This window comes from Tauraco erythrolophus, chromosome 6 (genome assembly GCF_009769465.1).
Source record: "Tauraco erythrolophus isolate bTauEry1 chromosome 6, bTauEry1.pri, whole genome shotgun sequence".
Lineage (NCBI taxonomy): Eukaryota > Metazoa > Chordata > Aves > Musophagiformes > Musophagidae > Tauraco > Tauraco erythrolophus.
The window spans coordinates 20,450,512-20,511,459 of record NC_141470.1 but is presented as its reverse complement, the minus strand read 5'-3'; the positions used below and the strand labels follow the sequence as shown (position 1 = coordinate 20,511,459).

General features: G+C 38.7%; 1 protein-coding gene across 2 annotated transcripts; it reads left to right on the top strand.

Moving 5' to 3' along the window:
* The first annotated feature begins 475 nt into the window (after nt 1–475).
* On the top strand, nt 476–24,037 carry CCDC34 (coiled-coil domain containing 34). Of its 2 annotated transcripts, none has more exons than XM_086614009.1 (6): nt 476–663; nt 4,422–4,551; nt 6,971–7,078; nt 20,208–20,366; nt 22,051–22,192; nt 23,823–24,037. In XM_086614009.1, exons 1-6 carry the CDS (start codon nt 476–478, stop codon nt 24,035–24,037), a joined length of 942 nt encoding a protein of 313 aa, XP_086470135.1. The 2 variants fall into 2 exon arrangements, with proteins under 2 accessions (XP_086470135.1, XP_086470134.1); XM_086614008.1 differs by having other exon boundaries at nt 476–675.
* Nucleotides 24,038–60,948: the final 36,911 nt, after the last annotated feature.

Genomic DNA, 60,948 nt, shown 5'->3' with positions numbered 1-60,948 from the left:
AAGCGGATCAAGGAATTTATGGAAAGCTACCGGCAGTTACCTCCTTTGGTGATACATATGATTGTCGCTCATCCCTCCCGCGGCGCGCAGCCTCAGCCCTCGCTGCGCGGACAGGCGGCTGCAAGACACCGCGGGGCAAAGCGGCAGCCGCGGGGCAAGCGGCGGCCAGAAGCGAAAGCCCACCGGGAGGCTTTCAGCCTCCCGGTGGGCTTTCGCTTCTGGCCGCCGCTTGCCCCGCGGTGTCTGCGGGGAGGGATGCGGCCGTCACGTGCTGCGGGCGGGCGGCGCGATTGGCGTCGCGGTTGCCACGGCGACGGCGGGGTTTTGGGGGGGGGGGGGGAGTGCGAGGTGGGAGGAGGGAAGCCGCGGGGGCCGCCGGGAGCGCGCGGGTCGTCGCTGCGTGCGCCCTGTGGAGACGGGCGCGGGGAAGGCGGCCGTTAACCGCCGCTCTCTCCCTCCGGTGCCGCCCGCCGGTATGAGCAGCGGCGCCCGGACCCGCGGGAGGGGGAGGAGGAGGACCGCCCGCCCCAGCCCAACGTGCTCAGCTAGCTCCGAGGGCGAGGAGCCCCTCAGTGCCTCCGGCGGCTCCCCGCTCTCCCCCGCGTCCCGCCCCAGCTCCCCGAGCGGCGAGGAGGAGGAGCGGGCGGCGGCTTTCCAGAGCCGGCCAGGTCATAGGTAACCCCTGCGTCTGGGCCCGGGTTCAAGCAGGGAGCTCAGGGCCTCCCCTTGCGTGAGGAGCCGAACTCCCGCACTCGCCTCCCTCTGCTTGAGGCCTTTGTCGGGAACGGAGGATTATTTTACATAAATATAGATTTGTTTGCATAGATAAGCACTTTGGGCACCTTGTTCCCTTATACTCTATCCTGGGAAGTTGTGGGTTATTGCAGTTTTTTCTGTGGGCAGTTCAGTTTTTTCATGGATTTGTGAAATATTGATAAACTATTGGCCTGAGCCTCCAGGTCTTTGCAAGTTGAAAAGGTACAGCCATATCTATTATGCTTCTAACCGTTCTTGGAGACTAAAGGGCTATTTTGCCTAGTGTGTATAGCTATATCCAGGGTAATTTTGGCGTGTATGCATTGCACAGGTACTCTTCCTGTAGCTTAATTTTACTCCCTTTTAATTATATGCAAACTTAATATGTCTTCTTTCCCTTGGGATCGTCTCTGTTTGACAGGAGAATAAGTAATTCTTTTTCTTCCATTTAAAATAGAAAGAGGAACAGTAGGGAGTGCCTGGAATATGACCTCCACAATGGAAACTTGGCAGATCTGTGCAGTAACTGATGGTGGATGTAACTAGCAAGACTGAAATGAGCTAGAAGTGCCAGTGGGCTAAGGGAAGGACAGCTGAGCTTCATGGGGGTGCAAGGGTCCGGTGTGAGGCTTGAACTCCCATGGAGAGCAGCACACACCTCCCAGATGGAGTGAAAGAATATGGGCCACACTGAGCTTTTCTTAAAAGTATTTTCTGAAAAAGGTGCTAAAAGTCCAGGGAAAGTGTTCAAATGTAGTCAGAAATAGAAGCTTCAGAGTGAAAAGGATATTAGCCTGTTTATGGTCCTTACTGTTTCAGTTTTTCTGTTACCTCTCCTTTTGCTCCTTCCCAATAAGCACTTTTGTTCACATACCTTGAAGTTCTGTACCACTCAGTTCAAACTACTACATGTCTTCACAGCTTGAGATGCTACTTGAAACAGCTCTCGATTTTTGGGCCTGTTGCTGCAGTATCCCCTGGCAGCAGTAAGATGCAACTGAAGACAACCTCTGTTAGGGCCTGAGTTGGAACAATCTCATTAAACTCTGTGGGCGCAATATATACTTTGCTCATGCAGACACTGCATCTGAATAATACTGCTGCTGTGTTGTAATAAGTGTCTACCAAGTGTTCATATAGCAGCTTCCGTGTATAACTGCCAAGATCTCAAAGGTATAATAATAAAAAACAATTCTTACGCAGCCACTACCCCCTCACATATGCACACACTCTCTCAAAGAGTCTTTTTGTTGTTGTTGTCCTCTTGAAACTACACAAAAATTAGCCGGAGGCAGACATTTAACGTGGGAAATACAGTATTTGCAAAAGTGAAAGGCTGAAAACAAGGCCTTGTTGAAAGTGTTTTCGTACTTTCATTAGGGATCAGTGTTATGTTTGATGGCGTGACTAAAGTGAATACATGGTAAACGATAATAGTGTTTTCTATTACTCAGACTTCAGTTCTAATGCCAAATATATCTAATTCGATTTGAGACACTTATTTAAATACAAACGTGCACTTGAGAATGTGGTACTTTGAGAAGTCTGTTACTTTAACTATTCTGAGGAAGGCCATAGCTGTGAACATGCTAGCATTTCGGAAAATGGTCTCATGAAATTCAAGGTCTGTGTGGCTCAAGATACGTAATCGGTGTGCCAGGGCGAGTGCAACCAGTGGCTGGGATGCACACTGAGAAGGATTGAGTTCCAGTCCGTGCTCCGGTGCAATCTGAGAGCTTTAGACATGGTACTGCAGAGGAGGATAAATGCTTCTCCTATCAATTCTTCATATTGAGCCCATTTTTTGGTCTGTTAAAGTTCATTTTCTGTTATTTCTTACTTGTATACAATAAGTTTTTAATTTATTACTCTGTGGGGTTTTTTTTTGAGAAGTTAACAGCTCAAACTTTATAAATACTGATACAAGAAAACACATAGTAAATATGTTTTTCTTAATTCATTCCTTCTACTAGTACTGTTTCTCAGGTTGGTCTAATATGTCAGCAGTATTCTAGCACAAGGTGCCATAATGCAAATCGTGCACAGCAAAAGAATGTATTGAGGAAGTATCCCTGCCCAAAATGTCAAGTCTGGACAAAGTTGTGTTGGTTTCCTGAATTTGAATGCATAATACTTTTATCCTTATCTTTAATAAACTTTCAGAGAGTTATTTTCTGACAAAATGTGTTATTATACATTCGTAAGTTGCATCCCTTGTTAAATGTACCTGTTTAAAAACTCTCTCTGTTAAATTTTTAGTCTTTGTTAACGCTGTAGTGTAAAAGCCCTAGGGTGCAGCAGGATGTGTTGGACAACATTGGGCTTGGGAGCGCTTGGCCTGTGCTGCTTCTGTCTGTGTGTCAGGGTGTCCTGTTAGTTCCGTTGTGCTACTGCAGCTCTGTGGCAGCACAGTGTGAAGAGGGTTGGGGGCTGATTCTGTGTGGGGAAAACAACCCTTTACTGGGTTAGTTGCATTGTTAATTCCCCTGGACATGTCACAGCATGACCAGTGAATGGTCAAATAGTGCACATACATGTGAGTAACAGCAATGGAGAAGAGTAGGACAAAACTCCTCATCACTGACATTGTCCTCAAATGCTTTGTGTCTAAAGAGTACTGGTACGTAAGAGGGTATTGCTGTTCCCTGTGAATAAGTAATACTCTTCTATTGATAAAAACAGGTATCTTATGCTTAAAATATTTGTTTCAAGAGTATTAAAATAATATGCTTGTTCGGATGCCTCTGCTGTAGCTTGAATTCAGCAAACAGAATTACGCACTGTAGTGAGGTATGTAGATAGGTAGGTATTTCAGAGCCTGTATGTCCATATAAAATAGTGAAGTCTAGTTTCACTGTTTTGTCGTTAAGAAAAAATTCTGTATAAGGTAGAAGATTTCTTATAAAAAGAAATCTATTGTCATATTTTCAGTTTTCATTGACTTAGAGCGTAATATACTGTCTTACTTATGAGATAGTACATGTATGGAATATTATAAAAGATACTTCTGGCCTGAGGCTAGAATTGCTGCATTATTTATGAGTAAAGAAGTTATGAGTGAGTTATGCAAGGTATCTTATTAAAAGTCTAATAGCACCTTGTATAATAGCACCAAATATTGTATGCGAGCCATATTTTTTATGTGTGTTTCCTGTGAAAGCTTTTGAGGGTGGAAATCTTTACCTATTAGAGTGAATGCATTCTTAATGTGGAGATTGCTTGATATCATGAATCCAATTCTATAGAACTTGAAAAATTATTCTTGATTATCCTTTGCTCATGCTAAAGGCCACTTGATACATGGAGCCCCTCTGTGACCAAGGACAGGATGTTAATGTTAAATTTCTGATTTCCCTTGGTTTCCTTATGCGAGAAGGAAGGTGACACTTTGATGTTTCTGGTGTTAGTTTTTGTTTAGTTCATAAAAGGTAATGCTTGAATCTGTTCCACTAGAATTTAGTAAGTAGAACGTAAGGGGGATGGTCGGAGGTGCACTATAAATGCCATTTATCTATTCTGGAGATTACTAAGCAAGTGAAAAAGCGACGTCATTGTCACGATATGCCATAAAAGAAATGTCAATTTTCAAGGCAGTAGCACTGCTTTTCTTTTCAATCAAATGTATGACAGATGATATTCGTTTACATTTCTTGTTTTTAATTCAGGAAGACTGAAGACTCTGAAATAGTGGGGGGAAAAGAGTCGCCTTTGAAAGATAATCTTTCACCATGGGAAGAATGGTTCATTGGCAAAGAGAAGGAACTACGTGCCCGCTTGCAAGCTAGAGCTGCAGAGGTGAATACATGCGATTGTCTTGATGCTAAGTCTAATAGAAGATAGCAAGCACAGGAGGTTTTTTTTTCTTTTGGTTGTGGAAACACAAGTAGTCTTGTCCCTTATTTTTTTAATGTCTCAGGCCTCCATAGTGTTTGTGTTTAACAACGCTGACATGATTCATGCTACATGCATTCTCTTTTGCTAAATGTTATACTTCATTGAAGTGGTGCTGTTTAATATTTTGCTTATCCAACTGTCAGATAATGGTTTGAGTTTAAAGGATTAAAACATCTTTGTATAATTGGTACCTTGATTTTCATCATGGGTACATACGCCTGCATGTAGGTAGTAAAACACGACAGGGCGTGTGCTGGGTGTAAGTATGCCAAGCTACTTGGTTATATATGAGGCACAGTGTTGTTACCCACTTAGTGTGTAATTATACAACTGTTTGGTGTCCCTTCCCAGGATAGTTTTCCTTGTCCCAGAATTTTTTTCCCCTTCTTCTTTCTTTTGCCCCCTTGCAAATGAACCGTTCTTGAATACTGGGGCTGGGCCAGAATTAAGCGAGATTAATATGTTTGTAGTTGTTTAAAATAAAATTGGAAGTATTGGGTAGTGGTTAGAACAATTACATCAAAGTTAGATAGTTTCTTGCTTTAGTTACTGTTTTACTATTTGACCTTGAGCAACATCCTAACCTGTCTGTGATTTGCTTTATCTGTAAAGTGAATATAACATACAGCTGTTTTATGTGAGTACCTTATGTTGTTTATAAAACACCCACCATTGGAAGGTTCTGGAACAGTCTTTCAGAGGTCAGCATAAGAAAAAGTGTTTGTTAAACTTGAGGAATATGTTCTGATCTGTTAATGTTCACCACACGTTTCATGATTTCCCCATTAGATTCCACTTTGGTAATCGTCTCTGTCTATTTCGATTTTTAAGTACAAAAAGTGAGCCAAAGTAATTTCTGGTGTCCTGTGGTTTGTGTATGGACCTCTCGTGTTCTTGAAGAGGAACCAAAGCAGTTTATTTTTGTGTATCACACAATAGCATTTGTACAGTACTAAATGTAATCTAGAAGATACCTCTCAACTATAAATGAAGAGCAGTCACAGGACAAGCATTAACTTAAAGCCATGTAGAAATCAGTGGAATAGAGAAACGTTTTATTTTTCATTTGTAAGATTTTGAAAACATTAGATATTAAACTACAATGTAGGCAACTCAAGTAGCTTGTATCAAGGGAAAAAATGCAATCAACATTTTTGTGAGATGCTGGAAGACAACGAAGTATGTAATTGTGATAGAAAAATGTATTACTACATTTGCATATAAAGTGTCCTAAGAAGCAACTGTGAGGTCCCAGATCTTTTGCTGACAGCAGAACCGAGTCTGCCCTGAATGTCATAAATGTGGATAAACATTTGGAGTGGCTAGTGGGTGGGGTCTTCCAAGGTACTTACAGTGCCATCACCTCTTACAGAAACCAGCATCCCTGCAATACAGACGTCTCAGAATGCAAAGGAGGTGTTAGTAGCTGTAACTTTGCCTCAATACAGTGACAACTATATTTTCAAACTGTATCTAAATTGTGTTTTCTTCAAGCTCTCTGTAGTCTTTTTTTTTTTTTCTTGATGTCTTATTAAATTGAAATTCAATGTCATAAGAAAAGAGGGTTCTCCCTGAAACTGACTGCAATGTAGGGACCATAAAATCAGTTTCATGGAAATAATTTCATCTGTCTGTGTTTGAAGGTATGAATTTTCATTGAAAAATACCGCTTTGTGCTAATGCTACTGTTAGAGAAGCTAGACATCTTAAATTTTAGTAATGTTTTTTCTTTATTGATCAATTTCCTTGGAGAGATATAAGTGATTGCATATATACTGTATGTCCTATAAAGATACTTCAGAACTTCTTCTCTCATCTTCAGAATAAATCATCTGTTTCAAAGTTTGCTAAAATCTGCAATAATTTTGTCTTTAATAAGCTTTGGATTAAGCCCTAAGGTTCCTGTAGTTCTGGTACTGAAAATCACAAGTGACTAATATTTCACTTAGCTTTTGATGCCTTCCTGAATGCAGAGCAGTACACCGTGTAAATTTTAAGTATTGTATAAAAGTACTGCTGCAAATTAGGATTCCACTGACTGAAAGCGCATTTAAATAACCTGAAGAGTGATTTGTTATGTTGAATTGCTTCTAAAACCTAATGAAAATGTGTATTTCCAGTTCATATTCTAAAATGATACATATCCATTGGTTGTATTCTGTGTTGACTGTCATCCATCTTTTCCAAAATCTTAATGAAGGAAAAAATTCAGAATATAAAGCTTCCATTGCTGGAAGTACTGCAGTACTATTTCCAGTATTGAGTGTATTGGTGTAGATGATCACCACAGATTTAAGATGTATGCTTTTTCTTTAATTAGGAAATGAATACACAGCTTGAGAAGATTAAGCAAAAGCAAGATTGTGAAAGGAGGAAAAGGGTAGCTGAAGAGAAGCACAAGGAATGGGTCCAAAAAAAAAGAGAAGAGGTAAATATTGCTTTGGCTGCAAATATTCTAGCGCATGCCATGCTTAAGTAAACTTATGTAAAATTTACTTAGACTATTTGGACAACCATGTTTTTAGTTTGCTGAATGAATGGCTGTTTTAATTGAAAATTATAAAATCACGCCAACACAGGTAAATGTTTTTCCAAGACTGATTTTTTTTTTTTCATAAGATGTAAAGAGATTTGTTTTCTGAGTAGTCAGATAACTGACAATTGGCCTACATCTTGTGCAGTAGCCTTCTGCTAATTATAGCTGGGGTCTGGTCTTCAGTATACCCTAGTCTTTCTGACTTCCTAGGTTCAATGCCCAAGCATTTTGGGTAAAGTGTACGTCTTGACTGTCTGCAGTGTCTTGTACACCAAGTAGAGCCAGAAAAAGGATTTAGTTAAGTACCATTGTGGACAGGCAAATAGTATGGTAGAGTTTAGAGGGATAATTGAGGTGTGAGGCCAGATTCAGGAAATTCTTGGTAGACCACAGTTAGCAATTGGGAATTCCTTCATCCAAAAAGTAATTTCTGAGTGGGATCAAAATTTTTTTTTAAGTTCTCTTGAGAGGGATGCCTAAGTCTAGAGTCAGAAGCAGACAGAATCCTGATCTCAACAGAGCCCTTTACAACTCTGTGTCACATTAAGCAAGCATGTGTACTAGGTGGCACGGACATGTTTGGGAGACTTGGGCTTGTTCAGTTCCTGGTATTTCATGGACATATATGTTCATTGTCTTATGGTCTGTAGCAATACCAGTTGTTTACCATTCTGTACTTCTCATTCTGAGGAGTAAAATCGGATTAAAAATATCACAATGGGCTAGATATCCAGACCTCAGACATTTGCCTTCACCATTGAGGAACTCGTTCTTCAGATTCAGTCTAGAAACACTAGAATAACCTGTGTTTGGATCTAACCTAATTACTCTTAGTTTCAGTGCTGACTGGATGATTGGCATAAACCTGCTCCAAAACCAATCCTGCTTTAAGCATTTATTATGATGTAGAAAGGATCCTTCCTTATTAAAGTATGCAGCAAAAAGTAGAAGATTTGTTATTCAGCACAAACAATGTCATTTTCCTTTTCTAAAATGCAAATTAAATTATAGATGTCTGTAACTATTCATTGACTTGAAAGAGTTTGGGCTGCCTGTTAAAATTGTTTACAGTTCAAAACAGTGAAGTTCTCCTTCTCTCTCCTTCCCCCTCCCCCCACTCCCTGCTTAAACTTCTGTAAACTTCTACCTATTTGGATCCTCCTTCGACCTTTGTGGATTTACTGATTAACAACTTCTTTTCTATTGTAAATGAGAATAGGAGATCTTTTTATGGTAATCACATCAGCCCAGAGGACAGGAGAAAAACATATTTGTGTCTGGACTTTATCATATTATGTTTTGGAAGGATAAGGTCATCCTTAGGCCATGTCCCAAGCTTTTACCAAAAGTAATCTGATTTTCATTTAAATCAGATGATTCATTGGCTAGTCTTTTCTGTAAACCACACTCAACTCAAAACCAAACTGAACTTAAAAGCTTAGCTGTCTTTAGGGTATTAACATTTGTACTGCTTAGACCTTACCACTTCAAGTTTCCAAAAGATTATTTGTGGATCTGGACACAGATTCAAGGATTAATATGTTAATTCAGTGACTAAGAAGGTGTTTAAAATTGCATGAAGATTTCACATGAAGGTTAGATTCATGAGCACTGACAGTTGCTATGATTTTCTTGCATTAGGGGGTCTTTACATCTCATATTTGGGAAAGCTCACTTCATTTCCTTCTAGAAGCATCAAAAGATGCTCCTTGAGGCAAAACTTGCAGTATTCTTCACTGTTATATGCATTAAGCACTAACCTTTTTCATATCGAGTTACTGATTCTGAGCCCCTGCATGTAGACTGCAGAGTATGCTTTACTTGACAGGAGGCAGTACTTTGGGGGATGTTACCTGTATGGTCTCCACAAGTCTGTATGTATCCTTTCCCATTGCTGAATACTGTACTGACAAAGGAAGTAAGGGATGGTTAAGCGTGCGTGAAACTTTTTCCTTCATCTTGAGCATCTGGCACTGGGAGACACTGCTGGAAGGATCCTCATACCGTGAATATGAGACGCGTTTATGTCAGTAGAATGTTTGTATTTGCATAAAAGAATTCTGCTTTTTTTCTGTATGCCAAGTCAGTTTTTGTGCATTTTGTTGCATGGCAATATCAGTTGTGGTGCTCTGACTGTTAATTATAGTCCTTTAGGGTCGGTTTAGGAAGCAAAGCTTGAACACTATTTTTGTTCACTGGCAGTTTTGGGTTTTATTGTTTAAAACTGTATGCTGTGAAGTTTTTTCTATGTTTCCAATCATTTTGTATAAACTATTTTTGAAAATAAAGGAATTGTAACCTTAAAGGTTATAAATGAACTAGAAGTAATGTATCGACATATGAGCTATCAAGGAACATTCTAAGCTGTGAAATATGTTTATGCAAATATGGAAAAATTTTGGAGCTCATAATTAATTATTCTTAATAATAACTTTATTATAAAACTAATTTTTATTATAAATTAATTTTATCATAATATTAATAATAATTAGTAAAATTTTGCATCTCTTAATTTTTAGGAACTAAAAGCTTAAAATCAAGTGTCAGGCTCTATCCTGGTTCTACTAATGCCTTTACAATTTTCAATAAGATACTAGATCTCTTCTGGACAAAAATAATCTTACTTTCTCTCTCTCCTAAGGTTGAGTCACTCGTGGGCAAACAGTAAATTGTCTGTTTGACTTGTTTTGGTTTAGATGTAATAGAGCTGTATTTTTTAACAAGTCACAGGAATATTAATCAAAATATTTTAACTCTACAATATCTCCAAACATGCTTTTGATTAGAGAAATTTACTTGAACCCAACATTTTTTGTGTAACTAAAACTTTTATTTCTGAGTTACTGTTAGATTTACTGGTAAAAATAAAAAAAAATCGTAAGCATGATTATAAATACTGAGCAAGGAAAGCTGGTGTTCAGTGTTGTGTTGTCGTTATTAAAATAGGCTTGATTTGAGTGATATGCAGAACTGCACATAGATCAGCAAAGCCATTAGAATCTGTCTTAATCTTTCTGGAATGTTAAAATGCTTGCTTGATGGCTAATTGCTGTATTTAGACTCCAGTTTGGTAAGGAGCTCTTTGTAGGCAACTTGTTGCTGAACTGTGGATTTTAAAAAGAAGGAAATTTACATCCTCAATCCCCATCTCATCATAGAACTAAATCTTGAATAGGTATTGAAAACTAACTACTGTCTCATTTCTTTGGGTTAGAACTAATGCTTGCGAAAGCTTATTTTCTCCGTGTCTCTTCATTCTGGCACTTTGTGGTTTTTTTTTCTTTTTGGGGGGGGCCAAGAAAGGACCTATTCTTAGTGGAATGAAGTTTTTTTTATTGAAAATAAAACCAAGAGGTAAAGAATGACTAGAATTTATCATTAAAAGAAAATACAATACCTTCAAAGTTTATATGCTGACTGCCTGTAGATACTGAACAAATCAATTAAATTTAGTCATTTTTCACCACCACTGAGTAAGTTTAAAAAAAACAAGTAACAATCAACAACACCCACACTGCACCCCTGCAAACTGTATTGTGGAATTATTTGGATTGGCGGACCTGCATGTGGAATACATGTTGAAATTCTCCTCTCCATAGTGGTAGCTTTGCGACTTGTGTCTTGTCAAAAATGTTCTTGTTTAACAAATAAAAGTTTTGTGACTGTTGGGCTTAGCAGATGTAGGTGATATGTAGACTGTTTACAGACTTGGATGAAAGTTTAAGAAGGAAGATAAAAAGTACTGCTTAACATCTTCAAAATATTTGGGAATCTCATTTCTAGTTCCTTCCAGGGATTTTTCTCTCTCATCTAAATTCTGATGGAATAGTATGTAATGACAAAATTCTGACTGGGTATAAAATATGCAAAAAAAATACGATAAGTGAGTTCATAGATGTTCAGAGTTGATCACTCATTCATACTTTTTTTTGTACTGTTTCCATTGAAGACCACCAGTATTCAGAATTTGTCCAATATGTTTCAGTTCCAGGTTCCTTCACAGTGTGACCAGGCTCTGGTTCTACTGCCTGATAACTTACTGTGTTCTACTCAATGGAAGTTTCTGGAGATGCCAGGGAAAAGCTTCTCTTCTGTTTTGGAAAATATGTAAGCTGCTGTCTGAAGCCAGTTTGGGTTTTTTTGCCCTCATTTGCCCTTGAGTTAATTAATTCAAGACATATCTAGCCTTCTTCTAGGGAGATGGCTGGCAGATGTTACCCCCATTTCCAAAAAAGGGCGGAAGGAGGATCCGGGGAACTACAGGCCTGTCAGTCTGACCTCGGTGATGGGCAAAGTCATGGAACAGGTTATCTTGAGTGCTGTTAATGAGCACATACAGGTTAACCGGGTGATCAGGCCCAGTCAACATGGGTTTATGAAAGGCAGGTCTTGCCAATCAAACCTGATCACCTTCTATGACAGGGTGACCCGCCTGGTTGACGAGGGAGGGCTGTGGATGTAGTTTTCCTTGACCTCAGAAAAGCCTTTGATACAGTCTCTCATAGTGTTCTGGTTGAGAAACTGATAACTGCTGGCCTGGATAGGCACACCCTCCTTTGGGTTAAAAACTGGCTGGATGGCCGGGCCCAAAGAGTGGTTGTAAATGGGGCTAAATCCGGCTGGAGGCCGGTCACCAGTGGGGTTCCCCAGGGCTCAGTGCTGGGTCCAGTTCTGTTTAACATCTTTATCAATGACCTGGATGAGGGAATTGAATGTACCCTCAGTAAATTTGCGGACGACACCAAGCTGGGAGGCTGTGTCGATCTGCTCGAGGGTAGGGAGGCCCTTCAGAGGGATTTGAACAGACTGGATCGTTGGGCTGAGGCCAATGGCATGAGCTTTAATAAGGCCAAGTGCAGAGTCCTTCACTTGGGGTATAAAAACCCCAAGCATCGCTATAGGCTCGGGGAAGAGTGGCTGGAGAGCTGCCTGGCGGAGAAGGACCTGGGGGTGTTGGTTGACTACTGGCTTGATATGAGCCAGCAGTGTGCCCAGGTGGCCAAAAAGGCCAATGGGATATTGGCGTGTATCAAGACTAGTGTAACCAGCAGGAATAGGGAAGTGATCCCGCCCCTGTACTCGGCACTGGTGAGGCCGCACCTGGAATATTGTGTCCAGTTTTGGGCCCCTCGCTTTAAGAGAGATATTGAGCTCCTGGAGCGAGTCCAAAGAAGGGCGACTAAACTGGTCAAGAGGCTGGAAAATAAAACTTATGAGGAGCGGCTGAGGGAGTTGGGGCTGTTTAGCCTGGAGAAGAGGAGGCTAAGGGGAGACCTGATTACAGCCTACAAATACTTGAGAAGGGATGGTGGGGAGGTAGGGGAAGGGCTCTTTACATTAGTGATGGGTGATAGAACAAGAGGAAATGGGTATAAGCTTAGTCAGGGGAGATTCAGGTTGGATGTTAGGAAGTATTTCTTCTCTGAAAGGGTTGTCAGCCACTGGAATAGGCTGCCCAGGGAGGTGGTTGAGTCCTCATCCCTGGATGTGTTTAAGAATAGGGTGGATGATCTACTTAGGGATATGGTTTAATGGGGATTAGGGACAGTTGGACTCGATCTCTAAGGTCTTTTCCAACCTAGAAATCTATGAAATCTATGAAAGATGACTTGGCCCATACAACCTCATCTCCCAGGAATGAAGTGCAGAATGGAGAGCTCCTTGTTAGAGTTCGGTTTATAAAACCTTTGTCTTTCCAGACTTCCTTTCTTCCTTATTCTGTGTCTTCTTACCGGTATTCCTCTAAAGAACTGAGGATGGTGTTGGCTTCTATGTACTCTCACATGAAATGTTGTTAACTTCATGTAAACAGGGACCCAGCCCCTGCCTTTATAGGTTGTAAGTGTAATTTGGCTTTGACTTTCCCACCTATCAAGAGTGCTGTGTTTACAAGACTGTATCTGAAGAATCCCAGTTATATTTGGCTTACTTCCTAATGTTTTGCCATAGAAGAGGAAGCTTGTTGTTGACAGTAGCAAATTTTTTTCTTTTTCTGTTTTACATGAACTTTTGATCCTGAGATGTAGAGTCTCTTTGATTCCTATCAACAGCTATGGAATTGAACACTCAAGTAAGGTGTATGTAGTTGCTGAAGTACTGATTAATTGCCTTCAAATCAAAGTACTTTGAGAAATGCATTGTGGATGCATAAACTGTGAAGTGTCTGTAAACTGATGTGGTCGTTTAATTCTTTAGAACGTTGTTGTGAAAGTCAGAACCTCTTACGAATTATGCTGAGTAAGATATTAGGATTAAAAGTCAGGCCTGATGACAACAGCTTTTTGATTAAATATTTAAAAAATTAACACTGATGCAGTGCACTCTGCCCTCTGTGCTTTATTTTATGTGGTGTCTTCCAATCATATTTAAACCACCTTTATTGACTCTGCAAAGCTACTTCATTCTTGGAATCCCGATAGAATATGAACTTAGAAATATATAGAGTATTCAATTAATGTATTTGCACATGTGTACCTATAAGTATTTATATTATATGTTGTTGTGGGTTAGCCGTGGTAAGCTAAGTCCCACACAGCTGCTCACTCACTCTCTCACAGTGGGATGAGGGAGAGAATCAGAAGGGTAGAAGTGAGAAAACTTGTGAGCTGAGATTAAGACAGTTTAACAGGTAAAGCAAAAGCCGCGTGCACCAGCAAAGCAAAATAGGGAATTGATTCACTATTTCCCAGGCAGGCAAGTGTTCAGCCTTTTCCAGGAAAGCAGGGCTTCATCTCCTGTAACAGTTACTTGGGAAGACAAACACCATCACTCAGAACATCCCTCCCCTTCCTTCTTTCCCTCAGCTTTTATTGCTGACCAATGCATCGTATGGTACAGAATATCCCTTTGGTCAGTTGGGGTCGGCTGTCCCAGCTGTGTCCCCTCCCAGCTTCTTGTGCACCCCCAGCCTGCTCACTCTTGGGGCAGAGTGAGAAACAGAAAAGGCTTTGAAGCTGTGTAAGCACCGCTCGGCAATAACTAAACCACTGTTGTGTTAACAACACTGTTTTGGTCACAAATCCAAAACATAGCACCGCAGGAACTGCTGTGAACAAAATTAGCTCCATCCAAGCCAAAAACCAGTATATATATGTATGTTTATATTTGCAACAATAACTGAAATCTGAAAAGCGATATTCTTGCATCCCAAAATAACTGTAATCCTGAAACTTGTGTTGTTAACATCCTTGTCTTCAGTCTTCAACTTGCATATAATACTTTATGCTATATTAATGTGATCTCTAGCAAAGTTGTAAGAGGAGAAGCAGTGAAGTTACACACTTTACATTGGAAAACCTAATTTTTCTAATATCAATCTTAATTTGATTGTAATATTTCTAATACTTTCTATATTGTTGAATAGAGAATAAAGCATCACTTTTTGTTTTCTTAAAATTAAATATGAGCAAAGCAGCCTTGAATCGTAGAACTTTGATGTTGTTTTTTTTTTTCATTCAGTAAGTCCCTATTATTTACTGAAAAATGTAATGTTAGTGGAAAGCAGGTAAAGGATGGGAAAATTATGTTTTGACACCTTTTCTTTGAAAATTTTGTTCTTACAATTTACTTTGCTATTGACTGGTAGTCTTTATAAGAAGGAAAAGCAGTGAGAAATATGAAAGCCTAGAACCAACACACTGTAAAATAATGGCAATGTTCTTGGAACAGACTTCTCTTTCTTGATGTGCTGCACAATTCCTCCCGGAAGAGAGACGGATTCCAACTCCAAAGACTTTTTGTTTAATGCGTGCTTTATCTCACCGTTGTTAATATAGAACACAGATTTTTCAGCAGCTTAAGCATGATTGCCAAGTTAAAAAGTCATGCTCTCTTTCTTTCATCGAATGAATTGTTAATTATTTTGTGAGGAGTGGTACCACTTCAACAGAAGGAGTGGAGAATCCTGTCATCCCAGCCTGCAGCCTGGTAGATGAAGTCTTCTCCTCACAGTGAGACAAGTTAGTTACCCCTCAGGCAGACAGGTAATGAAATTCCTATCTTCCCTGTCCTACATTTATGTTCTAACAGCTGATCTATTGTTCTGAGTCAAAGCAGTGGTTGCTGCTACATTTTATGTAGAGCCTGATGTGCTGTGATTTTTGCTGACAGTTTAGACTTGAAAGAGATGCTGAAATGTTCACCTTTTTCAAGACTGAACTCTTTCAAGAAATGTATTTGTGAGGGAAGCTCAAGTATCTAGCATAAATACTTTCCAATCTTGAGAACTAACTGTGTTTAAGGATTGAAATTCTCTGTTTGCATGCCCAAGTCTGTCTTTACATATCTAAACTTTTTTTTTGTGACTCGGGGCTTAATTTCTTAAGAGTTTTTTTTTCCTGCTTGTTGTGGGTTTTCAGCTTCTAGACCTGGAGTAATTTACAAAACAGGTGGCTTTTTTTTGTTTGTTTGTTTGTTTCAGCACAGTGTTGATGTGTCTTTAAACAAGACCTTTCTGTGAGGTCATGCATAGCCAATGCCATGGTTATAATTTTAGGTTGTACTTGAATCTTAATTGTATCCAGACTTACCTTTAGATTTCTGTAAGTAGAATTAACTAATTTCTCATGGTTAGAATTAACTAGTTTCTCATGAAAACTGAGATTTCTGAGGCTACTAAATGTGGTTGATGTTCAGGATATATATTATGAGGATAAATGAGGAAATTGGGGTGTATGTTCTGAGGTTGGCAGTGTGGACTTCTCCTATATTTTGCCATCAGTTAGCATAAAACGATGCTAGAATATGGTAGCTAAAATATCAGAGCAAACAGCTGTGAAATAGAACCATCAGTTATGTATGAAAAGAAAAATGTCAAATTCTGCAGACCAGAAAATCGGAAAGGATTGCTGTAAGAGTATCTTGAAAATATAAACAACAACATTAATTTCTGGAAATACTTCTGTTCAGTGACACTCTACATAGAAAATGCAGAACAGAAAGCAGCTCTGCACTTGACCCTTTCCAGCTTCTCATTTAATCATTGATGTGAAAATACAGAAATATCTATTTTATTAATTTTCTTCCATTTAGATATAGTGTCTCTGTTTCAATGGCAATTGGGCTGTTTTCTGCCTGGAAAATTGTTTAACATTTCTACCTTCTGTCAGGAAGAAAGTAGAATGCTTCTTCAAATTTTAGATTCCTTTGACAATTCTCTGCGTATACCTACGTCTGATTTTTCTTGAAAAGTTAGTTCTGTTGCTGAGACATTGGTTTGGTACTGACTCAGTGAGACACATGCTGCCTACAGAGTCACCATCACTGCTTTGTGGGACAGCTGGATTTGTTTTGGGTGGGGGATTTCCAAGTATTCACATAGCCCAGGATTCATTAGATTCCAAGTCTTGATAGGATCACAGCCCAGAGCGGTGAACCTGCAGGGCAGATTTGTATCCTTTCTCCTTAGTCATGTGCCTGGGTGGGGTGATGGGAGAACAAGCCTTTCTTGCAATGAGTAATGGGATGTTTTACAATCAATACTTTAATTTATGTAATACCTGTAATCATATTTTACAGTGTATGTAGTTTTACTAGTGGTTTAGTGAATAGACCATGTCTGTTTTGAGCAGAAGTTCAAAGAGAATTTTTAAAACCCAGTCTGACACCACCAAAAATAAACAAATTATACAGTTTCCCTACCTCCATATATAGAATCATAAATTCATAGAATGGTTTGGGTTGGAAGGGACCTCAAAGATCAGCTAGTTCCAACTCCCTTGCCATGGGCAGGGACACCTTCTACTATACCAGGTTGCTCAAAGCCTCATCCAACCTGGCCTTGAACACTTCCAGGGATGGGGCAGCCACAACTTCTCTGGGCAACGTGTTCCAGTGCCTTATCACCCTCAATGTAAATCAATATACAAGGAAGGAGAGCGAAAGGAGGATTTGAGGAATGTGTGCATTAATGTGCACGTTCCTAGAATTTTTGATAGACTTGTATAAGGGAAAATAATGAGGAAGGGGAGGGAAGCTGGGAAGGCCAGAGTGAAAGGAATTTGACATGAAACAGCTTATTAAAGCAGCTGGGAATGTGGTGTACGCTAACTTTATGAATGAAAAGCTGTTCTGTGATTGAGAGAAAGAAGAAACATTTCTGATTTGTCTGCAGAATAATTTCTAGGCAGCTGCGAAATCTGCAGTTCTGCAGGGAGTCTCCCTGTCTTAAGGATGGCTCACTGGAAGTAAAACTTAGCAATAGTTGTGGCTTTCATGGTAGTGTGCATGGCATATCATTGCTTATATAGGACTTAATTTAACTTTGAGTCAGCCTACATGGTAGCTAAGCTCATCTGAAGTATTGTGTTTAAAGATACATAATTTAAGAAGCCTCCCTGCCTTTTAATTATAGTCTTTTGAAAGGTTTTTAGTCTGTTTTCTGCTTATAATTATTGTCCATTATTGAACATTTCCCCTAGGTATGGAATGGGCCCATTTTTTCACTTCTATATTTATTTTCATGCTTTTTGTATGATAAGACCCTTAGCTAAAGACTACAGTTTTGAAAGATCTTTAGTTTTGTAACTTACTTTCACGTACAATAGAGATAAGCCAGCAAACAACAAAAGAACTGAGATCTTTGTAAGCCACCTTTGCCAATGGTTTTAACTTGCTGTTTTAGCATATATCTCTCATCTGCATTAAGGCTTTTTATATGTCCCCGACTGCTGTTGTCTTGAAACAGGAGTTGTTGAGAGATGCATCTGGGGAATATTTGGTAATGAAGGAACAGAGGAAGAGCCCTGAATAAAAGAGATTAAGATGAATTTTAGAAGAAGGAGAAAAAGCTTAGACAATTGGTTGTTTCTCACACAGGACGATTCTTAGGGTCTGCATAGCTTGCCAAAAATAGATTATTTTTCCTTTTAATGTATTTAAGCATGTAAGGGTTTGTTTCATGTTAGGAAAGATCTTGTTTCTATCCTTCTCTAGTACAAAAACATTTCAGAATCTCAACTTTTTTTTTTTCCCAGAATGAAATTCTTACTTTGATTGACCTTAGTTGTGCATAATAGTTTTATCACCTGTATAGGTCTTACAAGCAGTGTTGTGAAATCATATTAATAAGACTTCCATTATTTTCTAGTTCTATGGAGTTTCACATTCCAGAATATGCTTTGAAATTGGAATATTTTTATATCTGACCATTTTTCCTACACTGCAGAACAGATTCAGCTGATGTTTGTTAAAATGCGTTAGAAGTGAAATGAAAAAAAGCAACAACCAAACAAGGAGAAAATATAGTTAATAGCTAATTGTTTTATTAAATTGTGTGCAGTGTGTACGTAAATAATTCTTTGTCATCAGATAAGAACGTTTGACAAGAGTATACCAAAACAGTGATACTGAAAGTATCATCATGGTTTAAGTGAAGAAACATCCACCTCGAAGGTTACAGTAAATACAGTTATTAAGGCATAGCTTGTAAAAGGCGGGGAAAAACCCCCACAGCTAATGCATAATTCAGCTGCTGATGTTAAAATTGTAGTAATAATTCTAGTGTTGGCAAACACAGAATGGGGCACACTAACTCAAGCAGTTCTGCAGACTAGTTTCTTACGATAAGAAGTCTGCAGTTTAACATTATGACATGCTCAGAAAAAGTGAATGCCAAGAGTAAGCTAAGATTATGCTTAGGATAATTTCTTTATTGAGATAGTTTCATGCCATGTGGATAAGGATTCAAACATGGAAGCATTTATTATCCAGTACTATGTCTTACAAAAAATTATCAAATGTTTTAACCTGAAAGCAGTATATTTTCTCTTTATTGACCTTGTTTTTGCACTTCATCATCTAATCCAATAAATGGCAGAAACGAGTTAGTGTTTTGCAGGGCAATATAAGCTAAAGTTTTTATTCTGTATGGTGCTACTTTATTGGATTATTGGTAAGTTTTGGTATGGAGGACAAGGATTGAACCAGCAGATATCCTGTTTAGACCAGACTAAGAGAATTGTGCTGGTCCTCAGCTCCAGTACTATGGCTTCTGCTTCATCATGCATAATTGGATTTTCCAGAAGTGAAATAAATCTGGAAAAAAGGTGAGGGATGGGTCCATGGGGGGAGCAGAGCAGAACTCTAACTTTCTATCTTTTTGTGCTTGTAAGAGGTAAAATGGAAAGGGAAGTATATTCCTGCTCTTCTTGTAAATGTGTTTTTCCTCTTCTCCATTTATTTATTATACTTTGCATTTGTAGTTCCAGGCAGTTGACATCCATACTGCCAACTGTAATAATTCTGAGTCAGCATAAGTTCCTGTTAAAGTACACATCTTTGTTTAAAAGGAGTATGCAGGAGAGCATACAAGAAAAAGATTTCCTAAAAGAAAGGTGACATTTTTATTCAGCAGTTCTTTTCTATGAAGTGGAAAATTTTTCATCTCAAGTCTTCTGCTTCTCCTCCAAGTCATGTGCACAGATTGTCTGGTAAAGGTTTTTGCCTCTGTGTGTGCATGCAGGTTCTTCAGAGCTAAGCAAGCTAAGCAGAAGTAGTACTGAATCAGTAGAATCCCAGACATTTCATAAAGGTTACAGGGAAGGGAAGTGAGAGCTACTGTTAGTCTGCAAATGAAACTGCCTCCCTCTCCAGATGAAGAAAAGGCCATATATGCTTGTTTGTTTAGAGAATCATAGCATCATGGAATGGTTAGGGTTGGAAGGGACCTCAGTGGGAACTTCACCAGACTGCCACGACTACGTTTTTTACATTCTTTAGTTTATTTGCATATGGACTACTTCTATGGATCAATCTGCACACTTCTCTTCAAATGATGAAAGAGAAAATGAGAAAACACGTTCTAGGGTAGGCAAAATGTGGTAACTGAGTGTAAAGTGAAATTGCTACCTGTATAATTTTATCTGGAACCTAGCCATGAATAGGTTCTGTCTTCAAAGAGCTTGCAATATGATTATTTTTTTTTTCAGGATTATGATAATTTTATTTGTAACTATGTAATGAAATTGCTGATTGAAATATGCTGAGAAGTTTCTATTCTGTTTCTTTGATCTGTTTCATTTAGGAAAGAAGGGAAAGAGAACGAAAGCTGAGCAAAGAAATGGCAGAAAAGGCCACAAAGGAACTAGAAAAAATGCAGTTACAAGAAAAGGCCGAAGTAAAGTATAAGGAATGGTTAAAGAAGAAGAGAGCTGAAGAGGCAGAAAAGAAGAAGAAAGAGAAGGTATTAATCAACTAATTGTTTATTTGGATGGGGTTACCTAATCTGTAACTTGCATTAAATACATTGATTGATTGACTTGATTAGAATTTATCAAATGGCAGCATTTTACATGAAAAAAAACTTTCAAAAGTTGTGATGTTAGTGCATTGAAGACATTGAGGTTTGGTGAGCAAAGATGCATATTAACACATTTTCGTTAATGGTCTTTGCAAACCCACTGCAATTGTGATATGATAAGGAAAAGAGAAATACAAAGCACATAGTGTACCTTCATTACTCAGTCCTTTGCAGGGTGACCCAGACAGAAAATAGGCAGCATTCTGGGCATTTTTCTCCCAGCACCACTATTATCTTTATATTATCATTATACTTGCACATAGGTCCAATTAGAAGCGTTTTTCTTCATACAGGTACCAATCTGATGCTAGGAGTTCTAATTTTGTTATTTCATATAAATTACTCACCTGTGTATTTTTATAGTGAGCTTCAGAAGACCTTTTACTCATAAATGTCTAAAGTAAGGGCTTCGAGGTCCTCTAGTTCACTAGAACAAATGCTCTAACAAGGCTACACTTGCAGGAATCATCTAGAACTCCTCTGAAGGAATCCCATATTGGTAATGATTATGCCTGAAAACTATGAAACGTGTGACGAGATATCTTATCTGTGAAGTAGTTTGGTTGTATTTTAATTTAATTAACATTACAGTATAATTTTTCAGTAGAATATCTAATATTATACGAGTACTACACTACAGTTGTAGCTAAGCATGGGGGAGGATTGTGGTAACAGGAATTTATCTATGTTGCTATATTCCCATGTATTACAGCAGTTGTTCTTAAAGTGCAGAACACATTTGTAAGTATTTGACAAGTACATATAAGATTTTCTTCGGATTAAATTCAAAATACTGTAAGATGGATCAATTTTCAGGCCTTAATGACCTTAATTTTGCAGTCTTTCAAAATTTCCCATATAACTGAAACACACTTAAATATTCTGTACTGGTGATGTTCATTTCCTGCTTAACAAACTGATTCTATGTCTCTGCTGAGCCTTGAAAATAAACAGCACAGGGACCTTGAAACCCAAGAAAATGGAAGTCATCAGACAGATTTAAAGCACATGCATTCTTTTAGTCATGTCTTCATTACATAGGTTCTTAGAAGCCATGTTCCCAATGTCAGTTAAACTTAGTTTAAATCCAAATGCCATGCCCAAACATACTGGTTTTACTATTACTTCTCAATGATTCCCCAAGCCTGCTCCAGGCTTGGAGGCAGCCCGATCATGGCTGATGTAGGGCTGTACAAATATAAGTAAAGGAGAAGAGTAATGGCTGTCCTAGATGCAGTAGCCTCTTCAAGCTAACTGCAGAACAGTAGGTCCTGGTCATCTGCCCATTATGTTCAGAATATCTTCTACATGCAGTCTTCCAAAAGATTTCTGAGAGCTTGTTCTCAGAGGAACACTGAATTAATGTGGAGGTCGGTTCCCCGCCCTTCCTCCTCCAACTTAAAGAAAAAAACATGTAACTTTTCTGTTGTCAGGAAAATGTATTTGTATTTGAAAACATATTTGAAATATATTCAGCAGTCTGGGAATCTGCAAAAGATTTACTTACCGTTTTGTGTGTATTGTACAGGATTTTGTCTATAAGTATCTTAGATTTTTTTATTTTTAGGAAAAAGAAAAAGAAAGGGAAGCTGAGCTACAGGAGAAAAAAGCAAGATCAGAGAAAATCTTTAAGGAATGGCTACAGAATGCTAGAAATAAACCACGCCCTCTTTTATATGGTTATGGCTTCCCACATGGGAAGTCTGCAGGTTTGTACTTCTACTACATATATGTAGTGACTTAGGTTTGTGGTTCCTCCCCTCTAATCTTTTAATGTAAACTGAAGCTTGTTTAAGATTTTCATCCAGTATCTAATTTTGGCACATAGGAATGAATATCTCATATGGCATAAGTCAGAGAAGCTTTTACTCTAAGATCCTTTGTGCATTTTTCATAGCCCTTCATGTTATCTGGGAGGAAAATTACATTATTTGAGGGAATAATGTGGCATACCAAATTATAACTGATTTTGATCCCATTTTCCTTATCAAACATATAGGAATCACTAGAGCAAATTACTGGTTCCTGTGAAGCAAATCAGTTATATCGTGTTACAGACAGTGTATGCCACATTATCACACCTGAATCCCCCTTAGAAAGAGGTGTGGTTTTGAGACGCAAGGATTAATAAAAGGCTGACAGAAGTCCAGTATGGAAAAGAAGATATGGGAATCAACCTGTGTTCTGAGCTAAGGTTTCCTTTCCATTTAGCTTTGCACCTGCATCGCATACTCTTCACTTCTGTAATCCTGTTCCTTTTTCATTTTACAGGCAAGTGTTAAAGACAATGCTTTTGATAGTGTGGTGTTTTGCGAGTCTCACTTTGTTCATGTGGTTTTTGTCATCCCACATGATACAAAAGCAGATGAGCAGTAAGAAGTAGTATTGCGTTTTACATTTGAGTGCTTAATTAAATTTTCTTTAAAAATATATATATACTTTTGTCTTTGTTTTTTCATAGATTTAAAATCATTATTATTATTTCAATTTGCAACAGAACATATTTAGGACCTAAATTCCAGGCTCTGAATGTTTACGAAAATGTCTAAAGCAGGTGAACAACCTTTGCTCTTTTGCTTACATCTGTTTATAGATGGTGATACACTTTGCCTTCATGTTTTGTTTTGGACCTTCATTACTTCCCGACAGCTGCAATCACTGGTTTAAGTGACTCTTGAAAAATATTTCTCTACTCAGTTGTGTTCATGCAATAGAATATATTACAGACTCTGTTTTACCCAACCACATGATGTATGCACTGAAATTTTACTACAGACAAATGACTGATAGGGCAACATGTTCCTTCTCTTGCATTTTAGGTTTTCTGATACTGCTTTATAGGCCTCAGGTTATTAATTGCAGATTATTAATTTATTAGTAGATTGTAGATAATTAGTGTATTTTTCTCCTCAGTAAAATGAAAAATAATAGTTAAGCAAAGATGGAAAAATATGTGAGCTTTCATATGTAGTGACAGGAGGTTATCTTTAGAATAATAATGCTTTCTTTCAATGCTTTGAAATAATGCTAAGTAGCTAATTTGTAGACATTTACAGCTTTTAATTATACAAAGGATGGAGCATTCTGAATGTTACACAGTATTTGGCCTGCTTATTTTTTTAAAGAGAGATGAAGAATATACCAGTTATTGTTGGAAAAAAAAAAAGTGGAAGATATATTGCTTTGAAACATTTCAGTTATGTGATATGCCTATGCTGTCTTCTGCTGAAGACGCTGTTGTGTCTTTCTTAATTCAGATGATTATTTTAACTGCTTGCATTGTAAAGCTGGTAGTGTAAATATTCCTTTTTATTTATTTGTATTTTCTAAACTTTTTAGGTGGTGCTGATGGAAATTCATATCCAGCTCCAGCGTATTGTAACCCCATTCCTTGGAAACCTGTACATGTGCCTCCTCCAAAGGAAGATAGTGTTTTTACCATGAAGAAGAGTAAGAGACCTGTATCTTGTCAGTCACATACGTCTTCACCTGTGGTAATTTATAAGCCCAAGAACAACCTTTGTGTTGGATCCTTGTGCAGAAAGCAGTTATAGGACAGAAAACAAAACTATTCTTATGATCTTGAGTGAACTGGGCCATAAATATAAAGTTATGTGCCCAAACAGTCTGCTCTTTTTCTTTTTGTGAACGGGTTTTGCATTTATAGCTAACTGACCAATCAGCTTTTTATTCTATTTTTTATATGTTGGATTTCAGTAAAAAAAGAAAAAAAAAAAAGTCATGTTTAGACAATTTTAATGGACTGTACCTCAATAACAATAAAACGCACAGGATTGTTTCTTCCTTTCCTCCTCTTTTGTTGTTGAAGGAGTTCTTTTGTGTATGTGGTTATTCTTTTGGGCAACAGTATTACTGGGTTATTTTAAAGATGCTAATTATGACAGACTTCAAAACAATTCTTGGCTTAATGCGGAAGGACTTCAAAGTCTGTGTGCATTTGCAGGGCTGTGATGTCATTGGGATCACAGAGATGTAGTGGGATAGCTTACATCGCTGCTATGGATGAATACAGGCTCTTTAGGAAGCGCAGACTGGGACGGCGAGGAGGGGAGAGAGCAGGAGGAATGCATGAAGTTTTGCCTTGAGGACCGATGATTAGCCAGCTGAGACCTAATGAGTTAAGATTAATGGAAGACAAGGATGGGCAGTGTTGTGGTGGGCATCTGCTACAGACAACCTGATCAGGAAGAAGTGTGTGACATTCTTCAGGCAGTTAGAAGAAACCTTTTGCTTGCAGGCCCTAGTCTCATAGGAAGACTTGAACCACCCTGAAATCTGCTGGAAGGGCAACACAGCGGGGCTCAAGCAGTCAAGGGAGTTTCTGGTGAGCATTGGTAACTTCCTGAACTTCTGGACACAGCTGATTGAGGTGCTGAAAAGGGGAGGCTCTTTGCTGTTCCTGATATGTACAAACAAGGGAAAACTGGTCAAGGATGTGAAGGTTGGGAGCAGCTTTGCCAGCAATGGCCATGTATTGTTCCGTGTCCTGAGAAGAGGGAACAAATATGAGGATCGCAACCCTGAACTGCAGGAGAGCAGATTTTGTCCTGTTCAGGAACTTGTTTGGAAAAATCCTATGGAATATGGTCATGGAGAGAAGAGGGGTCCAGGAGAGCAGGTGGTTTTCTAGGATTGCTTCCTCCAAGCTCAAGGATGGTACATCCCAATGAGCAGAAAGTCAAGCAGGAGTGGCAGGAAGCCTGCATAGGTGAACAAGGAACCCCTGACTAAAATTAAATACAAAAAGGAAGTGTACAAGAGGGGGAAGCACTAACAGGTGACCCAGGTGGAATATAGAAACGCTGTCAAAATGTGTAGGGATGGGATTAGGAAAGACAAAACCTGTCTGGAGTTGAAACTAGCAAGGGATACGAAGGGCAACAAGAGAGGCTTCTGTAGATATATCATCAGCAAAAGGGAGATTAGGACAAATATGGGCTCACTGCCACATGGGGCAGGGGCCTGGTGACAACAGACACAGAAAAGGCCAAGGTAACTCAATGCTGTCTTTTTTTTTTTTTTCTGGCAATGTGCTGATTGACCTCAGCAGTCACAAGTCGCAGAGTCCAGTAGGACAGACTGGACACATATGAGTCTGTGGGATCTGATAGGATGTGCTTGTAAATGCTGAGGTTGCTGACAGATGTCATTGTAAGAGCACTCTCAATTATCTTTGAGAGGTTGTGGCGATCAAGGGAGGTTGCTGAGGACTAGAAGAAAGCAAATGTCAGTTCTATCTTCAAGAGTAAGAAAGTGGATCCAAAGAACTACAGGCCAGTCAGCCTCACAGTCATCTAGAAAGGTGATGAATGTGGAAGAGGTGGCCAGCAGCCTTCTGGGCTGCATTAGAAAGAGCATTGGCCAGCAAGTTGAGGGAAGCGATCCCTCCCCTGTACTGAGCACTGGTTGAGACCACCTCTGGAGTGCTATGCCCAGTCCTGGGCACCCCAGTAAAAGAATGGTATGGACATACTGGAGCAAGCTCAGTGGAGGACCACAAAGATGATTAGGGGATTGGAGCATCTGACAGACAAAGAGAAGCTGAGAGAGCTGGGACTGTTCAGTGCGGAGAAGAGAAAGCTCAGGGGAGATCTTACTAATGTCTGTAAATACCTGATGGGTGGAGAGGTGAACAAGACAGAGCAGACCCTGCTCAGCAGTGCCCAGTGACAGGAGAAGAGACAATGGGCACAAATTAAAATACAGGAAATTCCATTTACACATAAGACAGACATTTTGAAAATGAGTGATCAAACGCTGGAACGGGTTGCCCAGAGTTGATGTGGAGTCTCCATCCTTGGCAACAGTCAAAATCTGACTGGACACAGCCCTGGGCAACCTGCTATAGTTGGCCCTTTTTTGGCCAAGGGAGTTGGACTAGACGATTTCCAGAGGTCCCTTCCAATCTGAACAATTCTGTGAGTAATGGTGTAAAGGAGAAAGCAGAAAGAAAGAAGACTTTTTTTTTCCCCTTTTGTCATAGTTGTATCACTTTAAGAAATATATGATTATCCTTTAGAAATTACACAATACTAAAAAGTATATTATGTATTTTAAAATTTAAATGGTAAAAAAAACCCACTAAGGCATGTTTGACGTGTAAGTATACAAATATATTATTTCTGCTTCTAATCTTAATAATCAATTTAAATTTCTTCAAAACAGTGAAAAATACTAAACTATCTTGTGTCAAGTTTATACTTAAAATATTACCTGTACCCTTACTTTGGGTGAATCTGTTTATACAATATGCCTGTGACTGTTCTTCCTAGATGATGCCAAATGCTGGCAAGACTGCAACAGCTTACGGTAGTTAATAGATTATTTGGTTTGTGTTTATCAGTAATTTATGTTATAAATTAGTGTGAAGTCTCACATATTTAGACTTTCACAAAGTACCTCACATTCACCTATTGTTAAAGCAATGCAAAGAAATGCAATAGAGTTTAATTTTTCATTTTACACTGTAAAGTCATGAACATAAAACTATTCATCGGAATGAGAAGAAAGAAAAAAATGCTTTAAAGAGCAATGTATGAATCTTCTTTAAGTCAGTTCTGTAATTTTATTATAGTAGTGGCTAAAAATAACTAAAATTGGGACTACTGTGAACTACAGATTTAAATAAAAGTGGAAGCCCAATTTAATGCTTAAAAGTGCATCAGTTAAGCTGACAAAATAGACAAAAGCTAGCATGAGTACACACATGTATTCATCAGTTTATCCTATATGGTAGGTGCACAAGCTGATCTGATGCATTTCACTTCTTCTGTCACTAAGATATCTAGGTCCACAGTGTCCGTGATGGGTCTGCTCTTGTTACTTCTGTAACAGTGTGTAAATCAAGTGCCAAACATTTAGAAATACGTAACATACAACATAGGTTATCATTGGATTAGTTAATGAACGTCTTAATTTTTAATGCTGTATTTATTTAACGGTTTATTTTCCTGTTTATTCTAATACGTAAAAAAAATAGACATCTAGCACAGCTCTCATGAAAGAGAATAAAATCTCCTAGCACGCCACTGCCATGACTTACTAGAATGTTCTTTTAATGCTGTTTGTAGGTTATTTCCATATTCTAAAGTATGTTAAACTTTTGATTCACTGTAGGTTGTTCTTGTTACAGGCAAAACCCAATTTTAATAGTTCATTCAATATTTTCTTCTGTGTGTTCATTTGTTATTTACTATACACACTTGGAAGTCTGGACTCCATAACGTATGCAGAGTGTCAAACTGTGTTTCTGTTAAGTAGGAGAACATGGGCTTCACAGAAGAAGTCTGCACATTATCTTCAGGATGTAGAACTCTGTGCCCGGCTTTTTCTGTAAGGAGGTCTACAATGGATTGGTATGAAACTAGTGGATTAATGGATTAGTTGTTAATCTCCGCAGCTGACCTTGCCATGGGGAGATGTCTTATGAGATTCAGAAGCTTGACAATTGTGTAAGCTACCAGAAGCTCACTAATATTTAGATGGAGGGAGAGCATTTTACTGTAATGTAAAACAATGAATTTTGCATTAGTTTACAGAGGTTTCTTGGGATGCTGATTTAGTTGAAGATCTATATACTATCATGTCAGTTTTTTCTCTAATAGTTCTGAAATAGCGTGTGGCCACCATTAAGGTGTGTTAATGTAATTATCTGAGTGTATATTTACGACTTCGTATTTGTTTTAGCATTTATTTGCTTGTAGTGACATAAAATGGCCTATCACATGAAGATAAGTGTTGACAGCACTTATATTAACATACTATGAAAGAATCTATGGCTCAGTTCTGCTGCAACACATCATTAACAAAATTTCTATTGGCCTGAACAGTGACAAATGACAGTTTAACAGGAGTTCCTTGCTAACCCAAATAGAGTTGTCCTTCAGGAGTGCATCTCTGCACCCAGGGTGAAGGGCTAAATAAATCTTAAATGTGTATTTGATTCAAGAATGCAAATTTAGCAGTAAATATTGAAGTCTAGTAGTTTTCTTTCAGATGTCTCAGCCAGAATAATCAAACTGATTTCTCTACTGGAATTCTGGTTCAGATGTTTTAGAAAATACTAATAAATATCTAAAGCCATTATTCGTTTTTTTTTCTCCTGAGCAAAGATAATGTTAATGCTTACAGCATTTCCTCTACCAAATTTTCTGTGGAAAGGTTTGTCTTCAGAATCAGAACAATGTTTCATTTGGAGACAGTGAGCTTTAAGTGGACTTACAACCCCTAAAATGGTAGCTTTAAGATGAGGCCCTTCCTGTAGCTTATCTATAGCACTGTAAATGCAGTTCTGTCCTAACTAAATTGCAAAGAAGGTTAAGGCAAGATAGCTCATGAGTGTACATACTGGCTCCTATTCAATCAATGTAATGGTTTTGCTGAGCAAAAGAGAGAAATATTGTTTGGATTTTTTCAACAGGATATCAACCACACAATAAAATGATGTGGCCTTGTAGCATAATGTAAGATTGTATGCTACAGAAAGCTCTAATTTCATGCCATTGTGGCAAATAATTAATTTACACCATTCTTTCTCAGATGTGAGAAAGATAAAATCTTAACACTTAAGCAGCATTTTGTAGTCTTTTATTAAGTTCTTTCTTAGATTTCCCTGCTCATGAAATTTCGCAGTAGATCAAGTTGCAGAATCTAGAATTACTCACTAGGAACAATCCAAGTTACTGCATCTTGATGGCTACGCTGCTAAAATAATATGAGACTCAACCTCAGCTTATTTTCATCCCCCTTGCTTTTTGCAGAACTGCTGGTTGTGAGAATTCATAGACCACTTCAAAATCCTGGCTGCTGCATCGTTCTAGGATTTGCAACATTTCCTCCTCTCCGTCAGTCATAAATAAGAGTGCCACTTTCAACCTCACTGTGAAGGATTACATCTCTTATGAGCTTTTACTGGTTTTGAAAATTATTGTGTAGGTTCTCTGTAAAGTAGTGTGACTTTCCAGTAATTGGCAGTGGATCTTCACACAGATGATTCAGGGTGGAAAGTCTACAAGTGGTAAAGTGGATCAGAAGAAGTCATAGAAGAGCATAGGATGAGTAAGAGGTCACTACTACCGTAGGCCACCTTGCATTCTTAGGAAGTAGCCCAGCTAATGCAACATAATGCAACTTCACTGTTGGAAGTTTTGTTACTGGTTCTGGTGTGGAGCCAAGGCTCCACCTGTACCAAATGATTGCATTGGATTGTAATAATGTCCTTGCTATTGTAATGTTTAATTGTAAAATTAATTTCTTAATTTGTTATTTTGAAAACCAGATTGAAGAGCAATCAGTAGTCCTGATAAAATTTTCACTGGGAGGTTTTTGTGAGTAAATATGGAAGATTTCACACTTTATTGCTGCGGTCAAAAGGTGAGTGTTCCAGACTGCTGTCCCCTGGGCAACATCATGAGCCATGTTTAAACTCAGTAATGAAAAGGAAATCTGAGCACCCTGATCTAGTAAAGTGTATAAACACCTGATTAACTTTAAATGTGTTAGAGAGATCGTTGATAAAGCAGGGCTAAAGCAGTCGTGCGTTCCTGGATTTGAGGGCTAGCGCTTAAACCCTCTTCAGTTAGCACAGTCTCCATTTCATGTATAATGTTATGTCCATGTTTTCACATGCGTAAATCATTTTGTAATGACCTATTAGACAATTCTCTAAAACTGTAGTTAAGTAAGAGTAAAGTTTAGTAAAACGTGAAGACTCTCTTCTTAATACCTGGATGTAAACGTTTGCTTGGTCTAACTTAGTGTGACTCAAGCAGGGATTGCAAATATTTAATTCACAAGCAAATTTGAATTTACCAAAAATTGGCTGAGTGGGTGATTTGAAAAGTAAAGTACTTCAAAAGATTTTGACATTAAGAGCTTCAGCTGTGCTGTGGCCAGATGCAAGGGTGGATTCAATTATGTTAATGGTAATGATATTGTTACAAAGGACTCAGACTTTGATTTCTTTTACTGAAGTCACAACTGAAATGATTTCAGCGTTATTAGTGCTAAACAATGATGAGTGGTTAACACAGCTAGAAAAATATTTTAATAGGTGCTTTTGTTTATGGGTTCTGTGGAAAATGCGTCTTTTGACTTTCACAGGTAATTCATTTAAACAAGGCAAGGGTGTGTGTTTTGGGATTAAGGCATCACGTTGTTAATAAGTAACCCTGCAATGCAAAAATGTTAACAGATGATAGAATGTTATCCCCATACCTTGAGTCTGACTCCCTTTTGCACTTGCATGCCTTTGTACTGCAGCCAACCGAGGCAGAATGTTCTCTATACGTTGTTGTAAAAATCCGAACCCTCAGCACTCCCTTAAGAGACAAGAAGGACAATGCAGTGTGACATCCTTTCTATAAGTTTGTGGAGCCATCACATTCAGAGTTTGAATTGACTGATAGAGAAGGTACTTAGTGTTGGACTTGACTGTGAGACTTGGACTTACTTAGACTTACGTGTGTAACTCACAGGTTACATATGTACAGATTGGAAGGGGGGCATTTTGATCGAGTGGAGTTGCCTTTATTTTTATAAATGTTCGTGCTTTGTTTGACACTATTGACCTCTGCGTTCAGTGTTAAAATTAGTGCAGCACAATAACATTATTCTAAAATGAAAAAAACCCTACAACCTTTATTGTACAATGCCACCATACATGGAGTTACAAGTGTGAAATCCATAACGTTTTGGTCCTTTTTGTTAAGATAGTGATCAGGCTAAGAAGAAAAGCTCTTCAGTTTCCCCTTCACATTGATACATGCGCATTCACCTTTAAATAAGTTACTGAAAGCTATGTAGAATATTTATCAGTACCCAGGAGGAAAGGGAGATGACTCTGGTATGCCTGAGTTCAAAGAGCCCTTCAGATACCGATATAAATCCACAGTTCAGCCTTCGCTAGCAAAATTGTGACCAAGTTACAGAAGATGGGTCCCAGGAATTCCTGTGGTGTTCTTGCTAAGTCGGTGCTCTAGTTTAAAGGGCTAATACCGAGGTCTTTTATATCCACTGTTCAGAAGTGATTTCTCTGTTTGTTAGGATGTCTGTTCCAGTTGAGCATAGCTCACAGTGTGTTGAGTTAGGCAATGACAAATGTGTAAAAGGACATGTGCAAGTTTGCAGAAACAGTTTCCACACCAGATGTAACTGTCAGGGATGTAGGAAACAAAGATGAGAGGCAGAAGGCAACCGAGGTTGCCACTGTGACTGGGCAGAATACGTTACCTATTTTGCATTATTTATTTCATGTAACATAGACATGTACACAATGTTGAACTGGAACAAGAGAATTATTGTGCTCATCCAGTACCTTTTTTTTGTGCCAACCTATACACAGTTTGTCAGAGGTGTATCAAAATTATCCCAAGCCAAGCGTGAATGACAACAGCTTGAAGTACCCTCATCAATAGAATCTAGACAGTATGATATTTATTAAGCTCAGTACCAAAGCTGCTGCACTGATACAGGGTTGAACATTAAGGCACTTGTTTATACTGTTCCAGGCTATTGCAGCTGACACAAACTGTATGAAGCTTCCTTGTTTCCTTGCATGTACTTCAACCTCAAATGACTTTCCAGAACTTAGTACTGTTTCATATCCAAATTCTTGTACTCCTCAGGAAGGAAAATGGGAGTGTAAGTCTGTTTAATTGTACCAAGATTCTTGGTGTAGGGGAAGTGGGTAATATGACCCCAATGAATTTAGCAAGGAAATTGTTCTCATACTGGTTTAATATGCTAGTAGTACAAACAGTTATGGGAACTATAAATTGAAGAAACTCCAGGATCCAGGTGCTGCTGATGTTTTTTCTCTTTTTCTTTTTTATTTTTTCTTCTTGTTTTTCTTTAGACTTGAAGTTGTTATCGAACTATTTGTAAAAAGTCCATGCTTAAATGCTGACCATGGAACTATTTTCACTTCCATATTGGTTAAGCTGAACAGCTTTGAAAATTGGTAAGACTTTATGTGATCTCCTGAATGTAGTGGATATGCTGGTCATGTTTCATGAAATTCCAACACAAACAAATCTTTGAAAAAAACTTCCCTAGTTTTTTGTTATTTCAGGTGGTCTGGGTGTGTTGCTCATACATAAAATTATTAGAGTTCTTCTAAGACTGCTTCAGAGGTATAATATTTCAAGATTAAAATGCTTAAACAGGAGTAAGGCAACTAAGCTTCAACATTATGCATTTAAAACTATTGAAAAGTGGCATTGCACCTTCCAACTTACCCTTAAGCCTTTGATACTTTTAAAGCATAATCTGGTAAAGCAGTTCAGATGTTGGTATGCCTAGTTCAGTATTTTGGATGGTGATTTATTGTTAAATTTACTGTAGTTGCCAATAAATTTACAGAATTTGTCCTCCCTTAGACCTTGCTGTTGAAACTGTTGTGTTTTTATAGAATAACTTACAATTACTAATGACTCCAGAGCCAATGACCTAGAAAATAAGATATATGAGTTTAGTCTCTGATCCATGAACTTCTACTTATAGATGAGAAGTAAAATACTTCCAGCAGAAAGGATTAAACATCTCCAGGTAATATATTCTTGTTTGACCACTAGATTGCTCACCTGAATACCCATGGGAGAAATGAATGGAAATCACTGGCGGGATTGTGTTGACTATTGGGAAATAAAGGAGTTTAATTTTTTTTCAGAAGTTTTGTGAAAAATCTTGTTAAATCTTATGTTATTTATAGTAACAAATCAAATGGTTTTATGTCAAAAGTTTAATGTTGAGTGAACAATGTTTTAGGCTTTTGGCCTTGATAAGCACAGTTTTAGCGTGGATTTGGCTGCAGTTTGAATGATATATTGGGGAAAGAATTGAGGTGGGAAAATGTAGTTCTTCTACTGATGATAAAAACCTGATTATTTTTACAACTGTGTCCTGTAGCATTTAAGTTACAGTTAGGGTTTTGCTGCACACAGCTGATTGGCAGGATACGAATGCGTAGATGGTGACTCGTATTTGTGCACTTCAACTTGTGTTTCCCTGTGTGGTCAACAGAGAGGCTAGCTAGGGAGAGAAATAGGATTAATTAGCATTTTGACTTCATTTGTAATACAAGTATTGCAATACTGTACTACTTTTTTCTTTTAATTTTGAACATATTTAATTGTAAATGATGTTTAAATCCTATATAAAAAGAGTTTGCAATCTGAACTTTCTAGACCAAATCACTGGTAAACAAAAGACACACCTCACAAGTTAACAATACGATCTACAAAGTGTATCCAGGGATTCGTTTGTTTTCTTCTTCCTTCTGATACTATGAAGGATTTTTGTTCTGTTTTATCTTGGGACTTTTTCAAGAGTAGAAACATGTATGAAATTATATTTTTATTTGCATAAAGATTTTAAATGTACTTCTCTTGGAGTCTTAATATATATAATGTTTGTTTTTATATATATGAAAAACATTTGGCTAAGTTTTAGTGTTGCTTCAGTTTCTTAACACAAAAGGGAAGTAAAATGAATAATTATAAGCTTTTGAATCAAGATCTCAAAAAGTAATTCTTGTCTAGCTGTGTATAGTTTGTAGAATTACACAGTATACTCTTTAATTAACATTGAGACAATATATAGTGGGTAAAGAATGCTGTCTTGTGATGAAATCAAAGAACTTAGTTTAAAACTTCTGAGTTGATATCTCTAACTCTGACTCTTTGTTAGATCTAGGACAAGCTAAGTAATGTCTCCCTGCCAAAGTTAGAGCATGTCTGAAAGCTGCTAGCTTTCATAAATTAGCACTTTTGATTGCCACATGAAAACATACATATGAGACAGGGTGTAGGAGACTTGGTTACACTGAATAGCTGACTGATAAGGGAGACTTTCAATTGTCTGGCTTTTTTGTAATGGCTAGTGTGTACAGTATTACTTTAACTGCACTGATGATCCATTGCTATAAGAGACACTGTCTCAAACAGATGCAATTAAATATTATCTAGAAACCAGATCACTACATGTTTTCCACGACTTTGGTTTAATTTGTTTCTATCTTTGCTGCTATGTTGTTGTTCTTGATTATGAGTTAAAAGGTATGCTCTGCTAAGCAACTAATTGCACTTTGGCAATATAAACTTTTTAAAAAGCTAAGAGGTGTAATAAAAGCTTATTGGTAGAGCATAAACCAAGCTCAGAAAATGTCTGAAACTAACATTATAAGCCAGAAGTGCTTACTCTTTGGAGAAAAAAAAAAAGAAGAAGAAGAAGAAGAAGGGAAAAAACCCATTGTCAATAAAGAAAATTATAACTAATTGTAGTGTCCAGTACTACATAAATAAGTAGTATATACAGAGCAGTTATTGCTTCGTAAAAGTTTTCCTCCCTCTTGCCACTTACAAAGCATGGTAACTTTTCTACACTTTAAGTCCACCCCAAATTCCTTCCTTTGGTAGTGTTTTTAGAGGAAGAAAAAACAAAAACCACAAGGCAAAAAAGAAACAACCACTCAACCAATCCCATATGAAACCTTGACTCACTGCAGCCTGAGGCATAGTTCAGAATGCAGCTTTTTGGAAAGACAAGTTCTTCCTGTTGCTGGAGAAGGGAGGGGAGGGATGAAAGTGTGTGTCATGGATTTCCAATGCAACTTGATTTGCAACATCAAGAATTGGTCTCAGTGCTGTGTACTTTCAAGAGTGGTTTTAAGTGCTGTTTTTTTCCCTGGTTGATCAACTTTTGATATGCCTTAAAGTGGGTGAATTTTGAGAAATTGCTCATCAGTTTAAATCAGATATGCCTTTCCTAAAATTTATCTCAAATAATTGGAGACAAAGGAAAAGTGAAAGTTGCTTGGGTTCAGTTTCATCTCGCCTAACTTGAGACACCTAGTCCCACTAAGTTCTTTTATATCAGTGAACAGATATTGGCATGCTTGAGGTACAGCAACAGTCTTTGAGAAAGGCAAATTAAGTTCCAGAAGTGTGTCTTTGTTTCCATTAGATATAACTGCTGTCTTGGAGGATATCTACCATGCAGGTCTCTGCTGCTTGGTCAGGTTTATCCTATCTGTGCCATTTCTGTTCACAGCTTTTGTAGCATTAGCTGCGTCTTGAGATAAACTGTCTGTTACTATTGAAACTGTCACAACTTCATTTTGAGTCTTGTATTTGGCATTTTTTTCATTAAAATCCTGAATTGAGTTTTAATCTCACTTTCATTTAAAAAAAAACACCTCACCTCAAAATACTATGAAAACAGAGAAAGTTTAGTGTTGTGATTTGTAAGCTAATGCCCCAATAATTTACTGAGAATCAACTCATGCTTTTTGGTGAGCAACATACTGGTCAATCCAAACTACATTTCTATTTGTTTGGGTTCCAGTTCCTCCCAGACATAAGTTGCACCTGTCTATCAGATTTTAGCTGTAGTAACTAACATTTGCACTGTCAGTTGGAGAAAACCAAGAAGCAGGTCCTTGAAGTATAAAGACATAATTTGCCTAGATGGTTCTGTAGGTTTCTGGTAGGACAGAAGACTTACTAGCAGCCTGTATATCCTCAGTCCTTACAGTTTCTAGCATCACTTTGAGCAGGACAAATGAAGAGTATGGGTTGTGCATCGCAGCATTGTATGTTACAAGAAAAGCAACATGACAAAGAAAAGCAAAAAATAATATTCCTATTTACTAAAATTGAACACTCTGAAAATCATCTGGAAGATGAGTCTGGAAGATTATTTTTGTGAAGAAACCTGTATGAGACTTCTGAAGCTTGTGTGGTTGTGACAAGGATGAGGTAGTTAGCTAATGATATGCATAAATTCTCAGCATACAGTTTAGTAGTGATATTCAAGTATTGAAAATTGTGATATTTGAAAAAAAACAGAAGAGTTTTTATGAAACCAAATTAACCTACTTTAAAAAAAAGTCCTTTGGCAGCACCAGAAAAATATCCTGTATATAACCCTTAATTTTGTGTTCACTATCACTAGGACTGTTACTCACCAGCCCTTCTAGATTACCTAACCATTTCCTAGAGCTTTCCAGCAGCTGTGTGAATACTTTCAAAATTTCAGACATGTTGCAACTAGTGAAATGACTGGAAATTTCTAAGAAACCCTGATTTAGGAGCCTCTGGCTAGATTGTGAGACAAGAGATTTATCAAAAGTAATTTGGTATGTAACCGTAAGTAATGATGGAATCCTAATCAATGTGAAGGAGAAACTCTCACAGATAACTGAAGTCAGTCTGAACTCAAGATTTGTGGGAGTCCCTGTTCTTTCAATCCAAAATTTTCTCACAACACCAGAAAAAGCAAAATTCACATACCAAAAAATCTGAAAATACCAGGTCAAACGTAAACAATTAAACCTAAGCAATTAAAACCTAAGCAGTTTAGTAGGTCAAGGATATCTGACCCAACAAAAAGGCCAGCCAATGGGTAATACAAGGTCTGTCTCCATCTCAGGAGACCACTGCATAAAATATAGGAGTAAAGACTGAGAGATCTGTCTTCAAGGTGTTCTGACAAGCAGAAATTCCCACTAAGCCTTCCCAGCCCTGCTAACATAGTTAGTCACGAATGTAAGAGAGATTGTAATAGTGTGGTTGGAATTTTTTTTTTTTTTTTCCATTTTTATCCTCAATATCTTGAGGGAAAAGAAAAAAATCCTGTCCTACTGCTCCTTTTTTAAAGATGATTTTTTCTTTATGGAAGATACATAGAGGAAACAAACATTGACGCCATGTATATCCAATATATGCTATTTATTGAGTATAAAGGTGTATGTGAACTTAAAAAAAGAAAGGAATTCATAAAGAAAATGACATAAATAAGAGAATATGACCTAATATAATATCCAATTTCAAGGAATTGGAACATTTTTCATAATTACCAACCCTTGTAGCTTATAGTGGACCTGTTAAAATACATTGATTTTATTTTTTGGGGGAGATTGGACTAGATGATCCTTTGAGGTCCCTTCCAATCCCTAACATTCTGTGATTCTGTAAACCACCATTTTTGGTTATGGTTATTTGATAATTTCAACTTCAATTTGAAAGAGTGTGTTTCTGTTTCTCAAATGCGATTCATGTGTCGGTGTTACATCTTTACAACGTATTCTTCCACCCATGATTTCCTGGCTGAATGTCAGGGGTTCTGCTCTCTGAACTTTTTTGGTTGCTCTTTATTTTATGAGCCCTAAGAAGCAGTTCTGATGTATTTGAAGCTGATCACAGTAGATTGGTTGAACTGTGTTTACCAGGCTCGTAGGGAAAATAATTAGCTTGATCTTTTTGTTGATTCAGGAACTAAGTCATTCCAGATTTTTGTCATTCTTCTTTGTCAATCCAGTTGTGGTAAACTACTGTTTCCTTTAAAAACAAAGTAGGGTTCAGGCCTTCTATGCCATGTGCTTCATCACAGTTTCTGAATTTTAATTTAAATAAATCAGGTCTATAGTGATAAATATGCCAGATATCTGTTTAATGGGTAGGGCTTAATGCCAAACCTGCACTATTGGCAAAACCAGTAAATGTTTTCTCTCTGAGTTCTTACGGTTCTATGTCTTGGCAAAAGCAAGAGCCAGATAAAAGACCGGAGCATTGCAGTGCTAAAAGCCCCCAAAATAAGAAAAATTACTGAATTAAACTTTAAGCAACGTCCAGAGACACAGATTAAAGGATTTGCCTCAGCCATTTTAGAGGAAGTGGGAAAAGGCAATTGTAAAAGCACCAGTGGAGGTATGCCTTTCCTAGGGGAACTTGAGTTTTTCCTTTTACTGCTGAGAGTGGAATGCAATATATGAATACAGTCGGGTGTCAGAGATCCCACACAGGTGGGTTTTGATGGAGGGTCTTTCCACTCATTTTGTTTCCTGGGAAGTTTAAGGTAGGTATACAGTAAAAAAATCGTATAGTTAATGATACTCCTCTGGCAATGCTCCTATAGACTTCTTATATCTAATAACTAAATCCAACACTGTTTATTTTACATAATGTAAAACAATTTTACTGGCAATATATTTTTCACTCACTCGATGTCTTGGTGCTCTGTAATATTCTGGACATGATATTGATTCTTGGTAAACTGAATCTTGAAAAAAAAAACACCTGAGACATATTTGGATTCTTGTATTTTTTTGGAACCGTACTTGTTAGCACAAAAATGTTCCCACACATTTGAGAGCCTTTTCTGGATTTTAGTATCTAGAATGTGTGTTCCTCATTGCCTGCTGTGTGATAAGGGTATGATTATGTGATATGCCATATAGCACTAATCTTGCTTTTTAAGAGGGAATGGGTACTTTTGAATCTGAAAATAATTCTGTCATACCAAACAATCCTTGTATCAATGAAAGGTTTGCAGCGTTTGTCCAGTTCTTAACCCAGTGGAAAATTAATATTACTGCTCTCATTATGTTTATTTTTTTATAATATGCAATAATTCAGCTTCATTTAAATAATAAAAAGATTACAAATCAAATAATTCAAAGAAAATATCAGTTAATCAGTGCATTAGGTAAATGGCAAGGAGTTTGACTCTAAAGACATTTTCAATATATTCTGTTTAGATGGAAGTACTGATAGAAATGAGTGGGATTTTTCTTTCATCTAGTTGAACTCTGCGTCCTAATGGATCTCTAGATTCTCTTGTCATTGTTGGAAACTCATTCCCCTCAACTGCTTTGAAAAGCAAATGTTTTATCTTAGGACGCAGCACATTGCATGCCTTCCAGGCCTTCTCTCATGGAATTGACTTCTTAACCCCCTAATCATGTTTTCTTTATCTCTTATTTCTCTTCCTCCAACTAAGTCTTGATAGCACAGGCAGTTTACAGGAAGGTAAGGGAATATGGGGACTTACCTTTTCTCCTTGTATCACCAGACCAGTATAAGGTAGGGGTTCAACAGTTCATGTACAGTCAGTCCTGAGGTACAAACTAGTTTGGTATGATCTTAACTATGCAAGTAACTAATACAGTTATGGGTTTCCTTCTGATTTATTCAGGAAGGTAGAATGACTTTTGGAGGCATTACATACAAACTTTTGTGTTGGTATATATGCTTTCAGCAAAATTTTTCCAGACTTCTTCAGACTAAGGAGCCAACTCTTCAACATTGCACAAGTTTCCTTTCATTGCTTGCATAAACCTCAATCTAGTGTTTTAATCTAAAAAAAGCAGACAAAGAGTTGATATTTAATTAGATTGTCAGATGCTTGATTTTCACAAAATATTTCATAAAATGTTGTGGAAACAGTAAACTGTTATGGAAAGCAAGAATCTGACCTTAGTGTTCTTTATAATGCTGAATATTTATGACTGGCTAAAGTATTTACAAAAGAGCTAATCTGCACATTTTATAAAGAGGTTCCAAAAATTAAAAGCAGCTGAGGAGAGCAGTTCAATATCTGGCAAAGGATCTGGCTGTGTTTTCCAAGGTGTACAGAATCATAGAATCATTTAGGTTGGAAAAGACCTTTAAGATCGTCAGGTCCAACTGTTAACCTAGCACTACCGAGTCCACCACTAAACCATGTCCCTAAGTGCCACATCTACCTTTTAAATACCTCCAGGGATGGTCAGTCAACCACTTCCCTGGGCAGCCCGTTCCAGCGCTTGATAACCCTTTCAATGAAGAAATTTTTCCTCATATCAAACCCAAACCACCCCTGGCACAACTTGGGGCCATTTCCTCTCGTCCTATTGCTTGGTACTTGTTACTTACCAACAACCACCTCACTACACCCTCCTTTCAGGTAGTTGTAGAGAGCAATGAAGTCTCCCCTCAGCCTCCTTTTCTCCAGACTAAACAACCCCAGTTCCCTCAGCCACTCCTCATAAGACTTGTGCTCCAGGCCCTTCCCCGGCTTTGTTGCCCTTCTTTGGACACGCTCCAGCACCTCAATGTCTTTCTCGTAGTGAGGAGCCCAAAACTGAACACAGTATTCAAGGTGTGGCCTCACCAGTGCCAAGTACAGGGGGACAATCCCTTCCCTAGTCCTGCTGGCCACAGTATTTCTGATACAAGCCAGGATGGTCTTGGCCTTCTTGGCCACCTGGGCACACTGCTGGATCACATTCAGCTGGTTGTCAGCCTACAACCCCAAGTCATTTTGTGCCAGAGAGCTTTCCAGCCACTCTTCCCCAAACCTGTAGGGTTGCATGGGATTGTTGTGACTCAGGTGCAGGACTTGGCACTGAGCCTTGTTGAACTTCATACAGTTGGCCTTGACCCATTGATCCAGCCTGTCCAGATCCCTCTGTACAGGCTTCCTACCCTCAGGCATATCACACTCCTACTCAACTTGGTGTCGTCTGCAAACTTACTGAGGGTGCACTTGATCCCCTCGTCCAGATCACTGATAAAGACATTAAACAGAACTGACGCTGATACTGAGCCCTGGGGAACACCATTTGTGACTGGCCACCAACTGGATTTATCTCCATTCACCACAATGCTTTGGGTCCAGCCATCCAGCCAGTTTTTTACCCACCAAAACATACACGTGAAATACAAGCATTTATAGTTTATGTATTAGATCTATATGATGAAGATAAAATGTCAAATTCCGTTTTTAAATTTTTACATTTGTCATTAGATTACAAATATTCAGGCTCCAGCTTGTAAAAACATGTACATGTTAACGTAGGCATTAATTGTTCGTCCTGTTTTTAAGGATATAAATCTTCATCTTGCATTGGCATGGCATAGAAGGATGCTCACTATCTCTAAGAATGAAAACCATGCTGTGAAATTAGGTATCTAACCTCTGGCATGCACGGTCAGGTAACAGAGACTCTTATGCCACTCAGCATTTTAGGATTAGCCGATGCTTTGCAGCATCCTCTGCTAGTGTAGCTGTATGTCGTAGCTTCCTTGAAGAGCTCAATGGTTGCGAAGCTCAGAAAACGCAGGTTAATGGCAGCTTTTTGAAGATGTTCTTTGGGTGCTTGTTTACTTGATAGAACAAGAAGAGGAAGCTACAAACATATAGCCCTTCATTGTGCTCCCCAAATTCTTGGGACTTTGTCAGCCCTCTGCATTTCTTGTGGCTTGCTTTGTGCATTTCTCACTCTGTTTTCCAGCTGTTGTCATGAACTAGGTACAAAAATCCATAAAAGAACGTGCTGTTACTAAAAAGATTAATCGTCTGAGTAAAAAGAAGGTTTTTCATCTTTAACATCTGTGCTGTCAGCACATCTTTATATTTGATATCTGTAGGAAGAATTAACGTGCATGATTTCTGAAATGCAACTATCTCAGCAAAAGAGAGATTTGTGTAAGAAACTGCAGTAGTCTTGTTCTGACATTTGCATTTTAGGGGAACCAGATGCGCTGCAACAGGCTCTTTCAGTTCTTGTGTTGCAGGTTCCCACTTGGGCCTGTTCTTGACAAGCTAATTAAGACAGTACAGGGGAAAAAATGCCTCGTTCCAGGTGATTTGGGCCTGAACAGCTGGATAATTCTACCAATCCACATAAAAACAGGCATGCTAGCAGGGCAAGAGAAAGCCAGCTGTGAAAGGAGAGGACCGAGATACTGTATGAGCCGATATTATTCCAGGATAGTTTCTGTAATCACAAAACTGTCTTCAAATGCAGTTAACAAAGCCAAATGTTGACACAGTATCATGTGTTTCTACTCTGAGGAGTGCTGTATCTATTAGGAAAAAACATAACTGTGCCCAATATCAGTAAGTGTTTCTTGACCAGTCTAAACCTGGGTTGTCTTTCCTTCTCTGACCCATCTTGTTTAGTGATGTCCCATCCTGGACATGTATAAAGGTACCGTGTTGTGTTTGTGAAAAGGGTACATTGTATGACTCTGATCTACATTATTGCTAATTTTTAGATCATATGATACTGATATAATCAAAATTGTTATGAAGAGTGGCACTATTATTTGTTGCCCTCTAGCATTTATGAAAGTATCAGATGAATACAGGAAAAATTTTCCTAATCATCCTCTTTCTGTGGCTGCAGACATACAGATGTTTAAGACAGGAAACTAAGATTATTTTTAGAAAGAGGGCCCACTATATAGAACTAAGATAATTTGCTGAAATCAGAAATTACAGCTCTTAAAATCTTGTGTAGTTAACAATTCAAGGTTCTGGAGTAAGACCCTTTTGCTCAAGCTATGAATTAAACCTGAAAGTTAAGAATTAAGGTTAAGCAGAGCTTTCGTGTGTTGTTACGTTTTGTGCTTCATCAGGACCCAAAAGGGAGCAAATGATACGGCGCAAGGGAGCAACCTCGTTTTTGAAGATGAGGATGTTCATATCAGTTCAGTTTCCTCTTCCTGTTTGTACAAATGCTTGAGAATAGCTTGGTGGTTTGATGGTGTGCGAGAGGAGGAAGATGAAGAGATGTTTTTGGAAAGATCAGGGTCATGCTTCATGTCATAGGACTGAGCAGATGTCAGACATTGAAGGATATCTATCCTGATCATATTAAATAATTGGACTTTCCATTATAATTACTGACTTTAGAAGAAAGACATTGCAGCAACTGTTCCTTTTTTTTTTTTCCTGAAGAGTCACGTTTCTGCAAAACATTTTACAATGTTATACTGAAAGTGTTATGAACACTGCCAGCAGAAGATAAAAGATGGTGGGACAGTATATTTGTACTAACTGTCATCATCTAGGGTCAGCCTGTTGTCATTCCTATGCCTACTTGTGCAAGCCACTGTTAGCTCTGTGTTTGTCTTCTCTCTTGAGGTTTTAACCAACAGAGAAGAAAGAAATCAGTGTTCTGGAAGGATAACACTAAAACCCTGGACACAGAAGTATCCCTGTTGACAGTTAGAAGCATCCAGTTTACTGACTTCCACGGATTTTAAATAAGGTCCTACAAAGAAGGTATGTCTTTATGGCGATCCTGTTTTCTGAGGCCTGTAGGAAGTGGTGGTTTATATTTTTAACCCCTTCTCTACAGTTCAGTTTGAATGATCTCTGCTTGTGCTCAGTGATTCTAGTCAGATGAATGTTTGGATTCTGCCCAGCAATATTTCTGGCAGGAGTTCACCTGAAGGAAGTAGTACAGCGAAGTATGATCCTGTGCCAAAATCAACTTGTAACAGTTCATCCTCTGGCCACTGTACCCTATCTGTGTACAACAAGTGCTTCCATTTTTATTCTTGAATTCGTCATGTGTTGAGACATTTACTGTTCTCCTTTCCTCTGTGGTCTGGCTGCCACATCTCACCTTTTTTATCGTTAAAACTGTTTCTTTCAGATAACTGCCTATCAAGCAGAGCATGGCAAAATACGCATAGTTTTGGTGTCTTTTACCTATTGACTTGCCCACCTCTGCCAAGATCTTTGGTAGCTTCTGCTGCAAGAGATGTATGAGCATGGGTATATGCAGACATACATGTACTCTAGACCTAGAAGGAGGAGAAAGACGAAGCTATCTTATATAGTTCTTTTAATGCTTTTCTTTTTATTTATATGAAACCTTTTTATGAGGTAAAGATATGTTTAAAAAGAAAAGCTTGTCTGTGTTGCTGCCAGCAGGAGAAGGACTTTCAACTAGAATAGGATCAGGATTTCATTGTATGTGTGTAGCATAAAGGCCGTAGTCTGTAGGAGTGGTGTTAGTTGGCAACCAAGTTTACTCTTCTAACTGTGTGCCTATCTGGAATGCCAAGGACATTAGAAATTTTTACTGCAGGGAAGAAAGTGTGGCTGTAGATTGAGGAGTCTCTAAAATGATCCTGTTCATTTACAGAGAAAGTAGGACAATCGGTTTCCTTGAAAATAGGATAGGCCTTGCTTTCAGGTGTTACCTTCAGTCAACTAGCACCAGACCCAGCAACTTTCTCAAAGTATTTCCTGTTTTTTCACACTACCAAGACTTTAGCAACTGCCTAGATGTCATCTTCTTTGATGCATCTGTCTTTTTCCCCAATGCTTTTTCCTTTTCTGGTGTCACAGTTGCACATCCTCTTGAGAATATTTCCCAGGAAACACCTCTTATTAGTTCCGGAGCAAACCTTAATATGTTTTCTTTGGGGTGCAGTTGGTGTGTCTGCAGTTTGGTTTTGTGTCTGGCCATCTTGAACATAGAGGTTGGATAGAGGGTAGCGTTTATGCTCGTAGTTTGTACAGAGATTTAACTCAGCTCGTGACAGTAACAGCTACTGAACATCCTGTAAATGCAACTTGGATAGCCATGGATGTTATCCCCACACTGCCATAGCTTTGTTGCCTGAAGTTACTGTTTATTGACGTATCCTGGCGTCTTTACCTTCACAAAGATTACTGTTTCTTGTCAGTAAGTATCCTGGTGGCGTTATGGTCTGCATATGGATATATACAAAGGACTCAGGTCATTTTAGTCAGCAGCAACATAATCTGTGTTTTAGGTTACTGGGATTACACATACACACAGAGTTTCTGCAGGGATGATTGGAGTGTAATGGATAGACATTGACACTTTAGTTAAGGGCTGGGTGCAGATTCGAACAGGCTGATAACATCTCTGTAAGAAACTTCTTGTTGAAGTTGTCTTGCTTGCATACTTTAAATAAATATTTTTGAACTGCTAGTTTCAGGTCAACCAGAATAACTTCATATTTCAAAGATGTTTAGGACAAAACGTGCTAGACCACCTTCCTTTTTGAGGTGGAAACACAATAGGAGAAAGAAGGAATGTCTGCAGCCATTGAAACTGCCTGCTGAACTGATTTTGACCATATAAGCTAATAAAGTTAAACTGTGACCTTGTTTAAGCTTATTCCAAAAGTGAAGTCATTTCTGGCAAGTCCTTGAAGCTTTAAAATCATGGCTCTGTAAACTGGGTTCTTCTGCATTACAAATAAACTATTAGTATGCACCATTTAAGATGTGAATATGGGCTGTTTTGCTTCAATCCATATGCACAGTTCAGAAGGTCAGGCATTACCACAGTATCTCTCCTGTTATTTTAGGGCTCTCGTGTTATGGTTGGCCCCGATCACATGGCATTTGGTTTCAGTTATTTTTCCATGGGTTTGGCTTTTAAGAATAGACACATTTCAAGAAAAATCCAACAAGTTGTGAAGTTCACAAAGGCTGAGGACTGTGATCGCTTTTAGACTTTTGCAGTTGAAAGGAGATAAGCATCTTGTTCTAAGGACTGTGACTGTTTAGTCTAAATATAGTGTATCTAAGTTACTGGTGCGAGTTACAGGTCAGGGGAGAGGCAAAAAGAAAATAGAGGCAGTTAGCGTTGTAGTAGCCCTTAGCAGCTTTCTTACTTAGACCAACTGTTGCTAAATTACTTGAAATTTAGCGGCAAACAGAGCCAGAAGTGGAGAAAGAGTGCTCTTTGTTGAAGTAAAATCCAGTAATTAGTTTGATAAATAATACAAGGAGTGGAAGAGAGATTCCCTTCTGGTCAAAATGCTGACCCTTTGATCCCCAGCTGTGGCTCATCATTTAAACTGATGTTTTTCTTGTTTCTGTGGTTTTTACTGTAAGAAGTTTGTGTAAAGACCTGTATGGCAAATGTAGGGACCCTTTATTTAAAGAGTGCCTGGGGGGTGGAGTGAAAATTCCTAGGACTGCATTTCAAAATGTATGTGACTGTTTAAATGATAAAATACTAGTAGTATTAAAGGAGTGTGTGTCTCCTCTGTTGTCTCAGTACTGAAAATTTGCCTCTGGGCTTATAAACTGACCATCTAAACGATGTGGTAAGATTTTCAAAACCAGGAACTGCTTAATACTTTAGAAAATCTGTTTGCCTCTGTCTCATTCCAAAAAATGCTTTTGAAAATAGAAGGAAACGCCAGCATGAAAGAAGTGCATTTTGTGTAGCTGTGGATTGGTAGAGACTCTAGCTGCCTATGTAGAAATATTAGAAGGCAAGGGAGACCTGAAGGAATGTGTGCTTAGGTCTTTCAGTCATAAAGGATAGTGTTACATATGCATAAATCCAGAGAGCACGCAATCGTATAAGGAACTCTAGACATGGAGCCCTGAAAAACTGGTGAACATGGCAGGATTTATTTAAGCTTTTCAGACTGCAGACAAACCACTCAACAGAAGTTTGATGCTGCTGCCCTGACACTCTTGGTTGGTTTGTATCTCACAGGAGTGCACCCAAAGGTCGATGAAAGACTGAAACACTTCATGAGAAGCCACAGAGTAAGACGATAGGAAGGATCTCTCTCTTCACTGTCTCCTACACCTCCTGGAGTACTTGTTGCTCATGCTGCAGGACAGGTGTGCTCTTAACTTATTTTGACTGTTTTGATGTAATTGATTTTGTTTAAATACGTGTGACAACATTGAGAAGAGAGATTTGGGTTTGTTGAGAAATTCACCTCCTTTGTCACTGTTACTCTAATCCAAATTAAAACTTGATTCAGGAATGCACTATTTTTGTAATTTAGATTTATCACACTTGTAGGAGTTTGGGTGTGTGAAGATTGAGGTTTACAATACTAATAAATTTTTGAAGACATCTGACCTGACATCTTCTGTATTTTTCCTATGCACTTGTCTTAAAATTGCTAGAGGAGCCATACAATTAAACATAATATAACTTCTGCTCCAGAAAAGAGCACAACAGAGATAAAGTAATATACCTACTGTAATATCTCTGGCTTCTCTCCTTGCAGCATCAGACTGAAATGAGAGATTAAAAAGTTGATGTTCTGGTGGAATATAGACGTATCGTTACTTTCTTTTTACATTAAAAACAACTTTGATGTGTTCCTTACCAATTCTCAGTTCTACACTGTTGCTCACTGAACTTGTGTCACCATCAGAGGGAATCACTGAGTGAAAATCACAAGCATGTGTTCAATAGTTTAGTGGAGTAGCAGGACCTCATCTGCGATGGCACTGGAGGAGTACTGCCATAAAACCAAATGCACCACTATTTAATGAACAGTAGCTGCACTATTTGAATAGTGCTGGCTAACTCTACGGTGAAGTGAGGATTAAAACTGGTAACATAACTATTTCCTTGCTGTTTAAGGAAAGGAAAATAAGATCCAAGATTCCAAAAAGAAACAAGAATGCTTTTTTCTAATTATTTTATTTCTGCATAGCGTTGCCTAGTTCAACAAGGACTCAGTTGACTGATTTAACGGAGGCCCCATTAAAATGGATTTTACTCTGGGTCACCTAGAGTTTAAGAAGTTCAGGAAGAGAGCAGAAGAAATATTTTTCTCTGTGCTTTCAGCGTGCCTCTGCAGGGGCTCTGCAGCAAGTGAGCTATTGTGTGCGAAGGGCCAGATCTCTTGGACAGAACCAGTTAACCTGGGAGGGGAGAGGGGAACCTTGTCGTTAGTGGCAGGAAACCTGTTATTTATTATCAGTCAAAACTAAAAAGTATGTACAAGTTTCCAGAGAGAACAGGGATGTAAAAGTAGCATCACGTTCATTAAAAAGTATCTATCCTCTGCCTCTTTCCTGCTTAACAGTATGAAAGTACTAAGACTCTTTCTCTTGTTTTCTCCAGTATATTTTGCGCACCCACACAGCTTCCAAATAATTTTTTTCATCTCTCCTCATGATTCTCCTTGACCTTAAGAAAGCTCCACCAAAAATCAAACTCAAAATGACAAAAGGAGAAAAGAAATACCATCCTACAGCCTTCTTCAATTTCTGGAAAACTATTTACCTATGTAACTAGTTTCCTTAATCTGAAGGGAACTTTTATTTGTTTAGAGTATATTTGCAGTGGATGAGGAGTCTGTGGCTACGGGTCTCCCGAACAAAATGCGAGGAATAAAACCAAATTGAATTCATAGAAGTCATTGACTTTTACACTTTGTTCTTGACCGGAATCCACTTAGACTGAGAATTTGTCCCTTTTGTAATATGGTTGAGGTGTGAGGGGTTTTTTGCTGGAGGTTTTACTTACACCTCAGTAAACTGGTGAGCTTATCCAGACTGCAGTAAGCATTGGTCATAATTACACAGCACCAGCTCTCATGGTTCGGTTCAGCTGGTCTTCGAAAATCTGGAATTTAGGTAACTAATAGATATTCTCAGCTCTGACTTCCTTCAAGAAGGTGATTGTAGATATTACTATAGAGACAGAATGTTTGAAACACTTGAATATTGGGGATTTTAAGGTTCAATTTTGCTGTAGGTATTGAATCTCTACCTGAAGATTCAGGGTTTTAAGTATTTAAGATTGTAGCTATTTTAAGATTTAGTGTGAGGTGTTCTATAGACACAATCATATTTTGTTTTGTTTTCAGAAAATAAGAGAATTTTCCCTTTCCTGTGTCCAGGAGAGAAAATATTAGTGCTAAATATAATTGGCCAGATTATAAATTAAGTCTAAACTTCTGGTGTCTTGGGATTCTTGGATTAACAAAGGACCAGCAGGCACCAGTGCATTTCAGAGCAGTTGCCAGAGGTCTCTGAAATATGCTGAAAAAGTACAAATCTGGTGTCAAAATTTGGAATGACTCATTTGATGTCTATAAATCATATTGTACGGCTGTTCAGGTTGGGCAACTTTGTTTGTCTAATATTAGAATCGGTGCTCAGACTGATTGCCTTCCACGGCTTTGTTTAGGTCTGGTATGGCAAGGGACGTAGAAATGCTACCACGGAGCACAGCGTGGGCCGTGCCAGGCCTGAACAGAGTCCCCTGTGCTAGAAATAGAGTCATGGGAATGGCACTGTTGGTTTATTCTTTTGTCTTGTGTGAAGCACGGACTGTTGCTGGTCAGAAATTTTCTGACAAAATGAGTCAATTCACTGAACTGGAATTGTTGCCAAGAAAGATTCAGCTAGCTGAGTCTCCTGCTTAGAGGTTTTTTTGGGTAAAAAAAAAAAAAAAAAAAAAGGCCCTTTGACATTCTCGTTCTGACATTTTCTCTTTTTTCTATTCCAGTGTTGAAATGCGGCTTTCGCTCGGATAAAAGAGGTCAAAATCTGAAGGAAACATTTCAAAAGCGTGGAAGGCAAAGCTGCTCTCTCCAGGCAATCTGTTCTTCTGCACATGCTTAGTCTGTGGTCGTTTTTCCCTCCAAATTTTCAACTCCCTTTGTGGTAAGGAAAAATGTTTGAGTTCTTAAACGCTGACAGGTTAGGAAAACTGTTTCCCTTGCTGCTCCCCCTGTAACTGTGCAGCCCTTGTTCGAGGGCTGATAGTGCTGGGACTGCAGCCAGGACCGTGGCGATTCGGTGGGGCTCCGGCTGGCAGCAGAGCTGACAAAGGAGCTGCTCTGAGATGCCTTTGTTTTGCTGTCATCAATGTCCCATTGTTTGCCAGGATAATTGCCCAGTTAATCCTAACTGGTAGGATAATTATATAAAGCTCATGTCCAGTGTAAACAGGAAACAATATACTTGCCTTATCTTTGCTAGGCATGAAGTTCCCTGACTCCTATCAGCCTTCCAGGATTGGCCCTTAATTTTTTACTGCCAGGCAATATGGGGTGACAAATTAACATCAGGGACATGGGATCAAAGCCTAATCTCCCTTATTATTCAGGTGAAATCCCTGATTTTAAGGCTTACTTTTACTGGATCTAAGGATTACTCCTAGTTAGATTGTGTCCTGTATCTATAGCCGTCCAGCTGGTTTTTCTGACTTTGAAACAAATAGTTTCAAAGCTCATGTTTTGACAAGCCTTTTCGCAGTTCTAGTAGTAGTTCTGCTACTGTGAAAAAGTAAAGTGTAATTTTTTTTTACACCCACAATAAAGACAACAACTACTGAGTAGTAATACAGCTCGCTGTACAAGATTCTTACTATAACAAATTCTTGAACGTTTAGGGCATGCAGTGATAGGACAAGGGGCAATGGCTTTAAACTGAAAGAGGGTAAATTTAGATTAGATCTAAGGAAGAAATTCTTCACTCTGAGGGTGATGAGACACTGGAACAGATTGCCCAGTGAAGATGTGGATGCCCCATCCCTGGAAGGGTTCAAGATCAGGCTGGATGAGGCTTTGAGCAACCTGATCTAGTAGAAAGTGTCCCTGCCCATGGCAGAGGATTTGGAACTAGGTGATCTTTAAGGACCTTTCCAACCCAAACCATTCTATGATTCTATGAATAATGTTTTTAAGCCAATCGCTTAACTGATTACAATTATGAGAAGCAGTTCTAAAATAAAAATGTCTCATAGCAGCAACTGAAAATTCATGTTTACTTTTTTTCCTATTTTAACCCTTGAGATTTAGGAACAGGTTTTGCTTTGCATTCTCACATTGAATATTGGTGCCTTGCAGCATCAGTGGGGCTGTTTCCTTCAGTGAGTCTGTTTGTACTGGTGAGCATATCAACATATGACTGATAATAGTAACTGTTTCAACAGTTACTGTGTGCAAACTGGTAAAATATTGGTGAAAATTAGACTGGGAAGACTAAAAAGTCTTACTTTTGACTTTAAAGTCATGAATGGCTCAGAACTGCATGAGTACGTACTGTATAGTCAGATATCGGCCTAAACCTTATGAGCTAAGGGGATGCAATGAATGACACCTGTTTACCTTTCCTGTTGCCTGCTGCTTCATTCCATAAAATCTCTTCTATTTCCTAGGCTTGCTAACCTTCAGGTAACCATGCTGGAAGTACTAGTGGTAAATGAGGCTCTGAATAATAACATTTCGCTACTGGGCTCTCTAGCCTTGAGCAGCAGACCCCTGTACACTCTGATTTAGGTGCTTGTAGTATGCACAGGGTCACTGATACCTTCTTTACTCCTATTCTCCCACTACAGGTTTTGTGGTGGGTGGAGTTGAGCCAATGGTGGAAGTGGCAGAAGCATTGTCTATAATAGCCCGAGGGGATTATTTTATTTTATCTGCATTTCCCACTTATGTTAATGGGAAAGGCATGTGAAAAACAGCTGAAGAAAAGGCATTTAAAGGGATATGTAAAACTTCCTAAATGACCTGGTATGTTAAGAAAGACTTGAGAGTAGTATAGAAATGTGTCTTTCTGTCCTCAAACACCTGCTCCTTTCCCTTCCAGGTAACATCTTGTGGGTCCACAGAGAGAACTCCACCATTTTAACATTTATTAGTTTTGATTTTTGTTAACTCTGCTATGCCTGGTTCCATCTGCATTTCTAGCTAGAAGATCTGTATGGTGCTTCATCTACAGTGCAGCTTGTTTGTTCCTGTAAACCTTTCTGCTACCTTTTAACCATCAACATTTTGATTTGTTGAGTCACCATACAAAATTCCGAAAGTGCATCCAGGAAAATGAGTGAATCTACATTCCTCTCATCCATCTTTCTGAAGATTTTGCTTTACATGACAAACAGCTTTTGATATTTTCAGTACTGGGGAGGCCAATGAATCAGATCAACACCTTTTTTCATTTGGTTCATGCCTGATAACTGTTGGGAAAAGACAAGCATGGACTGCTGCCTGTTTGGTAACTTTCTGGAAAGAGATGGATTTTGGAAGAAATGGAAGGTTTTTTATTCCAGCAGCACAACTCCAATGAAACACCACCTGTCAGGCAGGTTTCTAATGGACTCTGGCCTTGTTCTCTTTATCTGGCCAGCTTCTTCATCACCAGGTCACTTTGAACCATGACCTTGCCCAAGCTGTAGAAGGGATGTCCAGGAGACAAGAGCTTAGAAGCCTGGGCTGGGCGAAGGGTCCTGGCTGAAGCAGTAAGGAAACAGAGGGGTCTCGAAGCCTCTAACAGCCACAGAGCAGCTCTGAAATGCCATTTTGTTAAAGCATCTGGGTTCCTAGGCCAGCAGGCAACAAAGCTGCATGTACAATAGCAATTTTGTTTCAGAAAAAAAATCCTATATCACCATATACATGTACTTTATCATATTTCTAGAAAATTTCAAAAAAACTGATGTGAATCAAAAGTCTTGAATTTCAGAGACATGCAGCAATAACTAAGTGGGGAAAAATAGTGCAAGATGCATTTTAACTTAAATTTCTGAAGTAGCATTTGCTTTGCTACTTTACAGTTAATACTAAGATTTGTCCTATTAGTCAGCCAACATTTACTCAACATTTATTCAAATCTGTGAATAAATGAAATGAGATAGTCTGTTACCATAATTTTTGGGGAGAATACACAGTAAATTAAGGCTATCAATTTCACAATATCTGCTGCTATCAGTTTCCTTGCTTTTCCCTTTCTGCTCTTTGTCTTTTCTGTTACTGTGCTTGTTCTGTGAACTGACAACCTGCTCTGTAGAAGCTTAACGTCAGTCAGAAGACGTTAGCTCTACCAATGCTGTATCTGCAAACCTTCCCCCAAATGAATGCAGCTGTCATGGCGTTCTGAGAAAGAACAGGTACTTTCTGAAGACCTTATTTAGGGCTCCTCGATGAAAACAAAGATATTAGCAGTGAACAGTGAACCAGTAAGATGTTGAACAATATCCTGAGGTGTGTCCAGCTCTTCCTGACAGTAGGGTAGGTCTGAATTTGCATTCCCTGACACGGTGTTCACAGCTCCACAGCGCAGATACAACAGGAAAAAAAACTTTGCCGTTTTGCCTCATGGTTGACTTTCAAACTTGGCTTGGAAAGATGCCTCCTAGAACGTGTGATGTGGAGCCTGATTAAGCAGAGCTAGGTTGTGCCTGACTGCAGTTGCCTGTGGAACAGCTGCTCTGTCCTGATCTGCAAGCGTAGTTGGAATTTTCGACTGTCAATTGCTGATGGAGTTGGTTTCTCGATGGGACTGTTTAAGGCTTGTTTTCCATGCTGATGTTCTTGGGTTCAAGCCCTCAGCTGGAAGTCAGATAACAAATGTTTGAGAGGAAGGAAGGACCTGTTGTGCGAGTGCTGTAATTGCATGCAGAAGATGTAGGTTCAAATTCTGGTTTTGCTACAGATTTCCTATGTGACCCTGCACAAACATCCTGGTGCATCGGTTGCCATAGCAAAACAGAGATATCGCTTCCTTCCTTCCACTGCCTGTCTCCCATACAAGCTTTTGAGGACAAACGTTTTTAGTTACGATTTTACAGAACAGCACTTGACACAGTACGGTCCTGACTTTTGGCTGGGGCCATTGGCTGCCTCCATGTTAACAATAATAAATAAAAACAAAGCAGGCAGCCTTGTTCTGCAATAATAACAGCCCTGGACTGTTGTCCAGGCAAGCCTGATCAGGAGCATATGCACTGTCTAAAAAGAATTTTATCTCTTATTCCCAATTCCCTGGTTTATCTAGCCTTCCAGTCATTCTCGTGTAAAGAAATAGCCAATGCCAAAAGCCAACAAGTGAAGCTGTAGCTTCTTCCCTTAGCTTCTTGAATGGGACATGTGGAGAAGTAGCAGCTGCTCCTCATGTTCTGGCATCACATTGATGCCTTAACCCACCCAGTGAGTGTGGTCCCCAAGGGATGGAAGTGGGACTGGCAGCCAGACCAGTGTCTCTTGCTTCAGTGTGTGCTAACGGACATGACAGGAGGTTGACCTGACCTGTGTCTTCAGAGGAGGGTGCACAGAATCAGCCACGTTCTGGGGGTCATCTGCGAGGTGGGGGCTAGGAATTGGGATCATCTTTTGTGATGCTGCCCTGAACGCGCTTTGGGTGTCAGCTGCGAGTGCGTTTCCCATGAGGTAGGTGTCAGAGTCGGTAATGTTTCAAACGGCAACAGAGAAACAGCCTTAAAAACGTGATCACATATTTATCCAGAAAAGAGCTTTAAAAAGAGTGTTATGGGCAAGCCTCTGAGAGTGGAAAATGGCAACTGACCCTTTAGTCCACATAAGTAACTCTGGCCTGGAAGTGGGTGAAAATGCCCTGTCCTCTGAGGAAACTAGGAAACTTAAGAAACATGTTAGCAATGTCTATACTGGGCAAGGGCACCCTTGTTAAACTGCTCACTTCTATGGAAGATTGCAGGGGTCTCTGAGACTTTTGTGGTGCATAATGCAAAGCTTTGAGAGATTTATGACAGTTGGAGAGTAGAAAGGGAGTAGTTATGTTGGTGTGGTGATGCCTTAGCAAATACACTTCATTGTAAACATGCCCTAGCACAGCTACAGCTAGTATCAGAGTGGTGTCTCCTAATGGCATGGTGGGATGCTAACAGAACAGTAATTCGCAGGGAGGAGTGCACTCTACAAAATTACAATGTCTCTCTTTTAAGCTCCTGGTATGTTTCTGGAGGTTTTCATCAGCCAAACGGTTGGCACAACATTGTTTATCTTAACTGAGGAGACCACAGCTTGAAGTGATTGTAGACTATTAGAGTGACAGCAAAGGGGAATATTTTAAGCACATTTAGGGACTTTAAGAAATAGATTGACTAAGGAGGCAACGCTTTGATCAGATTCCAAGAGAGCATATGAAAAACTCTTTTTGATGAAAATGAATTTCAATTCTGCAGTAAGGTGAGAGAAGAAGGGGAAAATGCTTGCTAAAGTAATTCCTGTCAGATACCTCTGCTTCTTTGTGTTTTCCAGTGGGTACAAGATCTCTTGTCTCTGCTGCCTGCCTGTGAGCTCATCTCATCAGTGACATTCCCTCTCAACTTTCATCCATTTTCCTCCATTTTCAGTTCTTGTTCTCCTTTTTCTTTCTGGTTGCTCTGTTTCTTGTCCCTTCCTGATTTACCCTTTATATCCATCATCACGTTGTTTATTTTTGATTCTCCGTCCACAAATGCAGGGGAATTCTTTCCACTTTGATCGTTTTGAATCTACCTATGAATGAGTAAGCTCTGATAAAGGAGCAGTATTGTGAAGTGTTGGGTGTGCTGTCACCGTTCCTGTTAATTAGGGCTTCTGTAAAGGTTGTTGAAGGTCAGTTCCATGCCTGAACATTTGTGACATGTACAAAAGGTTCTCGATTGCTCAAGCTCACACGACTCTCAAAGTCATTGTTAAAGGTCTTTGTCGGTTCCCTGTGGGCTCTGTACTTGCTACAGTCAGGTCCTTTAGCTCTTAGACCTGTGGTTGTCAAAAGTGCCAAAAAGCAAGTGCTCAAGGCCTGATTTGTGATCTATTTAGTTGTCTAACCGTCTCTGAAGTGAGAGTTTGCCCGTCGTGCCTGTTGCAGTGCAATTGAACTTAGTTACCCAGTTTTTCCAAGCTCTATTGGGACCTTCAGCTTCTGTGTTTGTTGCAAAATCTAAGCTTCACTATTCATTAATGTGGAGGCCAGAAACTGCAGGAAAAGCAGATAAGAATGTAGTCACGTGGTAGCAAAGCAGGAAGACAGTATATGCAACTTGGTTCTTAGCTGATCTTGACAGTCAGACAACCATACAGGTTGTCTGGGACTATTCCTTCATCTTTCACAAGCAGAAACTAAGTTTATGTTTAAACATTGGATAAATACTTGCAGGAGAGTATGTGCATTTGTCTGTCTTGACAAATACTAACCAGCTTCCTGAGGAAGAGCTCTTACTCCCAAACAGGCATCAAGGACAACTTTCATTATTCCCAAAGAAAGCATATAACAAGAAGTTAATATTTACAAGATGGGAATCACTCTGAAGTGAGAAGAATTAAATTTGTCGTCCATTCGTGGGAGGATACTTTTCAGCTTTGAATGTGTTTTGCTATAAGATGAAATATATATTTTTTTTTATAAGTGCAGTTCTCAGTTAACACTGGATCAGTGGTAATTTTATTAGCCTCAGAACCATCCACTGTTATTTGGAAGAATCTCCTTCATTTTCTATCTGCACATCTGCGTAGCAGCTGCAGGCACATACTTCCCAGGGGCTCAGTCTAATTTGTAGAATTACAGGGGTTGTGCCTGGCTATAGAAAAGGTCTATTGGTGTTGCTCATGTTGAAAATTTAGGCTTGATGCCTTCCACATGTTTTTTTTGTTTTGTTTTGTTAGCCTTTTCCTGGGTCCGTGATTAACCCTTTGGAGAAAATTCTCTTAAAGCAAAGTAACTATTGTGTTGTCTAATTCCTGATTAACCATTTTCAGGAGGCCACAGTTTTGTGCTGCGTTCTCTCTGAGTTTCTAACAAGAGTATCAGTTGAACCGTGAACTCAGTGGGGTTTTTTTCTCTCTCCCTCTTTCCCTCTCTTTTAATTGCACACAGAAATCAATTTCTCTGTTCCTGGAAAGCAGCCACTCTCACAAAAATAGCAGTTGACAGAAGAAGTGTGTACAAAGCACACAGAGAAGAATATATCAGCTAAATTAAACCCTGAAGATACTTTTGGATAGCAGAGTGACGTTGACCAGATCTGAGTTTGGTCAAAACACCAAAGGCAAGGCTTCACTACAATACTTACCAGCCCCAGGCAGCGGGCAGCAGCCCGCACCTCCTGCCGCAGCGAGGCACAGGGCTGTGTTCTTCCAGCACAGTAAATCAGCAGTGGCAGGGTCAGTCCCGCAGGCAGCTCCGTGCAGATGGGCTCCTCGCCTCTCTGGTTTAGTCCAGCTGAAATCTACCATATGTTTATGTTCTGCAAGTGAAAAGCATCAGGGAAAAAAAGTAACATTTTTCCATTTCTGAACCTTTGGACAATATATCTGCTGTCCGGGGTCTGACTGACCGGGGCTTCTTGCCAGAATGGAACCTCATAGAGAAAAGTGCTGCTCGCTGAATAACTACTACCACATCCTGCCTTCTTCCCTTTCTGTCTGCTGTCTAAACACTGCGACAGCTTGGCTCATCCACTCCAACAAAAGCTGACAGCTTCATGTCAAACCCATTCTGTGCTTGGAGGAGCCCTCAAGCTGAATTTTCAAGTGGGAAAAACATTGCCCTTTTGTGTGAGCTGGGGAGTACTGCTCTGTCATCTTGTGGAAAGTGAAAAGAGGTGATTTTAAAACTATTTTGCTGAAGTTTTAGGTTTGCTACTGGAAAAGAAATTGCAGCTGGGAAGAAAGCACTTTTTGTCAGGCTAGCTCTAAAAACATCAGTTTGTAAAACTAAGCCAAATCTTTTCCTTTTAGATCTGCTTCTGATTAATCTGTGTTGATCTCAGTTGTTATGATACCTTCACAGTGCCTTATTTCACTCGCGCTGCAGGGCCTGGGTTCACTGGAAGAGCCACGTCTTTCATGCCAGATTATGGCCACACAACACAGTTTGCATCCCAGAAATCCTATCGCAATGGAAAGCGTAGTCCATGGAGAAATCTGGCACAAAGCACAGAAACGAGATGTAGGCAGACTTCACGAGATGCTGAGAAAGGTCAGTGGAAAATAGTCCAAAGAAAAGATTTTAATATTTCCCAGTCTTTTGGGTGGTAAATGTCTTTGAGGGGAATAAATCTCAGTATTTTAATTGTTCTTCCTTTATTTAGAAAGTTAAAAGAATATATATTCTTTATCAGTGAGATCAGATTTATAGCTTCTGAAGGCTGTCTTCATGGATGGGTATTGGAACGGAGCGTTATAAGGAGCCCATTTGAAGAGAAGGTGCATTGTCCATAGGTGTTATGCAGTTGAAGGAAAGGTGTTAAGATGTTATCTATATGACCAGCAGCTATGCATCATTGAACTTACCATTATATCCAGACCTTCTATGACCATTGTCCATATAGAATCACTTCCTGTAAGAAATATAATGAATTTTTGTATTTTGTAGTTAAAAGAGGCTTCATAATCTTTTACATCTGTCTAACCTGACTCTTGCTACATATTTTCATATCCCTCTGTATTACTTTTCCTTTCATTCTTGAACCACACAGACATAGATATAAAAGAATTAACAGTTTTATTTTAATTTCTTTGATGTTGTGGTAATCATTTGAAGAGATAACTGCTCAATCACAGCAATTTGTTTCTGGAATAATTATCAAAACTTTTAATGAAGGAAGGATTAAATTATTTTATTTGTTTTTATCACAAAATTTGTCATTTCCAGTCGGCTTTCTACTTAATACACTTTCTTCAGTGTGCTATAGCTAGTGAATTGTTCAAGAGATTATGAAGAAGATGATCTACTACTTTTTTAAGGAAACAGCATTTATAACTTCATAATCTAAGCAATTTGATAATTAATTTCAAGTACAAAGGCAATTTCAAGAAAATACCATTCATTAACTGTATGTGGACTGATGATACCCGACATTCATCTGAAATTTGTTGCACGAGATCCAAGTGCACTTTAGCCACAATTCCCATACTGATCCTGCTGAAATAATTGATTAAACTCTTGTAATCTTCAGTGGAGCCAAGAATTCATCCTCACATGAGGTCTTTAAGCCCTCTTGCTCTTTCTGTCCTTAACATCTGCCCTCTCCCTTTCTCTCTCTCACCCTAAATTCCCCAATCTGTGTTTGTGGGTTTACTACATCCACCATTAAAATGCAGCTATTCCTGTTCAACAGCTTGCAGCAATGTTGCTTAAACAAATTAAGAGAAATGTAGGAATGGGGCATCAAATATACTAGGTGGCCTTAAAACTTTGGGTTTAAGTTTTAATTTAAAATATTATTAAATTGTATTCTGATGTTTAAAATTACACCACCTTGTCTTTGCATGTGCTCTTTCTTCAAACTTATAGTTTTATTTCTGACAAATTGAGCTAATTCTGTAAGAATTGCTCAAGTGCTTGAAAACACGTGTTGGCAGGTGCAGCTAGAAGCTTGCCACAACATAGGCAGGCACATGCAATGGATTCAAGACTCTTTCATCTTCAGTTAAGAGTAGTTTTATCATTGATTTAGGTAACAAAAATATCAGGCCAAGTGAAATAAATTAAAGATGACTAATCACATTTTCCTGTTCATTGTTTACCTTTCATTCATCATCTCTTCTTTAACTATGAGCTCATTATTGTATATTCCTTCAGCTGAATTTGTTGAAAAGAAATATATTCTCACACGCTGTGTAACCATCTGTTTGCTCTGGCAAGTTACATAGTTTTGCCTTTCAGGAGGCTGCCATGATATTATGCAAACATGCCTGTTCGTTTGCTACACCATCTTGGTTACCACATCAGCCATGGTCTCTGTTCCAGCTTTCACATCTGTATTTCTAACTGCGTAATGTCCAGGCTTAAGCCAACTCCATTGCTATTTGGAGAACTTCAAAACGAAAGGAAAAGATTAATGGTCGTTTAATAACCTGTGAGCAAAACTCTCTGCTTTGGTTGTCTTCATTGTTTACCATTAGTTGATGTATGTGCAAAAGAAAAAAATGAAGTAATGGGAACAGACTTGACTAAGTCAGGAGATGTTTGGAAGTCAGATGCATTTTTGGTTCAGCGAGAGCCTGAAAAAGTAGCAGATCTGTGGGAAACAGGAAAATATGTGCGCTAGAGCAAAGGGAGTCTCCATTGGTCAGCTTTTCTAAAATACACTGGTAGATCATGCAGTACTGCTTTTGTGGTCTGAAAAACAAATAAACATTGGGTCACATTCTTAGTACATGCCTGTAAGCATAGGCTCTTGAAGTCAATGAGGTTATGCTGGTATGTTTTAGCTAAAATCTGTCCCTGCATACAAATAAAAGCAGTGATGACAGGCCATGTTTTATGACTGCGTAGGTCAAATTTAGGTTTCTGAAAAGCTGTGCTGTCACTAGTAAGTACCTACTGCCATTCAACAGAACGAATCAAGGAATACAGGTTGCGTACGTTATTATGCTATGGATATTTTTTCCTACTACCATATTGATAGTAATATGATAGTAATAGTGCCTGGCTTTTACTTTCCTCCCTGCCCCCCCAGCCCCCTTTTTTTTTTATTTCTGCTAAGAGCAAAGTATATAAATGGACTCAAGGTAGATATAAAGACCCTGTACCAACTGAGAGGGAGTACTGTTTCTAGAGAGCTCTCCAGTGATGGGGGCCTGTAAAATTGTTGGTTAGGAAAAGTAGTATCACTCTTAGGCTAGAAGAAATAGAATAAAAGCTTGCTGTTTGGCTTTGTGCCAAACCAGTGCTAAGTACTGTAGTGCTTCAAGAGATTTTTAAAGAAGTATCTTATTTTAGCTGATTTTGAAAACACAAAGTTTGAAGGAGCTTAAGGCTTCTCGGGGAAAATTTTAATATTTGCCACACGATACAGTGTAAATCAGAAATAACTTGACAGAAGAAAATCAGGCTATAGTAGGAGATACCTCGTGTTTTGTTTTTGAGGTATTGTATTTGCTAGTATAAAACTCATACTTAAAAATAAATTTTACAGTAGCTTTGTTTCCATTAAAAAGTATTGGCACATTAATTTTCTGGGTTTTATTTGTAAGTACTTCACTGTGGTACAATCCATAAAATTTCTTGAAGTGAAAAAATGCCCAGGAAATTCCAACAAACCCCACAGGATAGCTACATCATTGTGCTGGGGAGGGGGTAACATTTGTGACGTCAGGAAACACTAGCTGAAAATCTGTTATAAGTCAAATTGTTTAAGCTGCATGGCCTCACGAACTAAAGTAGATGAAAAAATAAGAATTTTAGGACGAAATAGAAGAATATAGCCTTCTGGGGAAAACACTGTTATGCATTTGGTTTGCTTTAATATTGGATCGGGACATTCTCCTTTTTTTTTCCACTGCTGAGTCCAGATCTAGAATGCAGTTGTCACATCAGTGGGCTTCAGAAAAATGCTAGTAATTGAGGAAAACACAGGTAGAAGCAATACATTTTA

What these genes read in the sequence shown, in the direction of transcription:
- CCDC34 (XM_086614008.1), top strand. Translation starts at nt 476, where the DNA reads ATGAGCAGCGGCGCCCGGACCCGCGGGAGGGGGAGGAGGAGGACCGCC. An exon ending in CAGAGCCGGCCAGGTCATAG is followed by an intron (nt 676 to 4,421) that starts GTAACCCCTGCG and finishes TTTTTAATTCAG; the next exon opens with GAAGACTGAAGACTCTGAAA. An exon ending in TGCAAGCTAGAGCTGCAGAG is followed by an intron (nt 4,552 to 6,970) that starts GTGAATACATGC and finishes TTCTTTAATTAG; the next exon opens with GAAATGAATACACAGCTTGA.